Source organism: Strongylocentrotus purpuratus, unplaced genomic scaffold (genome assembly GCF_000002235.5).
Source record: "Strongylocentrotus purpuratus isolate Spur 01 unplaced genomic scaffold, Spur_5.0 spur5_scaffold_18, whole genome shotgun sequence".
Classification (NCBI taxonomy): Eukaryota; Metazoa; Echinodermata; class Echinoidea; order Camarodonta; family Strongylocentrotidae; genus Strongylocentrotus; species Strongylocentrotus purpuratus.
This window is the reverse complement of record NW_022145603.1, coordinates 14303582-14375670: the sequence shown is the minus strand read 5'-3', so window position 1 is coordinate 14375670 and position 72089 is coordinate 14303582. Positions and strand designations below refer to the sequence as shown.

The 72089-nt window shown below is 37.5% G+C and overlaps 1 protein-coding gene and 1 long non-coding RNA gene across 2 annotated transcripts; both read right to left on the bottom strand.

Moving 5' to 3' along the window:
• Positions 1 to 55417: 55417 nt before the first annotated feature.
• On the bottom strand, positions 55418 to 58744 carry LOC105446264 (atrophin-1-like). Its single transcript, XM_030988794.1, has 3 exons — positions 58726 to 58744; positions 56003 to 57187; positions 55418 to 55455 (listed from the first exon to the last, which is right to left on the bottom strand). The coding sequence occupies exons 1-3, from the start codon at positions 58742 to 58744 to the stop codon at positions 55418 to 55420; spliced, it is 1242 nt and encodes a 413-aa protein (XP_030844654.1).
• An 8775-nt stretch (positions 58745 to 67519) lies between these two features.
• On the bottom strand, positions 67520 to 68014 carry LOC115925323. Its single transcript, XR_004064622.1, has 2 exons — positions 67840 to 68014; positions 67520 to 67649 (listed from the first exon to the last, which is right to left on the bottom strand). It is a non-coding gene; the product is annotated as an uncharacterized LOC115925323 (long non-coding RNA).
• Between the last annotated feature and the right edge of the window lie 4075 nt (positions 68015 to 72089).

Genomic DNA, 72089 nt, shown 5'->3' with positions numbered 1-72089 from the left:
AATTATAATGGGCATTTCTATAGCGCCGTCTATCTAGAAATTCTATTCCGAGGCGAGCTAATAATCATTACCCCGGCTTTAGCCTAGCTGCCATTACAGCGCTCCAGCATTTCAAGGAATTAATTCCTACCAGGTACCCATTTACCTCACCTGGGTCGAGTGTGGCAGTCTCTGTAAGGAGAGTCCCAACTATAGGTCAATCACATTCGTTCGCCGCTGATCAGATGATTTTGTGTGTCACTAAATATTTCTAACACATGTAACAAAATAAATGTGTGGAACACATAAGGCAATTACAAAATAAGGCAATAAGGTATGAAATTTTTCACTTATAGCGGAGAAAGGCGACATTGCATGACAGTTATATCTAAAAGCGAGCCTGAACGTACCAGAATTGTTATAAATAAAAGTAAAAGGAAAACAGCACTAGGTGTTGATTGTTATAATATCGTACTTTAAAACATGATATCAGTTTGGTTATCGATTCTACTTCGCTTGTTTAGTGATAATAATAATGATTACAGTGCTTATATAGCGCCTAACACTTACTTTGTCAGAAGTCTCTAAGCGCTCTACAATAATGCAGCATAATTACCCTGGCTTAAGCAGTGCAGCTGTTACGCGCGCTGCGTTTCAAGGAATAAATTCCTTCCAGGTACCCATTTACTTCACCTGCGTGGAGTGTGGCAAATGTAGATCAATGTCTTGCCAAAGGACATTCGTGCAGCGGCGGGACTCGAACCGCGGACCTTGTGATCGACAGTCCGGCGACGTATCCACTCGACCACAACACCTCTAGTGATTTGTATGCTAGAGCCGAAAATGACCTACCAACGGTAATTCGGGTAAAGTTTTAAGTTGATTTCAATAAAGTAAACCAATAAGAGTCTAAAGTCCAAACAAAAACAGATGGGAAAATGATTGATCATGTTGTTCAGGAGAAAAAACAGAGGAGTGAAATAGATACAACAAATTTGATTGAAGGGCTTATATATTACATATCATCTCGGCCATGCATCGATGGTAATATGATACATTGTAAACAGGGAGGCCGTGGTTTAGTGTTTAAGACATAGGACTATGGATCACAAGGTACAGGGTTCAATTCTCCCACAACGGCACTATGGTCTTTTTGGAATTCGTACGAAAACATTGCGTCTAATCACTAACGTAGGGTATAATTTCCATCACAGGTATTCTTACGAAAACATTGCGTCTAATCACTGACGTATGGGATAATTTCCATCACAGGTATTCTTATGAAAACATTGCGTCTAATCACTGACGTATGGGATAATTTCCATCACAGGTATTCTTACGAAAACATTGCGTCTAATCACTGACGTATGGGATAATTTCCATCACAGGTATTCTTACGAAAACATTGCGTCTAATTACTGACGTATGGGATAATTTCCATCACAGGTATTCTTACGAAAACATTGCGTCTAATCACTGACGTAGGGTATTATTTCCATCACAGGTATTCTTACGAAAACATTGCGTCTAATCACTGGCGTAGGGTATTATTTCCATCACAGGTATTCTTACGAAAACATTGCGTCTAATCACTGGCGTAGGGTATTATTTCCATCACAGGTATTCTTACGAAAACATTGCGTCTGATCACTGACGTATGGGATAATTTCCATCACAGGTATTCTTACGAAAACATTGCGTTTGATCACTGACGTATGGGATAATTTCCATCACAGGTATTCTTACGAAAACATTGCGTCTAATCACTGACGTATGGGATAATTTCCATCACAGGTATTCTTACGAAAACATTGCGTCTAATCACTGACGTATGGGATAATTTCCATCACAGGTATTCTTACGAAAACATTGCGTCTGATCACTGAAGTATGGGATAATTTCCATCACAGGTATTCTTACGAAAACATTGCGTCTAATCACTGACGTATGGGATAATTTCCACCACAGGCTCGATTAGCGCAGATAATGACGCATCGCATTAACGCCTCATGTCCAACGGTCATAATACCATAGAGCTCAAAATGATCTTGACACTGTTCCATTTTTTTTCTTTCTCTCTTTTCCTCAATACGAGGCAATTCTTTACTTTATATCATTTTAACAACATTGCATATAAAATTTGATTACAATATATATATATAAAACAATCAACAAACTGATATAATAAAATAGGGGAAACATGAAGAAAGTGGAAGGGAAAGATCAAGCATTGAATAAAAATGCGTTAAAGGTTCAACTAAGAAAGATTCATCTTGATATTACTTATTAATTTTTCTTGGTTTCTGTATTGCCAATTGACATAAAACATAAAATCGCTTTTGAAAGTCATCCAAATTGAAAGACTGAAAGACTATTGAAGGATTTACTTCTTAGATGATTAAGCATATACACCTTATAAATTGCATATTGTGCGTAAACAATTAGTACATTCATGAGCAGAGACTCCGCGTCTTTAAAGGGAAAGTCCACCCCCAAAATAAGTTTGTTTCGATAGAGGCAGAATAATAAGAAAATCAGGTGAGTGAAAGTTTGAGCAAATTCTGAATGAAAATAAGAAAGTTATGAATTATTGAAGTTGTGATCAATCAAATACAAATTGGCAACTCTGTGACTTATTATACGAGCTCTCCTTCATTTGCTTTGTGCATAATATTCCATAAAATCATGTTTTCTTCGTTATTGATGACGGAATATATATTTGTTCCTTGCAGGGGGAGTATAGAAACATATTTGCAATTATTATATTTAGGGTGCATGTATGGTTGAAATTTTTCTTGAGGGAAAATGAAAATTTTAGATTTTTTTAGTACTGAGCAAATGGAAGTTGAGCTCGCATGATACGTCATAGAGTTGCCAATTTGTGCTTGATTGATCACAACTTCAAAAATCCTAACTTCCTTATTTTTAATCGGAATTTGCTCAAACTTTCACTGACTTGTTTCTCTCATTTTTCTACTCCTATTAAAACTAACTTAATTTCAGGGTGGACTTCCCCTTTAATGTTGAAACCAATTATTATGATTTTTTTCTCCTATCTCAATATCTTTTTGGAACAGGTTCGTTACCAGATGATGAATTTTTTGCCAAAAGACTGCGACTTGGCGACATCTTAGCAAAATGTGTATAAATGATTCTGATTCAATATGTACAAAGCATATCGGATGTAATTTTCCAGTTGTAAAGATTATCTTTGAAGGGTAAAACTTTAAGAAGCAATTTGAAATTAAATTGTCTTACTCTGTTGTCTTTGATCTTTTTTAATTTAAAATCTAAAACATGCCTCCACTCAAAATTGTGAAACTGTAACATACATACATCTACAATAGCTACACACGACCCATAACAACAACAGAAACATAAATCGGTGTCGGGTCAGTCATCTAACCTGTTGCGGAAAGTGGGCGTGGTCTGAACATGCTGGCACGGGTCTCAGTCTTCAACGTCACGCGTCACCCATGCAGTGGGAAGTTTCTAGACCAAAATGTCAAGTTCAAAAACCTACCTCTATCACGTGATCAGGCACTTCCACGAAAAGAGAAGACAACGAACGAGCAATACCTCCTTCCTGGCACCGCGCCGAGGAAGACGTATGGTAAAGACGGGTGCCACGCAGTCGATAATGGGCCCTAGTTCAAGTTCGTATTACTCCCTCGGGATGTTAACCCAAGAAGTGATCACATTCTTCAAGTTTATCAAGTCAATGTCCCTTGGTCTTTATCATCATGTAACATAATATTTGTCGGTACTTGGAAAATAAAATTGCAGAAATATGGACAAAATAACGACTTGCTTATATATTCATTTTATGTGTATTGCAATAGTATCACGAATGTTGATTACAAAAAAACATTGACTGAGTCAAATCGAATTTATACAAATCTTAAGTAATTATCATGATTATCGGCGTATAACATTTGATTCTTTTTAATAACAATATCAATAATGATTCTGTTTGTATACATCACTGTACCATTAACTGACCAAGGGTTTTACAGTATTATTTGTACCTGGTCACTGACTTCATATACTATTCTGCACATTACAGTGCACATTCTCCACTCCCTGGGGAGTATTCCGGCCGGGCCCATTTTACAAGCGCGCACATGCCAACCCTGGGTGGAGAGTGGCAAAGGACATAAGTGCCACGGCGGGACTCGAACCGTGAACCATGTGATCCACAGTCCGGCGACGTATCCACTAGACAACATCACTTTTAAATTATTGCAGCTTGCACGGGACCAATCAAGACAGTGACATGCAAACAAGGTGTATTTCACTGCAATTGGATTGCCGACAAAGGATTGGCTTTATTGTAGCCTATGCCCTTCGCTAAAATATTGAGTGCCGCCCACCCCCCCCCCCCCCTCCCCCCAACATACACGCACACCACACACGCAAACACACCTCCCCAATCGATCTCGCAACTAGATTACTACTCGTTCTACGAAACGGATTATGCCTTATGGTCCCCTCGACTCCGATTCGGTTCATGATATTTTACATAAAAATATAATTTTTATGGCAATTTTTAATCATTTCCGCGTACTACTGATTATCATCTATACCGTTTTCGGTAAACCATTTTTCGTACGAAGCATGCGAGTTATCTCATTCTAAATCGTTTTAAAAGTACATGGAGATTATAAGTTAAAGCTAATCTTGAGCTCTGGTATGGGCATCGTATGTCGAGAGGACATGGCTGTAATTTATCCTGCAGTAGATTGATTGTTTGAATCAGTAAAATAAAAACAACCTCACAAAAACTTGCTGGAAATCATCTTCAATAAAAACCACAACTCTCATTTTGAGACATGTGTTAAGTACATGGTGGCGGGCCTACTTACCTTGATTTTTCATTATTTGTCCATGCACATTACTCAGCCCCTATACATTTTCTACCAAAATCATTTTGCACAAGTAATCTTGGATATTCGGTGTAAGATTTTTTTGATTCTCTGACAATGTATTTTCTATCATTACCAGAACTCAGACTTATCTTTAAAGCCCGTCTGTACTAGTTTGGCCAGGAGGGATTATACCACCCAGCGTGGTCACTGACAGGTGGCTATCTCATCAAATCAGCTCTCAATTAATATAAGAAAAAGGGGACCAACGGACACCGATTAGGCATTGTTCTCTATATAGAAGGAGTAAGTAGCTACAAGTAGTACAGTGGGGGCTTTAAACTTTACGTCTATCAATGGAAACGAAAGAGAAAATATCTGCGCGCTCCCGGCTGCCTTTGGGATTTCCAGCTATAAAAGGATATAAAACGATTATTTGAAGAAAAAAAAACTTTAAAAAAAGTGGTGGATATAAAGTAACATTCATGTTTCCTTACGTAGGACTCGAAGAGGAACAAAGAAGATTTATAATAATTTCAATTTTTTTTTTTCTTCCCCCCTCAAGAAAAAATGTAGTTTTTCCAAGTAAATCAACGAAATCAATTCCTTGGACGATTTCCACCATTATACTTTCATTGACTGCCCGGGATTTCTGTGCAATAAGACACCACTTATTTATCTCTGCTGAAAGTAAGTTTTGGTTTCCCTCTTTTTGACAATTCGGTGCCTGGAGGTGGCCCAGATAATCGTTTTTATCAATTCATTCATCCCTTTTGAATTGTCAGCGTTCGAATCGGTATAAATTGTATTAATATAAATGTATTTCGAGCTACAGCCCTTCCATAAAATTCATGTTACCGTGGTTACGTCTCGTCCCAAGACCACTTACCTCAAGAGGCGTGGTTGCTACATGTAGTTTTGCTGGGGTACGAATATAGTCTGAAAGCGCAGATTCGAACTTGACCTTTTATCTCGATTCTAAAGCTTCGAGCAGAGCCTAGATCTGTCAGTATCTGGCTGTTGTCAGGAGCAGCTTAAAGTACAGAGCCTAGTGTAGTCTCCTTTTGCAGACACGGTTGCGCACATCAACTGACACGGATTTGTGTTTGTAAACTAGGGTACAACTGGGATGTTGTGAAGGGGATAAGTAGGGTAATGATGGTGGTATGGATGGGGGGGGGGGGGGACTCACTGATAATAAGCGAGTTGATCTGCAACTCGCCGATTGTCATCCTACCAGAACTCTAATTTTTGTTTTCCCCTTTAAATTCTCACCAAGTATCTGCTAGTGGTCCTTATGTTAGCACACTCTTATTTTCCAAGTTCATCGTTTAATTAGTCCTTGAAGTAATGTACTAGGGTCAACGGGGATGACCTCAGTACAGGAGGATTTTGACATTATTATAGACTTGTCGTGGTCTAGTGGGTACCTCACCGGACCGTGGATCACATGGTTCTCGGTTCGAGTCCCGCCGCGGCACAAAATGTCTTTAGGCAAGTCATCTACGTTTGCCACTCTCCACTCAGGTGAAGTACAAGGGCAACTCTGCGTCAGCGTAAGATGAATTGTCATGTCTGACCACCTCGGTGTCACTAACTTGACAATAACAATTATGTTGAAGTGTTGTGTTCTGATCGGTTCTTAGAATTGGTAGCGCACTATCAAAATCAAACGTCATCATTGTTATTGAAAATAATTCACAACCTCAAATTTTATGGGTGTAAGTGTCATGAAAATTAAAAAAAAACAAAAATGGTTAAGTGTATATGGCTCGGTTTGACTTGGCGTGGTGCCAATATGTGATATTGGCCTCATCTTTATCAGACACATCGAAAGATTATGATAATTCATAAATATTGATATTCCAATTAACTACATTATTTACAAAGGGCATGTGTGACAAATATTGACCAAGATCTTTCATAAAGAGCTAAGTCAATATCAGTGTCATTGCTGGTACACTGTACTACGAAACATTAAACTGTGAATCTTTGTTTGCAAACATGTTTTTGTTTGCTTTTGAGGTTAAACGTTTTGAGCAAGAAAGAACTGGTTTTCTCACTCCATTTTTAAATGATAGTTAACCCATGATTGACCTAACTATAATTATAGTAAGGCGTCTTAGTGTTTTTGGCACGGCGGTAAGCTGATCTCGACTTTCGGCGGGGACGAAAAGAAATCTCCCAAAACTGTACAATGCACGTTTGCTTTAGATATAGCTTCAAAAATGTTTAAGTCTTTACAGTAATGTCTTCAAACAGTCTATACACAGCCAGTACACCAGTCCTGTGTCGAGAGAGACAGTTTTAGATCTTTTTGATAAATGCCTTTGAGTGGGATATATTATATATGCCGTCGTGTGGGGCCTGGGCTATGAAACATCTTGATCGAAAGTGAAGTGAATAAGCCCCTATAAAACTACTGCTCTAAGTGGCGTAGCCAATGGGTGGAAAGGGGCACGTACACTTGATCTCTTATCCCTTTTGCCTACCCATTCCCCCCACCCCCCATCCCCCAAAAAGAGAAAAATCCAGTAAATAACAAATCAAATGAAATCGAACATCTCTTTTCCTCTACAATATTGTGGTTCTTCTTTAATTTTCCTTTTCATAGCTTTTCAAATATCAGAGACAGAACAAGCTTATGCCCCCTTCCCAATCCCAAACCCACCCAAGGCCCCCCCCCTCCCCCAAAAAAGTACATAATACTGACCCCAATACTTCTCAGCATATTCAGATCTTTCTTGATCTTCAATCTGGTACCCGAATCAGCATTTTTTTTTAATCCGACCGTCCTTGTACATTGGAGAAGTCTATCTTCATTCTCTTCCGATAAAACTTTCAAAAGATTTATTGAGAAGCAATGTATACTCAAATAGAGGAGTATTATATCTACTACGAAGAACCGATGAATAGGGCTTCATTATATCAATTCCTTTTCACTTTAACGCCCACCTTTGTCATAAAGTGCAAATAATATGGGTCACAGACTATACCTGGTGCACCCGTATTGACTCTTTTCAATTCAATGACAATCGGTGACAATGGAATTTCGTAATCTTTTGGAACTGGCAGCGATAAATTATGAATTGTTAGATTATTTTGGTATGTAGTTCAGTGAATCGCACTTTTCATCTCCAGGTGCATGAACGCGTTTGGAGGCGCGCCCATTCATTATGTTATCAGAAAGCTACGGGCGGCTGAAAAAGTGACGTTAAAAAAGAACTATAATTTCAAACAGCCATTCATATTCAATAGTTCGATTTCTAGAGCCTTGTACCACTTTCGAAGAAAGTCTCTCAAAGCAATTTAATGAAGTTATAATTTATCATTATTCACTTATCATTGTCATCATTTCGTGCAGCTGTTTGGCACGATTGGTAAGCATGTTCTAAGAAAGTATCCCTCGTTACCGTTTCCCTTCCATTGGTGAAGTTTATTTTTTCTCACCTTCTTCCCGATTCGATTTTTTCCCCATTTTGATGACTATACCTGTCCCTCTTTTTATTTTTAAAGGGCCTCAAATTCTAAACAAAATCCTGGATTTTGCTCATGTTGCAATCATAATTATAAACCTTTAGGTCAGTCATGAATCCCAATGACTTTAACAAGCCGGGTGCGTGTTTGATTATCAAGATATTTATGATTGGAATTCGATATTTCAAAAAACCATTTCCCCAACGGTACTAATAACACTACAGTCTATCGGGGGAAATGAGTATGGTAAACCGGTCACTCAAAGATTTTGGCCATTACAAGAAGTGGGTTATTGGTGTTGACAAATGCTCATGTATCCTTTTCAGCTCACGTTCTGTATGTTATTACCAAAGAAGAAAAATGAAGTCAGTCAGTCAGTCACTCAATAGTTGTCTGACAGTGAAGTCTAGAAAATAAAGCTTGTTTCCTGGCATAATTTCAATATGAGGACACTGCTAATGGTTAAATTTCACAGATAGGAGTAGGACATTACGTGACATACTCATAATTCCTGCAAAGTTCTACAGAATTTTAAGTTGGCTGCAAGTTAGACTGTGTACCTTTAATAGGCTATTTCTACATCAAACGTGCATTGTACAGTTTGGGGAGATTTTTGTTTTGTTCGTCCTTGCCGAAACTCGAGATCAGCTTTCAGCCGCTCCAATAACACACCTTACTACCGTAAGGTCAATCGTGGGTAAAATATCATTTAAAATGGATTGAGAAAACCAGTTCTTTCTTGCTCAAAACTTTCAACCACAAAAGCAAACAAAAACATGTTACTAAACGATGATTGACAATGTCATGTTTCGTAGTACATGCACCAGCATTGACCTTGATATTGATGTGGCTGTAATGAGCAATCTATGTAAATATTTGTATTGCAAGCTCTATTATAAACAAGGTAATTAATATGAATATCAATATTTATGAATCATCATTATCTCCCTATATATTCAATGAAGATAAAGCGAATTATCTCATATCGGTACCACGTCAATGGTCAATGTAAACTGTTCCATGTTTTTGTTCTCTTTTATTACACGCGAACTTCTCAAATGTGTTGTTAAGAATTGTTTTCAATAACAATGATCATGATGATGATGAGTACTCTACCACTTTGATTTCATAGAGAGAGAGAGAGAGAGAGAGAGGGGGAGAGAGAGAGAGAGAGAGAGAGAGAGAGAGAGAGAGAGAGAGAGAGAGAATAGGGTCACATAAACTGACCTCTCACAATAGACGATATTGACATTGAACGCGCGAGCAAAACCGCATTCTTGCATTCCACGCACGCTCTGATTACCAATGACCGAATCGGGGATTTCCCTTTTCCTCTCCCCGCGTAACCATTCTGGGTAACGGCAATTGCGTTTTGAGAAAATCCTTCAATTTTTGACCGGCCTTTTTGTGTGTAAAGTTTTTTTTCCCTTCTGACAACACTATTGCGGGAGTGTGTGTTTCCATGTGTGTACTTTATCATGCTTGATGTAAGCACGATATTGATTTTGATTCGAACTTCAAGGTTCGAGTGCAAGCTAGAACGGAAATAGCAAAAAGGGTGTAAAAGAGAGAAAGACAGAGAAGTAGACCGATTCGTGTATAGGTGCATGCAAGCTAAACTAAAACGTAGCTCCCCAAATGTTGGGGTCAAGATATCGAATGAACTGCAAACCGGTTGTGGCATCAAAATAACCAATGATAACAGACATCTGGTAAATCATAATACTCTTAAAGAAATTTGAATATATACTCAGGAAAGAAAAACATATAGTAGATATTTTTTTCTGTCAGCTACTATCGTTTTTGCCTGAAACTTTCCACAATGTTTTCGAGGGATATGATTCATTTTATGAATGAAATGTTTAACAGTACTTTTGATTCGCTGGAGCAATTCAAAGACAAGGTTCTGCGGTAAAACGTATTGGCGTTAATGACTTTTAGTTAACAATTAAAAGCCATGCTAAAGATGAAAATGAATTGTGAGCTATCTAGCCAGGTGTATTCCTATACATTTTATGAACGAATATATAATTAGAAACAATGTCATTAGATGAAGAGGATTTTTTTTTTTAATAAAACCCGCATATTCTAAATACAACTGGTTAATTCATAATTATTCATGGCTGTAAAAAATGCGGGCAAATTTGACGTCACGTTGTATGTGCGGGTCCCCTATACCTTAAATCTTCGATGTTTTTCGTCGTTTCTGATTTTAATCAAGATATGAACATTTTGTAATTTTTTTTTTACTCCAAAACCTTATAAAATACAGATTTATTCTTGTAAACTAAATAACCAAGCAGAATAACTATTACTGAATTGCTGTTTTGTCTACAGACTCTACAACACGTTCGTCTACTACCCTTTGGTCTATTCCCATATGGTCTACACACACCCGTTTACTATCCACATGGTCTAATAATTATTTCGCCTACTTATCATTTGGTCTAATGACCATTTAGGCTAATAGTCATTTGGTATAATTTTCATCTGGTCTATTATTCATTTAGTCTAATAACCAGTTTGTCTAATGCCCATTTTTTCTGCTATCCACACGCCTCTAATAATCAATTGGATATTATTATTATTTATGATTGAATGATTATTAGACCAGGGGGGTGTTTCACAAAGATCCTAAGTTGAACTTATCTCTAAGTTGGACTTAAAAGTTATGGACAGCCATTGGAGCCTTAAAATGAAATATATTCAAAAGCAAACATTGGAGTATTTTAGACTTTTCATCAATTCCACATCAAGAACATGAAATCTCCCATGATAATAGAAAATATGAATGATTTGAATCAACATTTTGTGCCTTCTAAAAAAAAATTACAAAATATTTTCAAGGATGCTAATGGCTTCCCATAAATTTTAAGTCCCACTTAGAGATAAGTTCAACTTAGGATCTTTGTGAAACACCCCCCTGATAGTTGAAAAAATGGGCATTAGACAAACTGGGAATTAGACCGGCCGACTGGAAATCAGTCTAGAGAGCAATAGACCAACTGGGTCTAGTAGACGAACTGGTTGTAGACCAAATGGCAATAAGCCGTTATTAATTATTGCCTATCCACTGCGTAACGTCATCTTTGTATACGCTCTGCTTCCTGCAGTGTCCTATATCGCATCCTTCACATTCATGCATGCATGCATGCCTCCGGAAATGTACTTCCTTTAATAACGATCCATAATATATCCATACAGAAAATCTAACGTGCATTTCACACTCGGTTTTCCCAGCCCCAACTATTTGCCTAACCCGGGTTAAACGGACCCACGCTGTTCTCACTCGAAATCGTTAACCCGAACTACATGTATATACCTCTGATCGGATACGCGTTAAAAAAGTGTGATTGGAAAATGTGAAGTAAAATGTGAAGTAAAGACAAAAATGTAGTCGCGGCTATTTTTTCCCTTTTCATAATGGATAAATGATACACTGTAACTTTCTGTTGGTAATTTGTTTTACATTAAAGTCTAAAAAAATGTTGCTCGCTCGCTTTGCGAACTCGCACTTGGTATAAATCATAATCACCTAACGCATTTTCTACCACGTGTGATATGAAACGTATTTACAATTACATTAAACGAGGATCAAAAAAGGACAAAACTGTTTTTCATGATTATTTGTGTATTCAGTGACGAGAGGGTAGATATTTTGAAAATGGCATCTTGCCCGTCGACGTGTCATTGTGTATCTGTAATCCTAATTTCAGACATACTTCTGACCCGCCTGGCAACCCCTGATTAAAGCCCCACTGCACTAATTATAGCTACTTGCTCCCTCTATATAGCAAACAATGCCTAATCGGTGACCGTTGGTCCCCATGGTCCCCTTTTTCTTATGTTAATTGAGAGCTGGTTTGATGAGATAACCACCTGTCACTGACCTTGCAGGGAGGTCTAATCCCTCCTGGCCAAACTAGTGCAGACAGGATTTACGAGATTTTAGACACCGTAAAGACAGAAAGAAGAGTACGGTCACACTGTATTGACTGCAGCCGTCTGCAGATAGTGCACTTCCAAAAGTTAATATGTCTCGCGAAATAATAATATTATCTAGTCCCATGGACCCCATCGAATGCTGTTGAATCACGTTGTCTGGTTGCATAAACGAAGCATTTACACTCAAAAAGGAAAAATAAAAATAAAAATAATTAGTTCATGCAGATCAGCTTTTAATAGTTTCAAACAAAAGTAATTGAAGAAATTCAAGATATTTTCCCATATTGGGAACCTATTCCGATCAGATCTTTACTCATTGTAGCTGATATCGCCATACCTATTGATGTTTGTTTTATTTTATGTCCTTCCACTGTTGAAAAGTGATTAACATGTGATTTTGTGACTTTATGCAGACCAATTGTTTGATCAATACAAAGTTTTAAAGTATTTTTAAAAAACACTTCGTATGTGGATGTGCCTTGGTTCAATGATAACGTTATCGAGGGAAATTATATTATAATCCTTTTCAGGAAATGTTTGGAAAAGGGATTAGTATATCCAAAATAAGATTATTGCATAAAGTATGTTAACCCTGAAGTGAATGTTTGCCTTCCGCCCTATCATTCTGTCTGGTTCAGTAGTTTAAAGGCCCACTGCACTACTTGTAGCTACTTGCGCCCTATATATAACAAACAACGCCTAATCGGTGACTATTAGTCCCCATGATCCTCTTTTTCTTATGTTATTTGAGAGCTGAGTTGATGAGATAACCACCTGTCCAGTGACCTTGCAGACTGGTCTTATTCCTCCTTTACACTAGTTCAGATGAGCTTTGAAGGTATTATGTCCCATTAGTAGGCAAAACAAATGGAAATTGGTTAAAGTCCACCGGCATTTGAATGATAATACTAATTTAGAACTACCCTCAAAGCAAAAGGGCTTGAAGCTGTCTTTTTGTGAGAATATAACGACCGTTGGTTGTCGAATCGACTTTAGGGATTGCAATCCTTTTGGTAAATAGTCTGATTTTCAGACCCTTGAGCCGAATGGTGTACGTCGTGTTCCGCGCAAAGATTCAATCGGTTTAATTTTGGCCATATCCAGAAGTGGGTTATTGATGTAGACAAATGCTCATGTACCCTTTACAGCTCATTTTGTTTATGCGATTGCCAAAGAAAAAAATGAAGTCAGTCAGTCACTCAATAGAGTCTGACAGTGAAGTCTAGGACACTGCTAACATTTACATTTCACAGATAGGACATTACGTGACATATTCATAATTCCTGCAAAGTTCTACAGAATTTGATGTTTGCTGCAAATGGGACATACCTTTAAGCAAATATCTCAAGAAATATTTGCAAGAACTTTTGGAACAAAACAGTCTCTCTTTCTCCCTCTCTCTCTCTCTCTCCCTCCCTCCCCCCCCCCCCTCTCTCTCTCTCTCTCTCTCTCTCTCTCTCTCTCTCTCTCTCTCTCTCTCTCTCTCTCTCTCTCTCTCTCTCTCCGTGCTATGTCATCATTCCCTCCCATTTGCCCATTTGCCGGTACAATGAGGGAAATCCCAACTCCCTGGTACATGTATAAATGGTATACTATTACATAACATTGCATAACGCTCTACGGTAAACAACAGGTTGCTGTGAAAGATAACGTTGTTTATTCATAGGCCTTGACACACATTGCTGGTGTGGCAATTTTTAGGATTAAAGGTAGAGACTAGTATTGGAAACGCCCCAATTTCAAAAAATGAAATGGAAGCTCTCATTACCAATCATGTGAAAGAATATGTTTTGACTAATACATGATGATAACAAATTTGCCGGGAAACCGCCTACTAATTCATATATTTGGTAAATTTGTTTCTCTCATGGTCTGTGAGAGATATAGGGTAGTCCCATATACATCTTTCTGTGTATAGTGCTTGTAACTTTACGAAGAATGGGCCAAATTTCTTATCATTTTGATGATTCCAGAACCTTGCAGATGCTAATGCTAGATGATCAACCTTTTCTGATCGATTCCACAACGTTTCTTTCACAATGCAATCGCATGACCATAACTGGTCTTTACCTTTAAACTGCCCAAATTATGTAATTGCATAATTCGGGGATTCCCCCAACCGGACCATGTGCGATCATTCGACCGCCGCGCTGGCCTATGCAAATAGATCGAAATAAAGGTTCTTGCCTTGTGGACCTTTTCGTCAGTATGGTATCGCAAAACAAAAAGGTATATATACAAATATATATGATATCGTCAGGTTTTATATGATTTTTGTGATCGTCCCTTACGCCAAAAGTAAACAAACAGACAAACAGACAAACACAAACAGACAAAACATCGCAAGGAGATGACGGGTACTATACAAAGTCGGAGAATGCCTAACAAAAACAAACACACTAACGTTTTCGTCTTGTACTCAGCAGAGTATTAATCGCAAGAATGAATAGAAAGCCCAAATCAGACAATAATATAAGTGGAAGCTAAAGGGACAATGCGAGCGCGAAAAAAAAAATCATAAAACCTAAGATAAACAAAACAACTTAAATGAGAGGGAAAAAGGCAAAATGACAAGAAATCTACCAATGTCTTTTTGCGGTGTTGTCTCCCATGCATGTACCAACACTTGCGTGTGCACGTAATTAACATGCATAAGCCTATATGCCTATATGGTATCCATAAGTATGTAATTGCGTAACATTCTTTCGTAACAAAATAAACTTCATTTTTCCACAGAATTTATCCCCCTCCAAACTTTCAACAGACACAGACGTAATACCATCAAAGACAAAAGGGCGTTAACACTATACTTTCAGACAGAGTTAGAAGAAAATGGGGCGTTAACATAAAACTTTAACACAGAGTTAGCGTCCTTCTGGCTTTCGATCAACAGTTGATTTTTCCGTCGGTCATTGCCTGACCTTTCAAAGCAAGTAAATATACTAAGGAAAGAAACACGAGTATAAGAAGAAGAAGGAAGATTCGGAGACAGGTAAGGAAATTCAATCTATTATGTATAAAAGTATCTACATTTTGGTAATTTTCCTGAATTTCACAATTATTAGGCCCTTTCACCTACATCTATAAGCGTATTAACCTTTGCATCAATATTACTCAGACAATAGGACAACAAAAAACATGAATGAGTGTGGGAATATCTTAGGCAATCTTGGTGGAACTTGACAAGGGAATAACCCTCCATGGAAATTCGGCCTGAATATCGAAACAGAAAAAGTACGAGAAATGCAATGAAAGTGAAAGTTTGAGATAAAAGAGACAAAGAAGAGGGTTATGTAGTTCGAAAGTGGATATAGTTTCAAAATAATCTTGGGAACTTGGTTTGTCGACAAATATTTCGCAGCTGATTTCGAGCTCATATTTTTGCATTCCTATACGATGCCAGGGTCATTTTGCGATTCGGTTAAAAAAGATATTATGCCCATTTTGGTCATTTATTTTTTGTGTTTTGTTGTTGTTGGGGGGGGGGGGGGGGTATAAACTGAGTCGTATCACTCTTGCTCTTCTCAGGTTGCGTACCTACATGATGGAGGGGCACTAAGGGCGCACAACCCCCCCCCCCCCACCCCCCCCCCCATGGCCACTGTAGAAAGTAAAAGCAAAATGAGAGAAATACTAATTATAATAATAATCCGGTCTTATTTATACAGGGTAGCCACATCAATATTAATACTGATCTTCCTGCGGGCCCTCCAATTGTAAATGGCCGGGTACCCATTTACACCTGGGTGGAGAGTGGCAAACGCGGATTAATGTCTTGCCAAAGGACACTAGTGCCGGGCTGGTATTCGAACCCTCCACCCTTGCATTGGGTGTCAAGTGAATGCACCCTGCACTGTACCACGACCACACCTCCAAAGGGAGAGGTTAATGAGAAAAAACATAAGAGACTGGCCTTCTATATACCCTCATTCGATAGCCTTGCTCTTATTTTCCAGAGGTGCCGTGGTCGAGTGGTTTAATCATGCATAGGTCAGGGGTTCGAAGCTCGTCAGAGAGCTTATGTCCTTAAGAAATGCATATCTATCTACATTTTCTTCTCTTCATCCAGGAGATAAACGGGTGTAGGATGTGAGCTTTTTTGTGTGATTAATATAAAGCGCTGTATAAAGCGGGACTGCACTTCTTGCGCCCTCTATGTAGGAAACAATGCCTAACCAGTGCCCGTTGGCCTTTTTCTTATGTTCATTGAGAGTTGATTTGATGAGACAACCACCTGTTAGTGACCATGCAGGGAGGTCTAATCCCCCTGGCCAAACAAGTGCAGACAAGCTTAAACCAACCTAAGTGCCTTCACTTTTTACAGATTGGATTAGCATGACGTTCATGTCAATTGGCGACTGGCTGGAATGCTCCGCCAGGAGTGGAGAATGTGGACCGCGTGTAGTATCGTGGCTGTATTTCCAATGACCGGGGTAACGGCTCGCTAATAAAGGCCTCGGTTCAATAGCTTGTAACTGATAGGGTGTTGTATTGATTTTTAGAAAAGCGAAAGAAAAGAAACTTCTGAAATGTTTGTTTTTACCATGCATGAACCTTGTTACTTCCCGAGTGCATTGTCTATTAAATTAATCAAATATCACGTAAACAGTAGAATGCAACGCATACTACACGGTCACCTCCCTAGCCTATTCAAATATTCCCATATCGTTCAGGCATTCTCGAGTTTTGTTCAAACAATCCACGTTTCGTACAAACAATGGCTGTTTGTTCAACCCGGTGAAACGCACAGAGATATAAAAGGAAGGGAGAACCCCGCTCGCCGACCGCATTGCCTCCCCCGACGGATTCTTCCGCGGAATCTTCCGGGGAGGTAATACCTGGAAGTAGACCCTCGTCGGCCGGCCAGGGTTCACCGGCCCGCGTCGCGCTGGCTCACGAAACGCATGTATCGCCTCGTCCAATACAACTATCGTCGCCCCTCCCATTCGTGAACACAATCAACTAACCCGATCGGATTATTACAAACTATATGGACACGTCAACTAAAGATAATTTCGAGAACCCCCCCCCCCCCCTCCTCTGCAAACAAGTTCTAAGTAGCTACTTCTAGGAAAGTACAACATTGACGTTAGATATATTGATTTATTATTTCTTCGAAGCTTTTCTTATATTGTATAGATTTGGGGGAGCATTATTATTCTACCCGTTCTACCACGTGATGACCACGAAATGGGCAAGTCGCACTTTATTATGACGTTTTCACACTCCTTCTTAGGAAAAGTTGTTCCATAACATATTTACATCTTAGCATAACTATAGTTATATGCGATATCGAGATCAGGGCCTCCTCTTATAAAAAAAGTCGCGATGAATCGCAACTTATTGCGATTGATATCAATCGCAACTATTTTCATAAGAGATATGAGACTGCAAGCTTGCGATTGATAAGAGGACTTAAAGCCCCACTGTACTACTTGTAGCTACTTGCTCCCTCTATATAAAAAAACTTCTCCAATCGGTGCCTGTTGGTCCCCCATGATCCTCTATTTCTTATGTTATTTGAGAGCTGAGTTAATGAGAAAGCCATCTGTCAGTGACCTCGAAGTGTGGTCTAATCCCTCCCAGCCAAACTAGTGCAGATAAGCTTTAAGTTGATTCGGATCGATCGCAACTCTTTATAAGACGGGACCCAGATCTCATTTTCTTAAAACCAATATTTAGTTAGTCATGCTCTTTCTTTTAGGAGTAATAACAAATTATGTTGAATTACAGTTAATGTATTATGCAAGGGACCGACAGCTTTAAGTCCTCCTCAAGGGACTTGGTAATGAGGATTAATGCCTTACCGAAGCGCTGGAGCGCATTGATTTGATTTCGAACCCGGGACCTTCCGGTTACGAGGCCGCTGCTCTACCACTGAGCCATCGCGCCTCCTCAGCCTATACACGCCCTATCACTTGCATCATGATTGCTTCTGCAGATGTCACCGACCAAAAGCAAGTAAGAAAAAATCAACCCCCCCCCCCCCCCGACATACAAACACCCCAGATGGCAATGGCCCTAAAGAAAAACACGAGCAGCTACGTAACTTAGTCATTTTGTATTTTATGACGTCACAGCGTCTATTTTTTGAATTTCTCCATTTGAATTTTATTTTCCGAAAGAAAATCAAAAATAATGTCCAAATAAAAAACAATTGAATATTTTCAATATTGGCTGAGATATGACCACCCGAATAAATAGACTTCAATGGGAAGTCAGTGTTATTTAGCTCTGGTTCACAACTTTACGATTTTTGATGCTCTTTCAGAAAATGAAGTACAAATTTGGAAACTCTAAAAATAGATTGTTGATGACGTCACACTTGGCCACTCTTGCCACATATACTTTTAGATTAACATTTACTTTCTTGCAAAAATATCTTTTTAACAGAAAAGAAAAATGCATGAAGTGTCCTCCCCGCGTTCTAGACAATGCTCATAATGATTTGAACTTTATACATTTACACCATCCTACCCTTCTCCGTAATGAAAAAAAACAACATTTCAATTTATTATAAAAATATTTAAAAAAAACATTCACGTGCAGATAGCACTACATAGATTGGGAGGTATCATAAAATACATTTAGGTATGTAACATATTCAGCTTTTCAATTTTTATTCATGAATACATTTGAAATATACATGAAATTGATGCTGTTTTATGAAATCGATTCGCCATTATGTGCGATGCAAGATGCAACGCTGCGTTTCTACGAACGTCAAGTTATCTTGCATCGCATGAAGATGGTGATTTTAGAATTAAGATCCAAATCCCCGTGTAAACACGGTCCTGTATCGACAGCAAAGAATAAACACGTGTCTGTATTTTACTATTTTACCTCAAAAAAGTTCTATTTCAAACAATCTAAAAAAACGTTTCGAATACAGTAGCATCACTTCCTCTCATTTTATGCCTTTTTGAAGACCTTTAAAAAAACTGTAATTCTTCCGACGATCTCTACAAATCGAAATCAAAAGTAGTTGTAAAGAACTTTGAACGCCATTGTTAAGAACCTTGAAAAAGGTATTTTTAGATCTCCATGTACGTCACTAAACGGCTATTTTAAACGCAACTACATATTTGCGTGTAAAATGCAAACAATAATGATAATAATAGCATGTATACCGAAGCGTGAACAAGAGCGGAAGGAAAATATATAAATCATAACATAATGATCTTGTGAGAAAATATTGGCATGTTTTTCTTTGCTCTCTCTCTCTCTCTCTCTCTCTCTCTCTCTCTCTCTCTCTCTTTCTCTCTCTGCCTACCTACATGACAAACCAACTCATACTATACCAGTCTTGTATTATCACTTTAATAATCCATCTATTTCAATCTCCCATTCTCTCTCTCTCTCTCTCTCTCTCTCTCTTCTCTCCTCTCTCTTCTCTCCTCCTCTTAATAATATCTGAATGTCTCTTCTGTCTGTATCTCTCTCTCTCTGTCTCTTTCTTTCTTTCTCTCACTCTCTCTCTCACTCTCTCTCTCTCTCTCTGTCTTTCTCTCTCTACCTACTGACATGACAAACATTCTCATATTCTAAAATCACTTTAATAATCTATCTAGTTCAATCTACCACTCTCTCTCTCTCTCTCTCTCTCTCTCTCTCTTCCTCCTTAACTTTCCTCCCTTCCATTCCTGCGTGTTTATTTTTCTCCTTCCACCCCATCTCACTTTCTTCATTCGTATATCACTCCAATTCTCGTTTTTTATTATTCAATTATTTTTCACGTATCTTGTAAGCTCTAACCCCCCCCCCACCCACCCCGTACACTCTCTGTAGCCCTTTCTTCCAACTATACCTATCTTCCTATCTTTCTATCTGTCTATCTATTTCTCCATCATTCCAAATAACTCTCTCGCCTTCCTCTTCATATTTTGTTCTCTCCATCCAACTGTGAAAGTGTGAATGAAGTCGATAGCAGGAAAAAAGCCGGAAGTGACATCACTTCTCCTCAACTTTGGCCTATATTCTACTGTTTCAAAGCCATTAATTAACGCTATTAATCTATCTAGATTTTAGGCTTTTTGAATATTATTAGTGATAATGAAAATGGGAGCATGCCCTTTTGTTAAGCAGTTTCCCCATAAAAACTACTACAACATAGTTTTGTTTATTATTTATTGCGCTTTTCGGTTTCATATTCTTTTAACTGCTCATAATAAATACGTACTCCGTCGACATCTCCTTTGTGGTCATTCGTTTCTTTCTTCCTACCCTTCTTCTTTTTACCCACCCCCCCCCCCTATCCTCCCTTCATCTACCCCCTCCTCCTACTCCTCCCCCTCCTCTCTTTCTCTCTCTCTTTTCTCGTTTACCACTGCTGCAGCTACTTCTTTAAAACAATTCAACGATTACACCTACATAATCATAAATTATCGAATGATATCAAAAATATATTAAAAAACATGAAAGATAGTAGATAATTGAAGAAAAAAAAACGTATATAATAGCATCGATCATAATTACAAGACTAGCATCAATAATATCTTTAGCTCCTTACAGAGGTCTGCCCATTCGGCTGGATCGTAAATATAGGTGATGTAAAATAATAATAAAAAACGAATTTTAAAGCCTATCTGCACTAGTTTGGTCAGGAGGGATTAGACCTCCCTGCATGGTCACTGATAGTTGGTTATCTCATCAAAGCGGCTCTCAATAATTTTTAACATAAGAAAAAGTAGACCATGTAGGACCAATGGTCACCGATTAGGCATTGTTTGCTATATAGAGGGCGCGAGTAGCTATAAGTATTGCAGTGGGGCTTTCAAGTGGGAAAGAACAACTTACATAGCGAACGAGGAAGGAAGAGCTTATAAAGACATCAGGAAATCTCGATCTTCAGATGTTTTAATGGTTGAAAAGAAACGAAAATGCCTCCCGTTTTCAGAGAAATTGTAAGAAATATTTTGATTGGCTTTGGGGCCATCAGACACGACTCGTTCTAGGTCATCTAGGTTTTGTTTTTTTGAGAAATTCGAGGGGCACTTGCATTCTGATGAGAATACCATGTAACTATGGTCCAAGTTCATGAGCTGTGTTGAGTGACCGGGTTTTATAGCCATTGTAAAATCTGGTCTTCTTTCTCATTTGTTGTCTCTCTCTCTCTCTCCCCCCCCCCCCCACACACACACACACTCTCAGCGCCTCCTTTTATCTCTCTCTCTCTCTCCCCACACTTTCACCGCCCCTTCTCTCTCTTTATTTCTTTCTCTGTCAATATATCTATCTCTTACTTTCTCTCTTGTATACCCCCTCTCTGTCTCCCCACACTTTCACCACCCCTTCTCTCTCTCTCTCTCTCTCTCTCTCTCTCTCTCTCTCTCTCTCTCTTTCTTTTTTTTCTCCCCCTTTCAATCTATATATCTCTCACTTTCTCTCTTTTATACCCTCTCACTTTCTTTCTCTCACAACCTCGCCCCTAGGGAAACAGCAACAGTACAAAGTGCTGGCAGGGGGGGGGGGGGGGGGCTGGAGGACATTTATTCACGAGAGAACAAAAAGCCAATCTGCCGTCGGTGCTGTCTTCGTAAAAGTTGTCTTTTGCCATTTGGTCTACGACCAGTTCGTCTTCTACCCAATTGGTCTATTCTCATATGGTCTACAGCCAGCTCGTCTTCTACCCAATTGGTCTATTCTCATATGGTCTACACCTAACCCTGTCTACTTTCTGTCTGGTCTAATAATAATTTAAAGGTAAAGACCAGTTATGGTCATGCGATTGCATCGTGAAAGAAACGTTGTGGAATCGATCAGAAAAGGTTGATCATCTAGCATCTAGCATCTGCAAGGTTCTGGAATCATCAAAATGATAAGAAATTTGGCCCATTCTTCGTAAAGTTACAAGCACTATACACAGAAAGATGTATATGGGACTACCCTATATCTCTCACAGACCATGAGAGAAACAAATTTACCAAATTAGTAGGCGGTTTCCCGGCAAATTTGTTATCATCATGTATTAGTCAAAACATATTCTTTCACATGATTGGTAATGAGAGCTTCCATTTCATTTTTTGAAATTGGGGCGTTTCCAATACTGGTCTTTACCTTTAATCATTAATAATATTGATCATCAAATGATCATAAGACCTTATGGATAGTAGACGAAACAGGCATTATACAAGCTGTGAATTAGACTAACTGGTTATTAGAGTAAATGAACAGTAGACCAAACAGGTAGTAGACGAACTGGTTGTAGACCAAACGACAGTTCACCGTAAAAGTAAAAGATCAACTCGAAATATAAACTCCTAATTCTCCGAATTCTGAGAAAAGTTTCACTTTCCAAGAATACAAATTACACCACAAGTCATGACTATTAGCCTAAACGGTCATAAGACCAAATGATAAGTAGATGAAATGATTATTAAACCATGGGGATAGTATACGGGCTGGATATAGACCATATGGGAATAGAGCAAATTGGGTAGTAGACGAACTGGCTGTAGACCAAACGACAATTCACCGCAAAAGTAAGAGATCAACCCGAAAGATATACACTCCAAATTCTTCGAAATTGGTGAAATTAAGTTTCACTTTGGTATCCAGATATACAAAATATGATCCTCTCACGGGGGTGCTCATCAATTTCCTAGCCCGGTGCTCAGGCAGAGTAACCCCCCCCCCTCCCCCGCCTCTCTCCTACCCCCTCCCCTCACCATCCCTGTATCTTCCCTTCTCTTTCACAAGTGATCCGGACAGTTTATATTGACACCGGACCATAATGTCGCCGGAGCATGGTCGTGTCGTCCAACCCCAGACCCTTACTGACCCAGAAAAAATCTTGCATCACGTAAATATTTGTGGCTGTCAGTAAAAAAAAAAAAAGTTTTTGAATAATATATTGACTAGAATTAACTTAATCACTCAGAACATGTTAACATTTGCACAGATTATATTAGCCCTTTCTCCTTTCTCTGCAGATTTCTTAATGAGTTATTCTGGATAGTGTGCTATCAGTTACATCTTAATTCAATGTCAACATTCCTATTGTTATCATATTGTGTACACGTTCAAAAAACTAGAAAATTGTGTATACTATGTTGTATCGCTGAAAATGTAACTGGATTTGTATTTTGCAGAAGAAAATCAATTCAATTCAATTCATATCGTGAATCACTGTCAATAACTTTTAATCAATACAAGCACAACGTCATAATTGTTGGAAACGTACTTTTTACAATAGACAATTGGATGTGGTTTATAAATATGCACTTTACTGGAACTGTTTGGGTCTGAACTTGACAAGACTATAGAGGGACCGCAATAACGATCGTACCAGGCACAGTTTCCCCGGAAAATGATCTTTTAACCTCAGATTCATCCTCCGATTTTTGTTTCTATCAACGTCAGAGACATGACTGGATCAACAGAACAAAAACAGAAACCCCAAAAGGTAGGTTAGGCACCGAGAGAATCATGATCATACTTTGTCAGAAGGTTCATAGTACCATGACAGTGTGGTTCGAATAATAAGTCTTTTTGTGACAGTTTTTTCCTTTCAGTTCTGACAAAATCGCTATGAATTAAAGTGCTGGGGGCTCTATCAACATAGGATATGCCTACTTGCTCATGCATATTCAGTTTATTCCATCTCTCTTTTTTTTTCGGAAACGGGTGGGTGAAGGTGGAGTCAATCTACTTTTTGATCATTTTGAATTTCAAATATTGAATCAGTTTGTACCGGAATAAACATTAAGATTGTCTTCAAGTTGAAAACCCCATGACATTATTTACTTGTGTTATTTGCGTGTTTTTTTTTTTTTGTTGTTGATGCGTGTGATTATTTTGGGGTAAAAGTAGGTCGTATTAATATGACAGTACTTCGGAAAATATTGAAGGACATAATCACAATTGGTTATTCAGTGTATGTACCATACAAGAAAGACACTCGAATCATCATCATCATCATCACCACCACCACCATCATCATCCTCATCTGCATTGCCAATATAATCATCCTTATAATTTGTATTTTCAACTACTATCCATTCTGCTTAATAAATGTGTGAGTCTATTTCATGAATTTTGTCTGGGGCTGTCTTATTTTCAAGCAATTTGCTTACAATGACAGTCCTTCTTCCGCAAATAATTGTATAATGTTTGATGAAATTTTGTATCATGATAGTTAATCATTTCGTTTTGGAAAATAACATTTGTTATATAAATATATATATCTGCTTAAATTATGATTCATTGTCAAAAAATACTTATTTTATTTCATATAACTATCGTTATCGAAAAACTGTGTACTTATATGAATGCAGAAGAAAATCAAATCGAATCAAATCGAATTCGAAAACATGACTCTCTTACAATGCCTCAGTCACACAAGCGTAATCGATACCAGACCGAACCAACGATCACATTAGCACAAACGACCTAATATCGATCGGTTTGGAGAAGGTGTGGATTCGGTTACGCGGTGTGACCAGGTCCATGGTGTGGCTGTGAGGCATCGTTGTGCAACCGCTAATAATTATTAATCATGCGAACGTAACGCTCTTCACGGCGGTTGCGTCTGATTGCGGTGAGTAAAGTTACTGAATAAATATTCGAAGAAGACGAAGAGAATGATATAGCTTATCAACCACAATTATGTCGATACATGTGTAAGGAGATATTTTGTTTGGATTTGTTATGAAATATTATGCTTAAACACCTTCATTCTGGTCGAAATGAAAGTACGTTGACACCATTCGTCGCTTGTCTTCTGAATACTTCTTTTTCTTCTTCTTCTTCTTCTTCTTCTTCTTCTTCTTTTTCTTCTTTTTCTTTTCTTTTTTTTTTTTTTTTCTTTTTTTTCTTTTTCTTTTTCTTTTTTTTCTTTTTCTTTTTCTTTTTCTTTTTCTTTTTCTTCTTCTTCTTCTTCTTATTTTTCTTCTTCTCCTTCTTCTTCTCCTTCATTTCTTCTTTGCTAAAATAAAACCCTTTTTGAGTGAATAACTTTTCTTTTAAATGTGATAAAAGAAGAATAGGACGAGTAAAATGATCCCTGGCTCAAGAATTCTCCATCTTCTGTTTCTTCTCCTCTCTCTGTATAAATATTTCTGTCTCTGTGTCTCTCTCACTGTTTCTCTCTCTCTGTGTGTCTCTCTCACTGTTTCTCTCTCTCTCTCTTCCCTCTCTTTTGTTGTTTTTCTTCACTTTTTCTTCTTCCTCTTCCCTCCTCCTTATTCTTCTTCTTCTTCTTCTTCTTCTTCTTCTTCTTCTTCTTCTTCTTCTTCTCCTTCTTCTTCTTCTTCTTCTTCTTCTCCTTCATTTCTTCTTTGCTAAAATGAAATCCTTTTTAGTGAATAACTTTTCTTGTAGATGTTTGAGCTATATTATACATTTCCATATCATAATAACATTTTTATCACCGAAATTAATTTTAAAGCAATGGCAGTTTTTACACTCAACTAGTAAAGTTACTTTTTTCTTACAATGAACAATTGAGAACACTATTATTCCGTCCAAGAACCACAAACAGGTTGGTTTGCGAGCTTAATCTCCACATTATTACAGCCACATCTCTAGTTTTTATTATATCACATTTGATTAGTGACACGAAAAGAAATTCTTTCACAATAATTTGACCTTTTTATTGAATAACCTAGATCATAATATCAAGCTGAATTGTTGACTCTTCGCTCGAATGAGCAGATTGTTATCTTTCGGTTACAACGAGGCACATTCCGATCTCATTACGAGATTAATTCCACAATTTAGTTCTCCGCAATTATGAAAGTTATATTTAACCACAATATGTTTATTCCCTGCATTGTTTCATAATTTTCGAGGTGTCCTTAACACCGTGTGCGGGTTCAAGCGAAGTAATACAAATAGTTTTGGTTAGTTTTTCTGCAACTCTCGAAATAAAACCAATGTTTGTTTTTCTCATCATCATAATTATAGTTCAAATAGTTTCGAGGTTGTGAACAGCGGAAACTGTGAAGGTCTAAATTTATTTCGTAATTATTGCCCCTCCCCCCCCCCCCCCCCGATTTTTGCACTCTTGCAAACAATGCCTCCTGTTCATCCAAGCGAAAATGATACAAAAAAAACACCCTTTCATAGGATTTATAATCATCTACTGATCATAGATGATTTTTTTAATAATTAGCAATTTTCTAGGTGTAAACTTTTTTTTTAACTCACACTGTATGTCATAAAAAAGTTTCATTTTTGATACTTTGTTTTTTTTGTAATTTTGTTTGTTTGTTTGCTTGCTTTTGTGTGTGTGTGTGTGTGTGTGTTGGGTTTTTTAAAACTGAAAATAATTTAAGAACCCAGATGATGTTTATGTAAAGCCCTACTACTGACAATCTGCACATAATCACCTCTACCCATCAAGACAAGTTTCTAGTGGCGTAGTGCCGTCATAGGGTGGGTCTTAAAACACTTAACCATCTCAAAAAGGATTGGGGGCGGTAAAAAGAGAAATAGGTATAACATAGTAACATGAGAAGAATACAAATCAGTAGATTAAAATGATGAAGACACTGCACCCCTGTCAAGCTATTTGTTAATAAAAGACGAGCCCCCCTTCCTCTTCCCCATCCACTCTCGCAACCCCATCCCAGACCCTTCGTGACTGGGCGTACGCTACGCCAGTGTCAGTTAGCCCTTTCGCGATCGAACCCCCTTTTCAAGCTGCCTTGCAAACGCGCACGAATTATTCGGAAAGTTTCCATTTCCATTCACGACTTTGGTCACTGACCTTCGTGACGTCATCATGACATCATGACATCTTTCAAACGCAGCATGAGTCATTGAGCAATGCAGCGGACAACGTCCTTTTCTTTCTCTATCTCTTTTTTTTCCTCCATGATCCAGCGAAAAATTTGTCATAATGTGCATCAGAAATTTCCACAATCTTTTCAGAGTTACATGCAAGTTTGTGTCATGATATCGTGGCTTACGGGTGTATTGACAGGATGAATGGAGAAGACAATGTAATTCAATAAATAAAATAATGTGGTGACGAGAACCAAACGGAGGGAGAGGGGGAGAGAAAGTGTGTGAGAGTAGGAGAAGAGGGCAAAAGAGAGATGTGTGTGTAGAGAGAAAGAGAGACATAGAGAGAGAGAGAGAGAGAGAGAGAGAGAGAGAGAGCGCGCGAGAGAGAGAGTGTGTGTGTAGAGACATGAGACGGAGAGAGAGAGAGAAAGAAGGAGTTTTCACATGTCACACAGAAATAGTCTTACCTTCAATTATATTCGAACTGTCAAATATGTTCAACTGTCAAAACTATTACATAACAGTGTTACTGTTGCAATTTGTATGATATTGTTTAAAGATGTAATACCCTCCATGTTGTTATATTGTTGTTTTCTGTATACATATAACACATGACATAAATCAATTGAATTCAGTTCAAATGTACAGCCCTTAAGTCAAACGTAGTTAAAGCCCCACTGCACTACTTACAGCTACTTGCGCCCTCTATAAAGGAAACAATGCCTAATCGGTGACCATTGGTCACCCGTGGTCCCATTTTTCTTATTTTTATTGAGAGCTGATTTGATGAGATAACCACCTGCCAGTGACCTTGCAGGGAGGTCTAATCCCTTCTGGCCAGATTAGTGCAGATGGGCGTTAATTCAAACAGAGTTTATAAGTAGCCACTTCAGGTGTATCTAATTGCCCCGATTAAGTTTGTAGTCGTAATTGATATATTGATGGAACTATAACAATAACGAGGGGCGTTCACCGATAAACGACAATAAATTGATTCATGAAGTTGAATATTCCAGAGATTAATTACTTCTATACCCACTCCACCTTAAATCCATGAGCTCTTTTAATTATTTTCTATTCATAACATCGAAAGTGAATAATATTTCAAATGAGAAAATAATACAGGTTACACCCAGACTGGAGTCTGGTTCGGTCTAATATAATTAATTCCCAACTGTTCTGAGTACCGGCCTCTTAAATAGAGTATCTTTGTACTTTGCGATGTGCTTTTGTTCGATGTGCAGGGTTTGGTTTCCGAAACTGTCCTTCTAATATTCAATAAATAAAAAGTGTGGTGGTGCAAGTAAAAAGTAAAAATGAAAAGTACAAGCTCAATTACAGTACTTTTTCCATGAGATTGATCAAAGAATCCAACTGCTAAAAGTGATTCCTTTGCAGATAATGTAGATTAATTATCTAAATATTATCTTTCACTTTTTCTCAAAACGCATAGAGAGACCCATATGATTATTATGCGTTATATAAACAATTTGCATTGCTATTATCATTCAAAATGTCGCAATCTTGTCCTCATTTTAAAAAAAGTGCCATTTCAAATTGAGAAAAAACTGGAGCCGAAAACCGGTAGTGCGACCAAGACCGGTGATTAAAGGCACACTGCCATACTTGAAGCTACTTGCTCCCTCTATATAGAAAACTTCCCCAATCGGTGCCTGTTGGTCCCCCATGATCCTCTTTTTCTTATGTTAAATGAGAGCTGACTTAATGAGATAGCCACCTGTCACAGTGACCTCGCTGGCTCGCTGTGTGGTCTAATCCCTTCTTGCCCAGTAGTGGTGACGGTCTTTAAGGCCGGTGGTTCTGTCCTACATTATGTAACTATATCCTTTGTACTATTTCCGCGGTACTATTCCGCCCTCTATATTCCATTTCCTCTCTGAACTATTCCCTTTGGTTAAGATTACATTTCGACCTCTCCCGAATTCCGTCTGTCTTTTGTCGAGTCTTTTCTTGGACTTTATCATCGGTAGAGGTTTCGTGGTCAGGTGGTCAGATCACAGGTTCGAGCCCCGTCACGGCACTATTATAACAAGACATATAAGGTTATAGACAATGATCACGATGATGATGAATGCGGGGATGACTGCTGTCTTGGTTTTGTGGATAGATTTTCTTTTCCCCTGAATTGTTATTTTATGTTTGATATTTGTTTAGTGCACAATTTGATCGATTTTGCGTCGTAGCCCAAAATACAATGATTTATCTTAAGAGTTTTAATTGCATCAAAAACTTCCCTTTTTGCATCAGAGAAATAACTTGTCGTGCCATGTTCATCAGATATCGGAAAACTATTCCCAGTAATAGTAATGCGATGTACCTAGACTTTATGAGTCTATTTATATTATTTTCACTTCAAATTTATTTTTCTTATTGATATTATTTTTTTTATTTTTAAAAATATTATTATTATTATCAATATTACTACTAGTACTAGTACTAGTACATAGTAGTAGCAGAAGTAGTAGTAGTAGTATAAGTACTAGTAGTTTTTGTGTAATGTTGTTATCATTATTATCATCATTATTGTCATGAACACATTTTCAGTTTCATTCAAAGCACAGTTTCATTGACAAAATCTTTGTAATAAATCCACACACTGTCTAAACACAAATAACCTTATATTTCCTTTACATGTAGTTTATTTGTAGGGCGTGGTTTTGAGGTTATCCAATATGTCAAAGATGACAGGAAATTCAAAGGGAATCGAAACTTGTCTTGAGTTGAGAGGTAAATAACAACCACTAGACAGAAATGACTTCACTATACAACCTGATTTATTTTTAGATGTTTCTATAATTATAGTAGCATATAAATACAAGCTCTAAGCAAAGTGCTTACTCATTTATGATCTATCTATACCAGAGAGTAGAGAATCATTCATCCTAGTTGCTTGAATTACACACGTAAATGTAATCAATTAGTATTATACTATACGGTAATGAAATACTGTTATTTATAAAATACAGTATAGATCTGGGGCCGTCATCAAATTCAAGCTGGAGCTTAATATGGCGGTCTCCTGCATTTTTCAATTTTGAAATGATTTGTAATCTATGTTTTGTTTAATGTATGATTATCTAATTGATTAATATAATGATATGATTATATACAGTCAAGCCTGCTTTAGTGACCACTTGTCTACAAAGACCATATTTTTCGTTTCCCTTGAAAATGGTTTCTCATTCAAACATTTACTATAGGCACCTGTACTTAAAGACCACCTACCTATACAAACCACTTTTCTTGTCTCCATTGGGTGGTCCTTACAGACAGGTTTCACTGTATTTACATTTAGACCTTATTAATAACATATATGTACCTAGTTTGAGTATTACTTTTTATTTTGCTGAAAATTGCAGAAATATAATCAAACAAATTATGAACGCGATATCAAAGGCTTTCGAACAATTGTCAATTGAAACGTGCGAAACAATGATCACAACGGCACCCAACAAAGTTGGAGGCAGATATTTGTTTTTAATGACAAAATTGATATTTCTATACAGGGGATATAACAAATACATACTCACATTATGTGGTCAATTTATTGTATGATGTCACGCTGCCAACACTTAATACATTTTCTAAAGTGGCACCATTTCTTTATCAATTTCTTTTAATTGAGATTCGTTTGACATTTTTTTCCATTTCCTAATAACATCTCTACAATGTACAGCTAATTACATTTTGTCAGATGATGGTAGTTGAATTCGGAATTTAGCAGAAAATATTTTTCGTCTTGCAACTATCACAATGCATTTAAGAGCACCGTTAATATGACCGTTACTACATCCAAAAGGTAAACAAAACAAAAGAGTATACACCAAATCAATAGCGAGGGACTACGCTTTTACTTTGTTTTGAAACCAGTGTAAGTAACTGCCATTATACATGTATGTACCATCATTATATCCCCCATGAAATTAATGACGTGACGTCACTGTTTCAATGACGTACGTCAGTGGTCAAGAAATTGACGTAGGCGCGAGTCATAACAAAACTGGACGGTCACTGGCTGGACATTGGGACTGGCCTGGTTCACGGATGACCAGTCATCCATTGTGTCTATTGTTGTTTCGCCAGGCCAGCGAAGGTGGTCATTAAAGTGATTATTTATGCCAATGACGTACAGTGGTCAATACGTTGTAGTAAAATGGTAATACAAAATAGATATGCAAAGTACTGGTAGCGAAAGGAAGAGAGTGGGAGGAGGGGGGTGGGATGATCTCCTAATTAGTAAACATGTATAGAACTGTTGTTCTTAATTTATTAACCTGTTAGTTCGCTGGGTCGGGCTCTCAAGACATGGACCTATACATGCATGAAGTTGTGTGCCAGTATTTTGTTGTACATGAATATTCATGAGATGACGCAGTTTTTACAACAATATTAATGGTACTCTCATCGTTTGTATAGATCCAAAATGGATGATCTTGACTCGATTCTCTTTACGCAAATGATGTTTATGTTATTAACTGTAGTTTACAGTGTTCTTTAATGTTTTTCTCCCATCAATTAAGTCATGCTCATCATTTTAAATACTACATGTATACATTTCGGATATCCAGGACCCGTACCATAATATTGTGAATCATACTTGTTCGTCGCGCAGACAATCGGTGTATTCATTGATGCAAGGTGAATTCACTCATGAATATTCATGCCATGCCGATTTCCCCCCATAAATGGTATTCGTTCTAGATTTAGCTCAGGGGTCATGACTGTCACAGAAGTTTCGAAACAAATGAACTGAAATGACGACGACCTGTTAGCATGGTAATAAAACTAGCTTACTCACGCATAATGACATTAATGTATAGTAGTAGTGTTTACATTATCACGCAGTGATCGACACATGAAAATAATCTTGTGCATACATAGACCACATTTTTAATCATTCAACAACAACAAAAATGAACTCGTTTGTTTTCTGCTTTGATTCGGTCTCTCTCTCTCGCTCCCATTCTTTCATCTTCTTCTTTTTCTTGTCCTTATTGTCCTTCTTCTCGCGCTCTCATCCTCTCTCTCTCTCTCTCTTTCATTTTTCTTCTTTTTCGTTTCATAATCCTCCTTCTTCTTCTTCTTCTTCTTCTTCTTCTTCTTCTTCTTCTTTATCCTCTTCTCTGTCTTCTTCTTATAAGAATTGTTTGTACGACACATGCCATGAATGTTAAAGGCTAAATTGATCATCATCAATACTTTTGTTTGTGTGTGTACACTATTCTACTAAAATGTTATATAACCGAAAACAATATACAAGTAGAACCGTTGTGGAAAAGTATTGCAAATTTTGATCGAAAACAATGATTTTGAACCGCTCAATGTGTTGCGATTTTGAGATTTCAAGGCTTATTTTCATTTGTGTTTAATACATGGCATCGAACGCAATATGGTTATGCACGAAAAATCAACACAATATGTGCAAAAATCATGGAATGATAGTGAAGAGAGGGTGCTTTCATGTTTCTTTTGTAATTATCAGAGCGTAGAAGAGGAGTCATCGACGCAAATTGTAAGCCCTTCGTTCTGGTGGAACAACGTACCCTGGATTTATTCATCAAATGTCTAAATATCTAAAGTATATACATTTTTTTAAATTTATGAATCAATGACAAATCATAGTAAGCATACAGGTATCTACTTTGATTTGAAAGTTCTCCTTTAATTAAAATGATTTTTTTTTGTCTGCAGAATTAGAACATAAAATTTGTGCCCTATTCAGGTGTGAGAATGTTCACACTAAACAATGAGATTTAGAAAATAAATCATATCTACTTCAACGATGTCAACCGTGATAATGGTGTTGGAGGGAGAAATCTGTCGCTAGAGTGCTTAAATTCTGAATTCAAAAGAATTGGAGCACACAAACTTGAATGCCTGGGACTGCAGTAATGACCTTGAAGTTAATCACTGGGTAATTACATGGACAATGAAGAAAATAATGGACGTGTAATATCGCACAATGGGGTAGGCCTGATTGATCATAATTTTTTGAAAAAGATACAATTTCTTCCCAAAATGATGTTATGGTGTAATTTTGATATATTGCAGCAAAATAGGAATATCATTGTACCTGTAGATTTTAATACCATACCGCGTGTGAAATATTTTGGCAGAATCAAGATATTTCGCATGAATTTCTTTAGAAGAAACAGAGCAAGACGATTATGTAGCCTTGCAAAGATGGCCCAACTAGAGTCACGTGTCTGTTGACGTAAGTCAGGTGCCTGTCTTAGAAAATGATTTATTTTGTATGGGTGAAAATGGAAGCAGTGTTTTGAAATGTTTATTTATATGAAATTCTCTTTTCGGAAGAAAATTGGATTTGGGGGTAAAATTTTACATTTCTTCATTATGCCAAGATTGGGCAGCATTCTTTGGTAAAATGATAGAAATCACACACAAAATAATGTATAGTAAAAGGGTTGAGTATATTGAAATTTGATAATGCGTTACCGTGTTTGGTAACGATGTACTTTTCCGTCTGCATAATTATGAAATAGTATAGATATATTGACTGCTATGAGAGGCATCGCTGTTTCTATAGGCTCAAGGGGACGTTACATCCTGGTATAACTCCGAGGCGCGCCGTGGCGAGATCCATGGGTGGGGGTGGGGGATGTGTGAATGGTGTGGGTGAAACATGCAGTAAGTATAGAGGGTGTATGTGCCATTTTCGAGATAATCGAATTTAATGGACAAATCTTTCTTAAACGCCTGGTTACAAATTAATACATTCACCTGTAACAAACAATTGCATAGGTCAGAATAAGTGTCGTAAGGTATGACATTGTCATGCCCCAATGTTTGTCCTACCTATCAACAATTAATGTACGCAAATCGCAAATATTCAATAATTGTAATATGTGAATGAAATAAATTGTAACATGGCACTTTGCAAACATTTAGGCATTAAATTTGATCACATTCAAAAAATGGTTTATACAAAAACACGCGTTGTGATGTCCAAGAACCTACACTTTGGGAGACTGTACCCTATGTATGGTAGCCTAAATGTTAGCTTAACATCGCAAACATTATACCTCGAATCAAATTATTCATATAGCGAGCGTAACACAACTACATAATGCAGCAGGATTGGTGCGGGGAGATAAAACGTTCCACAATGTTTGATTAAAAGCTAAACGGTATTAACTTATCTGGAAACATTACTACTAGCATCAATCATACTTCATTCATGGAAGTTTCAAGTTTATCTCGCGACGACAAGCAACAAGAAGGAGACGATGGTTTCATTTTTTTAAGGACGTTTAAAGGTACTATGTCCCATTTGCAGCCAACATCAAACTCTGTAGAACTTTGTAGGAATTATGAATATGTCACGAATGTCCTGTTTGTGAAATTTAAACGTTAGCAGTGTCGTAGTATTCAAATTATGCACGGAAACCCGTTTACTTTCCAGACTTCACTGTCAGACACTATTGAGTGACTGACTGACCTCTTTGTTATTAATATACATTATTGGGCATAAAACAAGTAGTAAACCGTTCGTTCCAAGGGTCTAAAAATCAGACTATTAACTGAAAGGATTGCAATCACTAAAGTCAATTCGACAAAAATTAGACGTTATTTTCCAACAAAAAGACATTTTGAAGACCAGCTTTTTTTTTAGGGAAGTTCTAAATTAATATTATTTTCAAATGCCGGTGGAATTTAACCTTTTCATTTTTTGGGGGCCTGCAGATGGAACATAGTACCTTTAACAATCTAACTATCGTACTCAGAAATCTCAACATAAAATAAGACCCGGGGAATTCCATGGCATGGGTCACTTGAAAAGACTGTCTTGCTGGGTGGTGATAAAAGATAAGTGGGTTGCGAAATTGATCCCTGGGCCAAGAATTCCCCATCTTCTGTTTTATCTTCTTCTTCTTCTTCTTCTTCTTCTTCTTCTCCTTCTTCTTCTTCTTCTTCTTCTTCTTCTTCTTCTTCTTCGTCGTCGTCTTCTTCTTCTTCGACTCTCCCCCCTCTCTCTCTCTCTCTATTTCTGTCTGTTTCTCTGTCTCACTCACTGTTATTTCTCTCTCTATTCCTCTTCTTCCCTTTTGTCTTCTCCTTCTTCTCCTTGTTTTTCTTTTGCTTATTCCTCTTCTACTTCATCTTCTTCGTGTTTGTATAGTTTTACCATTTGCAATATTGTATTCTATGCATTTAAAAAAAAAGTAAATTGTGAACGAGTCAGCCAAAGGCTGCTAATCCCGATTTGTATGAAACCATGAATGAATAAATAAATTCAGTAGTTGAATCACCTTAATACTGCCATCTTGATAATTATATGTTTTGCTTTGATTTGATGTTCCATTTATTTTCCATGAATAGCATAAACAGCAGTACATAGACCCCTGATATTCCCCAGGGTCATACCTCTGCCTCACCTTTCTGTCTCTTCCCCCCCTCTCTCTCTCTCTCTCTCTCTCTCTCTTTCCCCTCTCTCTCTCTCTCTCTATCTTTCTTCCTCTCTCTCCCCTCTCTCTCTCTTTCTTTCTCTCTCTCCTTACATCAAACATGTATGACTATGATTTATGTATAGATTCGTAAGGCATTTTGTCTTTTGTGATTTTACTTTGTAAACTCCATGATTATCAGACCTTGGGCTGTCATATGGATTTATCTTTCTCTCTCTCTCTCTCTCTCTCTCTCTCTCTCTCTCTCTCTCACTATCTCTCTCACTATCTCTCTCTTTCTGTCTCTCTGTTTCTCTCCTTCATAACAAATTATTATCGTATGACTATGATATATGTATAAAGTCGTACAACCTTTTTTGTGCATGATCTTACTTTGTAAACTCCATGCAAATCAGCCCAAGGGCTGTCATGTGGATTTCTCCCTCTCTCTCTCTGTCTCTCTCTGTCTCTCTCTCTGTGTCTCTCTCTCTCTCTCTCTGTCTCTTTCTCTCTCTCTCTCTCCTTACATTATTGTATGCCTATGATATTATGTTTAGATTCGTACGACCTTTTTTCTGTACGATTTCACTTTGTAAACTCCGTGCAACACAGCCTTTGGGCTGCCATGTGGATTTTGTTCATAAATATCATTTCGATTAAATCCAATCACAAATATATGATTTAATAACATAATATGGTCACATGAAGTCATACATTAGAATAAAGGAGTCGTCATGAGCAAGCTTAAGCTGACGTTCTCATTTAAAGTGACATAGAATTACGGATATTCACCTCATTCCGCCTGGAGCATCGTCAGATAAAATGATAAATGAATATCATGAAAGCCTGCGACATGAATGAACTTCCAATCATCATGATGATCATCTGAATTAAATGTTGAAATACCAAGTTTAAAGTTTGAAGCTTATTTGTTCCACATTTTCATGAACTTAGTCAGATACATAGAAACGTTTAAGATTGCATTGTGAAAGAAATGGTTGTGGAATCAATCAGAATTAGTTGATCGTGTAGCATATAAGTATTGGTGTGTACTGCAAGGTTCTGGAGTCATCAACATGATAAAAAATTTGGCCCAGTCTTGGTAAAGTTACAAGCAATGTATACACAGAAAGATGTATATGGGACTACACAAACATGTGGCCGGACTGTCGATCACAAGGTCCGCGGTTCGAGTCCCGCCGCTGCACTAATGTCCTTTGGCAAGACATTGATCTACATTTGCCACACTCCACCCAGGTGAAGTAAATGGGTACCTGGTAGGAATTTATTCCTTGAAACGCAGCGCGCGTAACAGCTGCACTGCTAAAGCCAGGGTAATTATGCTGCATTATTGTAGAGCGCTTAGAGACTTCTGACAAAGTAAGTGTTAGGCGCTATATAAGCACTGTAATTATTATTATAAAAATGAAGCCCACATTTTTAAGCTGTTACAATGCATATTTAGAATATGAAGGCATTTGAAGAGCCATGCTTTTCAGGGAACGTTTTATCTCTGATGTTCTCCCACAATTGCTACAATAAAAACGCTCACAAATTATTTGTCACCTTTCCCCAGAACTCAATCTTCACTTTAAGTGCAGAGTAACTAAACATTATGGGTAGATAACTTAAACAGTGAGGCGCGATGACTCAGTGGTATAGAGCAGTAGTCTCGTTACCAGGAGGTCCCGGGTTCAAAACCAAGTCGATGCGCTAGTGCCCTTTGGTTAAGGCATTAATCATCATTACAAGTCCCTCGACGAGGACTTAAAACCGTCAGTCCCATGGTTGCTTACTTACAAGCAAACACATGCTTTCTTAGCATTCAGGTAAAACAATCGAACCAATTATAATAATGATGTATAATAACGGTACATACATGTATAGCAAAGTATTTGAAGAGATGTGAAGATACCCCTGGCAATATAAAACCAGTGTATACTAAATATAAAGCAAAGCTTGTACAAGATCAGCCTACTGTATAACCTTTCCAGGAGCCCCAGTCCAGAGCTCTTTTTCAGGTAGCTGCTATCTATAACAACAGGCACAACTCTACGTAGTCGAGTTGTCCAAGCACTTGACTTGAAATAAAATGTCGTGGGTTCGATCCCCGACACGACACTAATGTCCTTTGGCAAGGCATTAATCTACATTTGCCACTTTATACCCAGGAGAGATAAATGGGGACCTGGTAGGATGACGAAAGACTTTGTGTTAGTAATTTCTGTATTCCCTCTCCGTGATAATATGGTAGGATTACTCCAAAGGGAGTGAAGGTGGTGCACATTGTGCGTGAATGAATCCTATGACCGGGGTAACAATATTTGTAAAGCGTTTGGAGACGGTATTTCTTATCAAGCGTTATATACATTCAGACTATCATAACTACAATATTATTATATCTACTATGTCCATAGCAAATCAAATGGGAGGATTTCAGTTCTTACAGCAGTCAATGTTTATTGTTATCTGTAATGAAGCAGGGCCCTGGGCCCCGTCTTATGAACAAGTACCGCGATTGATTCAAATCGAAAGCAATTTGACATCATTCGCAACTCTGTCCTATAAAAGAGACAATAGTTTGTAAACTTGTGAGTGATCACCCCGGTCGGATGACTTTAAATCAATCCAGGGGGGCGTTTCACAAAGCCTTTTTTCCAATGACAAATGACAAAAATCAGTGACAAATCTGCTGATAACCAATCAGAAGCAAGGATTTCAGTAGCTTATACCAAATACTGTCATTTGTCACTGATGACAAGTTTTGTGAAACGCCCCCCCCCCCCCCCCCCAGGTCAATTGCAAGTCTTTACAGGACGGTCCCCAGATATAGAGACGGAAATAACTTCTGAATTGAATCAACCGTATTTGAACTTTAGAACTGAATGCTAAAGACTATAAATCTTATCAAGGCCGTATCTGCTGAAACAGTTTGGAAGAATAATTTATGTGTAATAGTCGAATGGTGAGCAAAGAAAGACATTCAAGAAAAATTAAATTGAACAAAAAGCAATCTCATCTGCTCATATTTCATTTCACTTCATGTATGATGTTATTTTATCAAGGTCAAATTCGCTTTAAAGTTCAAAGTTCTTTTTTTTTCGACAAGAAAAGCTAGCATGAACGTCTGTTCTACAGTTGGTCTGTGGACAGATGAGTTTGAAATTGAACTGAATGCAATTTTCAGCAGGTTTACGTTAATGGTCATGTGATTGTGTGTTTGTTTGTTTATGTTTTGTCCAAGCAATCAAACTATACTGAAGTGTCTCTCCAAACGCAACTCCACTACTAGGTACACGTAGATACACGGGCACGGAGGCACACGCCCCCTCCCCCAATCAAACAGCTTTACAAAAAAATGGATACTTAGAAAGATAGTAAAGAAAGAGAAGGGAAAAGGGATGGAAAACGGGACACTAAAAGAAGAAAGGACCTCTCTCAAGCCCATTCCATTATCTTGGGCCGTAATATTTTCCATTTGATTCACCGAATGGAACCGGAGTCCCCCGGGCCTCGCCCAAAACTGCAAGTGCCCCCCACCCCCCCCCCCCCCCCTCCTCAATCATGTAAATAGCTGGATACAGCCAATACCATACCCATAAATAAAAGTCACTTTATAAATAAAGTTGCGTTCCGGTGACGTATTTGCATTGTAAAAGAAACTGTCTGGACATTTATTATCTAATTATGTAGCATAAAAGAATGGCTGTACACTGAGGATTTGAGATCATTGAAATGACGAGCGATTGATGTTAATTGAACTACAACAACATGTGAAATTAAGGTTTGGTCGTATTTTGAATATCAGGGCAATTGAAGAGCCATCCTTTTCAGATGTGTAGTGTAGGGGAGCCTTGCAATGTTTGGTTCATCTGGAACCTTGCCAGTTTCTAACGACAAGTTTAATATATATGCCAGTGGATGTGAAATATATGGAACACTACCTTTAATTAATTGCAGTGGAATGTTAAAGTTTAGTAACTCCTTGGTTATCGTGACCACAAGCCTTTTTGGTATCAAGTAGCAAAACTTGACTTTTAACTTCAACTGCAGTTATTGGTTTCCAAAATAGAGATTGATCTAAATTGCAGTGGAATGTTATCGTGACCACAAGCCTGTTTCTTGTATCAAGTAGCAAAACTTGACTTTTAACTTCAACTGCAGTGATTGGTTTCCAAAATAGAGATTGATCTAAATTCTTTCCTGCTTTCGTTTCACACAGTACCATAAAATAAATGAAAAGAAGCTCAAAAATGATAGTCCACATTTCGCAGAAGTGGATGCTCTCTGTTAACGTCACGGTCTATATATTCGGCACACAACTCCATTGAAAAAGTGACAAAAACCGTGCGTGGAATCCAACCCAAGTGCTAATAACGAGGTTAATGGAATATATACTGTCTGTGAATACGGATCGACGGGCAAACAAAATAGTTCGAGGAATATGGTTATACGATAGCCATTTTACAAGAACACTATGAATAGGTCCATGTCGGTACCATGCATTTGCAGGATTGGGGATAACCCCAAATATTATGTTCCAATAAAAAATAAATACAGGTGGGAGTGAAAAATATATCTAAATATAAAAAAAAGGATGGAAGCTGAAGTTGTTTTCAAAGGAGAAATCGAGGTAAGCATTTAAAGTGAAAAGATGGTTTCAAAGTGTGTTCTTTTTAATCGTAGCATTAATTTAATGCGGGACTGCACTACTTCTAACTATACTTGCGCCCTCTTTATATCAAACAATCCCTGAGCGGTACCCGTTGGTCCCCGATGGTCCCCTTTTTCTGATGTTAATTGAGAGCTGATTTGATGAGATAACCACCTGCCAGTGACCACGCATGGAGGTCTAATTCCTCCTGGCCAAACTAGTGCAGATAGGCTTTACGAGTGTAAATACTGTTTTGAAAGCGTATTTTCTTATTATTTGAGACTATTATATATCAAGAAAAGAAAATCATGTTTCAATAAGGATGTTTAGGTTTAAATAAAAGTTGGAGTGCAGATATATATATCTAAATATTTTTAAAAAAAGATGTTAGCTGAAGGCGTTTTTTATGTGATTTATGGGTTAAGCATTTAAAGTAAATAGATGGTTTCAAAAAGTGCTCTTTTCAATCGAAACATTAAGTGTGCAAATACAGCTTTGCAAGGGGTATATTCTTGTCGCTATAGAGACAGTAATACATGTATCTCAAGAAGATTTTTTTATCTTTCGATAAGAATGTTTAGGTTTAAATACAAATTGGAGTGCAGATATTTAACTAAATATAAAACAAGAATGTTAGCTAAAGGTGTTTTCATTTTTCAAAATGTGTTCTTTTTAATCGAAGCATTAAACGTGCAAATACGGCTTGCAAGGGTATTTCTTATAACTAGAGACTGTTATATCTCAAGAAGAAAAACATTATTTTTCAATAAGAATATTAAGTTTTGAATACAAAGTGAAGTGTAGATATATATATATATATACCTAAATATCAAAAGAGGATGTTAGCTAAAGGTGTTTTTAAAAATGAAATCAGGTTAAGGATTTAAAGGGATTGGGTAACTTTGTCTCAGATTCTGAAACGAAATGCTGGATTTATCTCATGTTGCAATAATAATTAGCATCCGTTAGTTCAGTCAGGAACCCCATGCCTTTTACCAGCAAATCGCCTGTCTGATTATCGAGTTATTTATGCTTTTCCTAACGGTTTTTATAACACTACAGTCTATTGGGGGAAAAGAGTATGGTAAAACTGGTCACTCAAATTGTTTACTTTTTGAGGCACTTCATGATCATTTTGAAGCGCAATTTGTTTAGGGCTTCAATATTTCACCATAGCAGTCACAGATACTGATAACACGTAAGGCCATGCATCTCAGATTTAACATTGTCAAACGATGCCTTTATAAAGTAAATAGATGGTTTCAAAATGTGTTCTTTTCAATCGAAGCATTGAGTGGGCAAATACGGCTTTGAAAGGGTATTTTATTATTACTAAAGACTGTTTTATCTCAAGAAAGAAAAAAATGTTTCAATAAGAATGTTTAGGTTAAAATCTAAGTTGGAGTGCAAATGTATGTCTAAATATATTTTTAAAGGATGTTAACTGAAGGTGTTTCCACTTTTCGAAATGTGTACTTTTCAATCGAAGTATCAAGTGTACAAATAGGGTTTTGAAAGGGTATTTCTTATAATTAGAGACTGTTATATCTCAAGAAAAAAAAATCATGTTTCATTAAGAATGTTTAGGCAGGGCCCTCCCATCTCCCTGGTTGTTAGGTTTAAATACAGGTTGGAGTACAGATATATATCTAAATTTAAAAAAAGGATGTTAGCTGATGGTGTTTTCACTTTTCAAAATGTGTTCTTTTCAATCGAAACATTAAGAGTGCAAATAGGGTTTTGAAAGGGAATTTTCTTATCACTGGAGACTGTTATATCTCAAAAAGAAAGAAATTATGTGTCTTTAGAACTTTAAGTTTAAATACACTGCAGGTTGGAGTGCAGATATATAGCTATTAGTAAATGTTAAAAGAAGGATGTTAGCTGATGGTGTCTTCACTTTTCAAAATGTGTTCTTTTCAATCGAAACATAAGAGTGCAAATACGGTTTTGAAAGGGTATTCTGGAGAAGAAAAAAACAAACGTCAGAAGCCTAAGAAGGCGCCATGGCTAAGTGGTAGAGCAGAGGTCTCGTAACCGGGAGGTCCCGGGTTCAAAACCAAGTCGATGCGCTTTGGTAAGGCATTAGTCCTCATTACCTAGTCCCTCGGAGAAGACTTAAAGCCGTCGGTCCCCTGGTTTCTTACTTACACGCATATACATGATTTCTCCAGTCAGGTAAAATAAACAAACAAACAAACACAAAATAATCATCGTCATGGGGAGACGAATCTTATAAGATATAGCAACACTAACTCAGTTAGGAAGCTACACGGGGACACAGGTGAATCCCCCCCCCCCCACACAAAAAAAAGCGGAAAGGGGAAAATGAGATAATGTGATTATATGTAGGTATGACCCCTCCCCTCCCCCTCCCCTCCCCCTCCCCTCCCCACCTACTCAATGACCGTGTTCAGTTCTATCTACACGACATACCAGTGGCACCCTACCTATCTGACATGGGACCTCGAATCCTAGACCTGCTGGTGTAAAGTTCATGAACATCTCTAACCAACAGGCCACCCAACCAAAATGATTCTGTTGTTTTACTCGTCTTCGTTATTGTCTTTATTTGTGTTGTTGATGTTGCTGCTGCTATTACTACTGTTCTTGTTAATGTTGCTACTATAGTTGTTATTGTTTTCGCTGCTGTTGGTGTTGTTGTTGTCGTTAATGCTGCTGCAGCTTTTGTTGTTCTTGTTGCTGATTCTGTTGTTGCTTTATCGCTATCACCATAATGCCTTGGTGTTTATTGTTGCTGTTAATTTCTTTCTATGTATTTAACTTTTCTTACTTTTTAAACTAGTTTGTTGGTCCCTGGTAAAAAAAAATGTGTACAGCCATTAGCCACTTGAAAGGTGAAGGGTACAGTTGTTTATTTGCTGGAATATTCTACAAATTTTGGCCAGAAGGAAATTGTTCAGGAAAAAACATGGATACTCCATGACCTTGCGACAAAATTCACAGCATTACCAGGTCGGTGAGATTGTTGTGTACGTGTGCTAAGAAACGTTTAGTAGGTCATGCACCCGACATTGATATTCTGTTACAGTATTATTTTGTTGTTTATAATATGGCAGGTCATATTATGTGTGTCTTCGAATCTATTTTATTCAGTCTCATCATTAGAAAGGTAGGAACGGTTAAAACTGCAAGGGGGTAGAGAGAGGGGATGGGAGAGAGGGAGAGAGAGAGGGGGGAGGAGAGAGGGGAGGAGAGAGAGGAAGGGGAGAGGAAGGAGAGAGGAAGGAGAGGATATAAAGATGGGCGATGCAGATGGTAGAGGGCGCAGAGGAGAGAGATCATGGGGACTCAGGGAGAGAAGAGATAGGAGACTTGGAGAGAGAATAGAGTAGAGACGGGAGAGGGAGAGAAGAGGGGGTGGGCAATTAAATGGAGGGGTGAGCGAGTGGAGAGAGAAAGGGGGAGAGGGTAGAGGGGGAGAGAGATAGAGAGAGAAAGAAAAAGAGAGAGAGAGATGGAGGGAGAGAGAGAGGGGATGAGGAGGAAAGAGAGGGAAGGGAGAACAGAGGGAAGATGGGAAGATAGTTGGAATGAGAGAGGGCAGCTAGAGAGCGAAAGAAGATGAGACAGGGGAAAGAAAGAGGAGAGTAGGAGGGGGAGAAGAGAGGGGATACACAAAAACACAGGAAACCGTTTTGGAAATATTTTTCGAAGGGGGCAAACGTCCGGGTACTAGTAATACTCCTAGGGTCTGTTTTCGTCCAGGTGAATCAGACCAGGTATAGTCCGGGGTTATAGTTTTCCGGATGTATACTTGTCCGGCGGAAGACGTCCTAGAATCGTAATTTCGATGTAAAACGGCCTTGGTTTAAGTGGATAATTATCAATTACTGACCTTACATCAGATCGAAACAGAAATACAAATAAAATATATCTGTACAGAGTTAGATTTCTATCGATTTCGATGAAAATTCCAAGGTCTCTTCCTTTGTCTTTTTTCTCTCCTTTTCATTACAGAAAGGAAGTTGTAATATGATATTGGAGACAGCATTATTTCGTTCTTTTTTGTTATTTCCTGGCGGTTTGTTATAGAAACAGAAGTTACCTTCACCTTTAAAATAATAATTATTTTTATTGTTAATATGTTATTAAAAATTAGAGTTAGTAGTACTAGTAGAAGTAGTAGTAGAAGTAGTAGTAGTAGTAGTAGTAGTAGCAGCAGCAGTATTAGTAGTAGTAGTAGTAGTAGTAGTAGTAGTAGTAGTAGTAGTAGTAGTAGTAATAGTTGTAGTAGTAGCAGCAGCAGCAGCAGCAGTAGTAGAAGTAGTAATAGTAGTAGTATTAGTAGTAGTAGTAGTAGTAGTAGTAGTTGTAGTAGTAGTAGTAGTAGTAGTTGTAGTAGTAGCAGAAGTAGTAATTGTTGTAGTAATGTCTTGTTATCCTCATCATTGTATTTATAATAGACACTGGAAAAGAACATGTAAGGCATATTTACTGTATCTCTTTCACCTTTCTGCAAAAGATCTAAATGACAAGACGAAACGAATACGGTCAAACCTGCTTTAGCGGTCACCTGTGTAAAAAGACTACCCGTCTATAAAAGATCATTATGTTTTTTACCCCTTGTTTAATGATTCCCATTGAAAAATGTATTACAGGAACCTGTCTATTAACACCATTTTCTTGTCTCCCTCCAGCGGTCTTTATATACAGGTTTCACTGTTTATTAAAGATCAGAAATTAAAAAGCGTCTACCATCTTTTAAAACAAACTAATTTTCATTTAAGGAATTGCAAATTAGTTCATCGAAATCCTGCTAAAGTGCAAATATGAGGATATCTATGAATCAAAGTCAGATCTCTATATGAAACAAATCGCATTTTGCCGACACAGCTCGGTAAGAATTTAAGAAGAGTTTAATATATACAATTCTTTAAGTAACAACTAGAAATTGTGTTTCCATGTCATAAATATCAAATATATCTTCTTATAAACGAGCAAGCAACTTTCCAATTATACTCATTTTGCGGCTCCACGAACGAGAGGAAAAAAAGAATTCCATATACAGTAGCTGCCAGAAAAACGTGAATAACATTCAAGGTTTAATATTTGAATGTTGTGTAAATTTGTTTTTCGGGGTTATTAAACAAAGGCGTTCTGCACATCTTTACAATTCATATTGGTTTTTCTCGGTGCATTTGTGGTATAGTAACCAGAAGGGGTCCTTGATCATAACATAGACCTACTACAGAATAGTGTGCATAGTATTTTAGGGCGCAAACATAAAGAAGCTTTTGTTCTGCGGGAACAGTTTGATCTCTAGAATATTGTAGAATGTTGAAGCCGTTACGAGCTGCAAACATACATATTGGCAAACGTCCAAAGACCCAAATGTTATTTTGGATGGGGTATGGCTCATACGACCAAAAACAAATAATACTTGGTTCGTCATCACTGTGTCATAAAATTCAAAACTATGTCTTTAAAACTTTGGAAAGCAAGAAGAAAAAAGTCTTGAAGAGGGACGGGATTCTTTTTTTGATATTATTTAAAGATGGGATTTACCTCTCGATTAGGGCAATGGATAGAGACAGATTTAGAGAGAGAGAGAGAGAGAGAGAGAGAGAGAGAGAGAGAGAGAGAGAGAAGGGAGAGAAAGGAAGAAAGAAAGAGGAAGAGAAAGGAAGGGGGAAAGCAAGGGAGAACCTTGGGAGTGGGGGAGAGAAACAGTTAGACATCTGGGGGTCGTTTCTCGAGACATCCCATGCATTGAAACGTGTGTTATAGCATAGGTCTATGGTTATAGTTAACACGCGTTTCTGTGGGATGTCCACGAACTTAGACTTATGACGGTTTCGAGAAACCGGCCCGAGTAGGAGGAGCAAAATAGAGAGAAAGAAGGTTTAGTTGTGGTTGTTAAAAGAGAGATGGAACAAAAATGGAGAAGCAGATTGAAGAAAGAAATACGGAAACGATGATAAGTGTTGTACCAAATATTCTGGCTAACGTGGATGTAAGGACAAGGACGACCAGATGGTTATTATACATGCTCTCAAGTTCAGATTTCATTTCCTTCCTTGTAAACATTCAGCTTAGGCCACACCCCTGTGTGTTGCCTAGGAAACGACCGTTTTTAATGTATATCACTAATGTTAAACCAGTGACCTACAATTGTTGAACTTTCTGGTTGAACATGCCTCCGGTACAAGTTTTCACAACGAATGTCTCACTGAAACCGGTTTACGCTGCACCACTCCCTCCCTCCCTCCCTTTCTCTCCCTCCCTCTCTCTCTCTCTCTCTCTCTCTCTCCCACTTCCCTGTATGTATGGGGTAACCTTAATAGGCATAATGACAGCCACTCATAATGACTGTTATTGAAGGACTGCTATTCATAAAACGGAAAGGGGTCACTAACTATTTATAAAGGCATAATGACCGTTGTTCGTAAGGACCGCTATTCATAATGTGAGGTGAGGGTCGCTATTCATAATTCGCATTGAGGGTCAGTACTCGTAAGGACCGCCACTCATCATACAAAATCGGGGTCGCTATTCATAAACATGAAGAAGGGGCGCTATTCATAATACTAGAAGAGGGTCGCTATTCATGTATTCATTCATTTAATTAAGAATAGCGACCCTCTTCTCGTATTTATGAAAAGGGCCCTATGACTAACGACCCCGATTTTGTGTTATGAATAGCGACCCTCTTCTCATATTATGAAAAGCGACCCTTTTCCCAAATCCTGAACAGCGGTCCTTACGAATAGTATACAAATATACACTGCCTTGAGAGGTTCTGGTTAAAACTATGCGCAAGAGGTGACTCCAATAGTACTATTTGCTGAGGGGCGCAGCCCCGAAGCAAATGGTACTTTGAAGTCACCGAGGCCCATAGTTAAACCCAGTACCTTGAATAGAAGGCATGGTATATTTGTTTTATATCCTGCATCAAAAATTTATTTTAAAAAAAAAAAATTGGGAAAAAAAAATTTAGAACAAAAAATGTCAATTTTTATCTAAAAAGATTTTAATTTTTTTTTTCTTTAAATTAAGATTTGAAGAAAAAAAAAATTGATTCACAACTCCCAAATAGTAAACCAAAATAGTACTCTCATATAGTACTTTCTAAAAAAATAGGTCAAATATTTTTGGTCACGTGACGAGCTCTCAACCAATCAAAAGCCAACAAATTTTTGATGCAGGATATAATAGTCCTTATGAATAGCCAGCGGGTCTTGTATGTATGTATTTACATAGCGAATTTTCCATACACCTGTTCAAATGTGCTTAACAATAATTATGTTGTTAACAGAAGAGGTGAGGTTTTAAATTGGTTTTAAAGTTATTTAGAGATTTATGCATGGTTGCGGAGAAATATGGGAATGTTATTCCACAGTTTGAGAGCAGCAGTTGTGAAGGCTCTGTCACCCAGTGTAGGACTAGCATATTGTTATTGGGAGACGGATGGTTTGCCAAAGCAAGTATTATATATCTTTTTAAACACAGCTCAAAACATTAAACTATATTCAAACCATTTTGGTCACTAATTGAGATGAACTTCCAAACAATGTTGACAAAATAAATAGGTAGCAAAGAAAAACGGGTGTAATGACTCTGCAAATTTTTCCATCGAAGGGAAAATTTGGGGAAATATCTTTCTTGTAGATATCTTATAGATTTCCCTATTCTCACAACTCTTTTCTAATTGTGTACATTACATCAACATCGAATTCATTGGCCCTACTTACGAAAAGACGAACAAGGATAAATAAACTACTGATAAGCATGTCAATGAACATCGAGGTCCTTGGTTTGACAAAATAGGAACAAGTTGGGTACAAACAATATTTGGCGATGGTGACTCAATGACTATATTCCAAAGTGCATTTGGGTTTGACTGTGGTATCAAAAATAAGCCATTAAAATACTTTTTCATTCAAACATGTGGACTGGGCGCGGGACTGAGCGGTGTCACTGAAAAACTAGGTTGTAAACCGGCACACGCCTATGTTGTTAATGAATACCAGTACTTGGAATGTGACGTCAATGTGACGTCGGTGGGCCACTTTTTTTTTTTTTTTTTACCCAATTCCAATTTTAGGGAGTAAAGTATGAAACAACCCACCACTACGCTTTTGAAGGATGGAGGGCTGGTAGCGGTGTGTTTGATAACAATACACCGGTGTGTAGTCTTGATCGCTGACACTATTGTATTGTATTGGTTTTGATTATTGAGATGACAATCAGTGAACATGCCGCATAGAGTTGAAGTTGTTCAATTTACAGAGTAAACAAGTGTTGGTGATCCCCTGCGTTTTTCAATTTTTAAATGATTTTTCAACTGCATTTTAAAGGTATAATTAATTAACTGAATTATATTATGATGTAATTATATATGTATTTTAATAATACACATGTACCTGTGTTTTGGGTCGAATATTTGAAAGAAGCACAGTTTCTTAAGTGTATATTCAACATATGCCACATTGTTTTCAATAGGGGGACGGGCCAGTTAGACATCCCCCCCCCCCCCCCCTCTCCAAATTCTAATCTTACAAAATGTAATCAATGAACGATCAGCATAGACAAATAGTGGTCTAAACAAGTCTGATCTTGAGACTAAGCACGTTTTCCCTGACCCAACTTGACTTCAACATTATTTATCCGCACTGTTTGCAAAGTCTGAACTCGAGATTGTTTGTTTGATTGTTTGTTTGTACCTGCTACCTGGACAAAAGTCGTTAGACACGATGTTTATTAATTATGATATTTGTACTAAGTGATTTGAATATTAAATGTTGATACTGTTATCTCTCTTCCTTCCGTCCCTTATTGCTACTTGAAAATTACGATTGCTTTAAACTTTGGTCCATAAGAAACTACTCATGCTTCCGTTTTTTAATATTCTCTTTCCAGATCATTCCAAGTCTCCATCTATTGATTTTTGTCTTCTTTTATGCACCTTGCCAACCCCCCCCCTTCCTCTCTCTTTCTCTCTCTCACCCTCTCTCTCCCTAATGATTCTCTCACTTTCTCCTCTCTCCCTCTTCTTCTTCTTCTTCCTCCTCTTCTTCTTTTTCTTCTTCTTCTGCTTTTCTTCTTCTTCTGCTTTTCTTCTTCTTCTTCTTCTTTTCTTCTTCTTCTTCTTCTTCTTCTTCGTCTTCTTTTTCTTCTTCTTCTTCTTCTTCTTCTTCTTCTTCTTCTTCTTCTTCTTCTTCTTCTTCTTCTTCTTCTTCTTCTGCTTTTCTTCTTCACCTCTTTCTTCTTCTCCTTCTTCTTCTTCTATCGCTCTTTCGATATCACTCGTTTTACATCTACATAACATATTATTTTTCGCCTTCTGTTTCAAAGACACAAACTCCCCCCCCCCCCCCCCCCGATCTCTCTCTCTCTCTCTCTCTCTCTCTCTCTCTCTCTTTCTCTTTCTTTCTCTTTCTCATCAATATGTTTCATTTATTCCTCCACCTCCCCCCTTTCTCTGTTTCCATCAGTCTCTTGCATCGTGCATCAGACGCGTACGCAGGGGGGGGGGGGTGTTTTGGGGGTTAACCCCCCCCCCCCCCTTGGCATTATTTATGTGTGTATTTTTAAGAAACCCCCCCTAAAACCCCCCTTTGTTTTGTTTAAACCACCCCCCCCCCCTTGAAAAAATCCTGCGTACGCCCCTGTCGTACATTATATGCGTCAAAAATCTCGTATGATCGTACGATCGTTTACTAGTAGGTCTATTATCATGACGCAATGTTGATGAACACGGTATTTGTCATTAATGCTGTCATGGCAACGTAAACTAATTCACCAAAGGAGTCAGAAAAGACACAATTTATTCGTCTTTCTCGGGATCAAATCAACCAAGAAATTATTCAGGGATGACGAAAGTTCAATCAGCTGTCCTGCGCTTACCAATAAGTTATTGCATCGCGGTCAACTTTTCCAGCAATAACTGTTTACTCGGAGCAATTATTGGGTTCATTTTCTTATCTTAATTGTATTGGCTTGGAATCAACGATAGGGAAATAATGACATATCACATTCTTGATTCTTTCTTTTATGTTCGTTGACGATGAGATTTTCCCCTCTTATTGTGGTGATTATCTTAAGCGTGGCAACAACAACATCGAACTCTTTTAATGGCATTTTTGGCATGCATGTTCCCGAAAAGAAAATGAATAAAACAGTAAGGTGCATTTACATACATTCTACGAAATGTTGAATAAACACGAATAGACCCTGAGAGTTACGGGGGGGGAGTAAAAAATATGTTTAGTATCAAATGAATTAAATATTTCAATGTCAATTTCTGGAGAAGTATCCTATTCATGCTGCGTACATGGTGCGGGTAAATCTAAAATTAGATACATTTTCGCAGATTAGTAGCCGGAGTATACTTTCAAAGAAATTGCGTAACATTGTCATCCCACAATTATGCTTTTACTTCCCACAGAAATTTGTTTATGATTTTCCAAAGAAAAAGGCTGAGATCAGAGAATCAGAGGGGTATTGAATCTATTTTAAAGTATATGAGCTAAAAACCATTCTGCCCCCTCAAAAGCCGCATACGTTAATAACTTCAATAACATTTTGGATTCATGTTTCGGGTCAGTAAGGTTTGTTTTGCGGATTAATAATTACACCAAGAAGGAACAATACAATCATTACCACCATTGACGTAGATTGAGGAATTTTATTTGATGACTTTCCTAGAACTTCGATCATCACTGAGATCATCCGATTATTAGTGTGTGGATCTGATAACGCTCCGACGGTGTGTTGCAATAATGTCAACCAATTTGTTGTGAAATATGACGAGAGAATTTGGAATTTGGACGTTGAAGAAGAAAAAAATTATCTTGCGGTTTGTTTACTCACGATTGGTGTACAATTGACGTAGTCGTGTTCCCCCAAAATCCATCTCTTTTTACAATGATGGCTTATCCTCCTACCCCCCCCCCCCCCCCCCAAAAAAAAAAACTTCTCTCTCTCTCTCTCTCTCTCTCTTTTACTGCACAGAAAGCCAGAAGAAATTGTCGCTATTATCAAGACCCTGTGCGTAGCAAACGTCGGTTCACTACTCACATAATTATTAGTACATGAGCCATTATCATTGCGCTGCAACTTTTGAAAACCATAGTAACCACGCAAGCTGTAACCCGGCTCCTGTCCAAACTCTATCGTTAGATGGCGCCAAAGCAATTCACTGGTTAGAGAATAGAGAAGGAAATGAAACAATTCTTTGATGTTGCAAATTCTCACTGATCATGCTAAATATCCAGGTTGCAAAGTAAGAGTCGGCACGAAGGAGGAAAAGGCCCGACGGGCTAAGTAGGAATCTTAGTGATATCAGATCAGTCGCACGACTACTGTGGGAGGACTACACGATTTTGTAGAGGTGTGTGCGGGTGTTCGTGAGGGGCACTATACTGAAAAATGTAAAATCAAGGAGGCATTGTGTGTCTGTGTAGGCCTACTTCAAGTAAATCAATTTGTTTTAAGAAGTGACATTGACAGGCAAAGCGAAGCCGAGAGAGGCGGCAGAAAGAGGAAAGGAGGGAGAGAGTGTTACGGGGCAAAGGGGAGAAAGGGAGGAGAAGGGTGATAATGAGAGAGAGAGAGAGAGAGAGAGAGAGAGAGAGAGAGAGAGAGGGGGATTAAGAAAGAAATTTCGGAAAGCAGAAAGTGACAGAGGAGAAAATAGCGAACTAAAATTGTATCAAAAAGAGAAACAGAAAGAAGGTGAGTAGTAGCAGTAGTAGTAGTAGTAGTAGTAGTAGTAGCAGTAGTAGTAGTAGTAGTAGTAGTAGTAGTAGTAGTAGAAGTAGTAGAAGTAGTAGAAGTAGTAGTTGTAGTTGTAGTAGTTGTAGTAGTAGTAGTAGTAGTAGAAGTAGTAGAAGTAGTAGTAGTAGCAGTAGTAGTAGTAGTAGTAGTAGTAGTAGTAGTAGAAGTAGTAGAAGTAGTAGTAGTAGTAGTTGTAGTTGTAGAAGGAGTAGGCGAAAGTTAATACATTTACTTCACTAGCTAAGAAGTAGGAGTAGCAGCAGCAACAAAAGCGAAAGCAGCAACACGAGCACACAAACAAATTAGTAGTAATAATAATTGAAACATCAATATCACAAATGTACCATAAACAATCATAATGCAAATCCAACCAAGTGTTGTGACTTAAAATAGATCAAGCCTAGATAACAAAACAAAATAGCGAATATTTGATTGCATCATAAATTACTTCTACGATTAGAGCAACAAGGGCGTTAACGCATTTCATTAAAATAATTGATGTTTTTCTGATGCGTGCTTCTAAACACGATCGCTTTGTTTATCATTGTAAGGCAACTCATCTTATTGAAAGATGAATAAAGAAAATGAAATATCATGATTTTCAAGAGGAATGATGCAATCTTCCCAATTCGGGCATGACTCATGGAATATTTTAAGAAGAACTTATTCATCGTGAGATTGCGACATCGCTCCTTCATATTGAAGAGCCTTGCGAAGAAACTATGCTTATAGTCAACGCGAGAGGGCGTCCGTACACATTGTACTTTGATCGGTCCATGTGTCAACGGTAATTATCAGTCAGAAGCCGGGTTTGAGGGGAAACCCCTTCCAACGTGACTTTATCACGTGATCGGCATTTTCCCAGTAACGGTGTGCATTACCCGGTAATCGCATAAAAAGAAATAAAATATTAGCTCGAGACCAACCAAAGTCAATATTTCAAACCATAACCATTGACAAATTGCAAGAGAGAGCTGCATGGGAATTGAAAAACGTGCTACAGCCTTTATCTGTTATATGTTTTGTAAAGAAAGCATTTTGAGAAATCAGAGACGAATGACCGATTTGGGGGTTATCCCTGCACTATGTTGTTCATGTTTTTTGAGAATAATGCCAAGTATTTAATTAGCTATGATAGTTACCTGGATTCAAGAATGTTTTGACGTCAAAAAATAAACTCATGTTGATATTGTATTGGGATAAAATATCTGTAATAATAATAATAATAATAATAATATTCCGCTTTTGGTTTAGCGCTTAATACATCGACGATGCCTCTAAGCGCTTTACGGATATGTTATTATTTATTTTCATTTGTAGTTCAAGAAAATGTATCTATCTATAAATCCATTTTTGTTTATAACTCAAGCTTGTTTAATCCCCCTTGCACGCGATCTCATGTAGTAGTACTTTCCTTTACCTTTCTATCCCATTTTGATCATTTTTTTTTCGATATAATGTTTTCTATTCAATACTGAATACTTACTATTCTATCCTTTCATATTGTAATCAACACCCCCTTTCTGTATTTTTTCTTTTTTCCCCTCCCCCCCCCCCCTCTCTCTCTCTCTCTCTCTAGATATCTATCTTTACCTCCTCTCTCTCTCTACTCTTTCTTCCAGAATTAAGTTCGTTTCTCTGCTCATCCCATCTCATTTAATTTGCACATCATGCTTATTATATATATTTATTAACATTTGGGTTACCCCTCTCTAGAAGGGTTTTAAATCGTGTTTAAATCAATCTCCTTTCCTTTTAAATTCTAATCATCAATTTGTCTTTCACAACCCCTAAATCTCCACCAGTACCACCTCCTCCTCCCCCCCCCCCCCCCCCCCGCCCACCCTGTCCTTTCCTTGTCTCTTCTTTTCTTTGCATTGTCTATGGGGGGTCTTATCCACATTATCTTTCCAGCCTTAATATCTTACCCCCACATCCCAACCCTTTCTCTCTCTCTCTCTCTCTCTCTCTCTCTCTCTCTCTCTCTCTCTCTCTCCGTATCCCTCTTCCTCTCATTATCTCTTTCCTGCTTATTCAGCCCTCCTTTTCATGCGTACCTAATATTCGTGTCCACCTCCTCATCTTCCTTGTATAACCTTCTTTTGTTGTGTGTTTCCCTCCCCCTACCCTCCCCCTCTCTGTCTTAAATGCCTGTCTCTCTCTCCCCCTCCCCCTCTCTGTCTTTATATGCCCCTCTCTCTCTCTCTCTCTCTCTCTAATCACTTCCGTTTCTCCCACTACTTTGTTTCTCCTCAATGGCTCTGGCCACCGCCCCCATCCCCTCAATGTCATTTTCTCTTTCGCCTACAGAGCCTCTTACAACGTTTCCTCATACCAATATAAATACTATTTTCCCAATAGGACCAATAAAATAATACCCCCGCACAAATAGTATAAGCCGTTTCCCTTTCTTCAATTTCCCCCCTTTTTTCGATACAGACAGAACATATCGATCATGAAATGTAGCTGGTATATCGGCTGCCATTATTAGTTAACGATTTGAAGAAGGAAGATAAATCTTACGTAATAAAAAAAAATCGAATAAAACCGTTTTCCTTTTTCTAAGCAGGTGAAGAAAGAAAAAGAATACGTGCGCGGTACCAAACGTTCTGCATATCTCTCTTTTGGACGCGATGCATAAAACTTACCACTTGTGGTAACTTTGCCATTAATATCAAAGGCATTGTTTAAAAATGTTTCCGGTATTACCTATCTGAGATGCATGGCCCTACGTGCGCTCAGTGTCCAATATGGTGTAATAATGAAGCCCTACAACCGGGCGCGTACGCAGGGGGGGGGGGGGGGTGGTTTTGGGGTTAACCCCCCCCCCTCGAGTTTTTTTTTTATGTGTATGTTTTATGTATGTTTTTTTGGAAACCCCCCCCCCCCCCCTTGAAAATCCTGCGTACGCCACTGCCTACAACCATTGCGATAATGAAGTGCTTCAAAAAAGTAAAAACTCGTAAGTGACCGGTTTTACCATACTTTTTTCCCCTAATAGACTATAGCGTTATAAAAAACGTTGGGAAAACGGTTTTTGAAATTTCGAATTTCAATCATAAATATCTTGATAATCAAACATGCATGCGATTGGCTTGTACACGTCATGGGATTAATTTCTTACATAAAGGTATATAATTATGATTGCAGGATAAGCTAAATCCAGGATTTTGTTTAGAATCAGAGGCAAGGTTACATCATACCTTAAACTGCCAAGGCATTATCACTCAACGGTAAACAAAATCAAGGTTTTTACGAAAACTAACATCAATGGAAAATTACCTTCCTTGCTAAGTTTTATGCAACGGGGCCCTGTAAAAGAAAACAAACCTCACATTTTGGACGAAATATCTAGACAACGGAAAATAGGCGTATTTACCAGTCGTTTAAAACAACAAAACTAACTGTTAGAAAGGGAGCGAGAATACTAAGATTGGAAACTTCTCGCATTCGTCATAGTATGAATGATAAGCCGAAATCGGACAATGGTAGCCGGTTGGAACGCGCGTTGTTCCTATTTCACGCTGGAAATAAACAATAAGGAGTTCTTTCGGCTATGAACCCGGAGCCCCTTCCCCAAAACCCGAAGAGGATCCCCTTCAATCGCCTATCACCACACCGGTGACAAGGCAAGAGTCTGATTATGAAGTGAAAAAGAGGGGAATCATTCTTCCGTTCAGCTTAATCCCTCCGCCTTCATCAGCAACATAAAGACGCTGAAGGGTGGCCTAAATAATCTTGGAGACACTGAAAAGCGCCATCTAACATTGAATGACAACAACAATGATAGCCCGCTATTCTTTGGGCGTTGTGTTCCTGTGTTTTCTGAATCTAAACAAGAAGCTCTTTGCTGCTTACTATACTTCAATTATTCTTAGATGAAAACGAGGTGAAGATGCTATGTGATAATTACACGAGAACATTAACAACATCAACGTCAAAAACATGGTGAAGGAGAGCATTTTATGTTACCTCAACACTGTACAACAAAACCAGGCTCACCACCACCATCATCACCACTATGACCTTCAACATCGATACTATGAATGGCAATTACACCATCAACAACCACATTAATACCCCGAGTTACAACACCAACAACACCGGTACCATAGAAGCAACGGTAACCACACGGAAAAACACTGCCACCATCACAACAACAACAGCATGGCTATAGGACTTACCCCTCTGTACGTAAGAGAGTGGTTCCAATCCCTCTGATCCCGCCGAGTCCATAGCTTGGGTGCTTTCAGTGAGTTGGGCTGTGGCTCCACCATGGTTTGAGAATTGATCACCACTCTCTTTTTTCATTACGACTTCGGTGGTGTATGACGGCGCTGAGTAACGTCGCGGCCCCACGGCTGCCGGCTTCACGCTACCGCTCCCTTCACTTAACTGCTGCGAGAGAGGAGCTTTACGAATGGGCGTTTGGGAACGTCGCTGGTGTTCCTGCTGGTGATGGTGTTGCTGTTGCACATACCGTTGATGTTGATGGTGCAGTTGGTGGATAGGGGTGCCCGAGGTCGGGTACGGTTGGTTCGACTGGCGCTGCAGAAGCTGTCGTATGGTGGCGTCGGATTGGACCGCACGGCCATATTGCGACGGCGTCTGCACGCCGAACATCCCGGATAGAGCGGGCATTCCCGTAGGACTCTGAGAGACGCTGCTACAGCGTCTGACAGGTTGGTGCATGAAGAAACCACGGATATGTGGACTCTGTGCTTGCGTTGGATCAGATGTTACCATTGCGGACGCCTGGGATACTGGACTATTGCTTCCTTGAGATGTCGTTGCTGTCTGACTACCACTTTCGTCGACACATAGCTCTGCAGATTGACCTGAGGGATGAACTGATCGATCCTGGCGTTGCGGGTTAAGTTGCTGCAATTGGTGGAGGGGTTGCTGAAAGACGCTTTGTTGCGGTTGCGCGGCTCCGAGTGAAGTAGCACCCGCTTCTTGACTTCGACCGAAGGGATCCTTTCCAAACCCGAGGCGATGTAACCGCTTTGTCACGTAGAGCAGCTGTTGATGGTACATCAACGTGCGTTGTTGTCGAGCGGCGCCCTCTACGGCGGACGAAGCTCCAGAATTAGGGAAGAACCGTTCTGGAGGTACACGCCGCCGTGTGTCCTGCTGCATTGACCGCTGCGGCGCACCATCTTGTAGACTGCCTCCAGATGATAGAGTGGCAGTGGAGGGTGCAGAGGACCCCGTCGAAACGGTCCTAGATTGCTGCGAGACATGAGGTGTAGGAGACAAGTTGTGACCCGGAAACGGGAAAGGAGGGCCAAACCTTGATGTAGGTGACAGATGGCTTGGATAACTTGGTGGCGTTGAAAAGGGACGCCTTAGGTTGCCTTGTTTTGTTTCTGTAAAATTGAGAATAAATCGCAAAAAAATATAAAAGATTAGTGATTCAACAAATAATAGTCATGGCTGCGTTATTTGACCTTGCGAATAATTTCCAGAAAGACTTACTATTATGGGGAAAAAAGTGAATAAAGACTGTTTACTACAAAGATATTTGATTGTATTTCGACGGAAGGCTGTAATATTTGTTGTGAATCCCAATGACTAAAACAGTTGTTATCTGGTGATGCCTCGTACCTGGTTAAGACACACACACAGGAGCAAAGAACAATGCTCGTTATTTAACATAACATTTGGTTTATGTCCATTTTTTCATCCATATTCATAAACACTCATCATGAAGATTTGACGAAAACTATGAATTATAACGTGACAAATATAAGAATTGCAGTATTGAAGAGAGATTTCCAATTGCTAAAGCTGAAGGAATATTATTTATTCGACTTTTTCTTTTCCTTTTCCCCCTCTTTTTGGTGAAAAGCGTGCAGATAGATATATCTTTAAATGCTTTTTATTTTTTAAAGCATCATGTATTAGAAAGTTTCAAGGTAAAGTTATCATATTGTGTTGCAAAAGAAAATAGCTTTGCATCTTTTGTATTGCTCATTTTCCGAAACGCATAACAACGCGTGGTCGAAAAGATCAATATCACTTACGATACTGATAACCCTTTTTAAATAAAAATACGTAAATACGCAAATAATTCCCATTGTTATTCTAGGGGTAGCATTTTCATCATAGTCCCTCAATGCAGAATAGCTTCTTAAAGAGAAGGTTGAGTTCTGGGAAGAGGTGAAAAATAATTTGTGAGCGTTATCATTCTTATTATGCAAGTGTGGAAGAACATTAGAAAAGACATGTTCCCTGAAAAGCATGGTTCTTCAAATGCCTTCATATTCTAAATGTGTCATGTAGCATCGTAAAAATCCAGGATAGGATTTTTACGCCACGTGTTCGTGTAGTCCCATATACATCTTTCTGTGTACAGTGTTTGTAACTTTACAAAGACTTGGCCAAACTTCTCATCATTTTGATGATTCCAGAACCTTGCAATACACACAAATTGTTATATGCTAGATGATCAACCTTTTCTGGTCAATTCCACACCGTTTCTTTCACAATGCAATCGCATGACCAGAACTCAACTTCATCTTTAAAGTAAAGTTTTTTCTTTTTCTTTTCGCTCATTCCTTTCTTGCAACAGACACTGATTGAGGAGGTATACGGGATTTTTTGGCGTGCGATTAATAATAAACCTCCTGATATTCATTAATTGCAAATAATTATTTATTTCTTAATACGCCGTCCATAAAACTACTTTAAGTCTATTAATGAGCTCTCCACGTAAAGCAGGTGATCTCGAACATACTTATAGACCTGGGATTACACGGAAATTATATTGATATTTCTCACGAATGCAACATTAATTTTGTCTATGTCAGGTAACTCGATTGTTGCTAATTCATTCCATTATTCTATAAACATGAAGGGTATTCCTCCGGAGCTCTTAAAAAAGAACAAATTAATTGTTCTCCACCTTGTGCGATCATATCCATATTAATTTATTAATTTTGGATGTGATATATTTCGAAAACGATACTGAAAGATATATCGGATCAGGTGATAAGGAGAGTGCAACCAAAACAAACTTTCTTTCAAAATGGCGATGAAACTAGACCACTACTTTGACCAAATACCGAAAATAATTACTGTGTCATGATTGTCATCCTTTGTTTTTGTTTTCGATGCCTTCTTATAGCTTCTAAGTGACACTGAAGTATAGCTATTGTTGGAGCCGTCGGAAGTGAAAGTAACTGGCATGTGATTTAGATATGGATATGAAACCCTTTACACATCGGCCAAATATCGTGGCGATTTTACTACCATAACCACTACAACTATTAATAATAATACTAATACTATTACTACTACTACTACTATTAGTACTACTACTACTACTACTACTACTAATACTACTACAACTGCTGGTGCTGCTTCAGTATTACTACTACTAAATGCCACTACATACTACGATACCACCACACTATTACTCCTATAATACTACCACTTCTACTAATACCATTACTACTTCTACTACTACTTCTACTACTGCTACTACTACTACTACTACTACTACTTATACTACTACTACTACTACCACCACTACTATTTCTACTACTACTACTACTACTACTACTTCTACTACTAATACTACTACTACTACTACTACTACAACCACCACCACTACTACTACTAACATGACTACTATACTACTACTACTACTACTACTACTACTACTACTACTGCTGCTGCTGCTGCTACTATACTTCTACTGCTACGATCACTACTACTTCTAGTACTACTACTACTACTACTACTACTTTTATACTAGTCTACTACGATACTGCTACTGCTTGCCTTAAAGGGATCCGGTAACTTTGTCTCAGATTCTGAAACAAAATCCTGGATTTAGCTCATCCTACAATTATAATTATAAACCTTTGGTCAATCAGGAACCCCATGACTTTTACACACCAATCGCCTGCCTGATTATCAAGTTATTTATGATTAGAAATCGAAACCAAATTTTGCGTTTTCCTAACGGTTTTCATGACACTACAGTCTATTGGGAAAAAAGGAGTATGGTAAAACCGGTCATTCAAACATTTTTACTTTTTTGAGGCATTTCTTGATCATTTTGAAGAGTAATTTTTGTTTAGGGCTTCAATATTACACCATATGACAGACATTGATAACACGTATGGCCGTGCATCTCAGATTTAACATTGTGAAACGATGCCTTTAACTACTACTACTACTTTTACTACTATTACATATGTAATAGTACCTGTGCAGATAAGATTACGTATACAATATATTATTTATACATGATTTTATGTCTGTGCATACGCGTAGGAGAAACATTTTCTTTGTATAAGACTCGAAGGAGGTCTTTCCGTGAGAATGATCTTCAACCCGGCCCACGCCCATGAAATTGAAAATTGCTGGTGAACATCATCATCATCTCCTCCTTTTAAATTCGGTTATAAAAATAAGGTATATGTAATCATGCTAAGATGTAGATTACATTGTACATTGTCTCTGATATGTTTCCGGTGCGTTCTAAAATACTACAAAATTAGGTTCTATATACATGCATACCGTTTGCATTTAGATATTAAGAAACGTGTGCTTGCTCTAATTCATGTTTAGGATGTTAACGAAATCTTGATATCAATTTCCTGCATTTTTTTCTTAATAATTCATTTACTTCATAATATAATTTTGTATCCGAAAATCTCATGTCAGAGCAGCAAGGTGCCTAAGTATATTATTGTCAAAGATTCCCTGGTGAATTTTGATGTCGAAATAACGTTATAAAGAAATAAAGTACTTTAGAAGATTACAACGGGATGGTTTCGGGTAGCGAAATGACCATCTCTCATTCCTAAATCTTATGCGGTGTCTTTTGATGTCGAAATAACATTTTTACCTTAGTGAAGTGTATTTTTTTTTCTCACTCGCTTTGGTTTCTCGCAAATAGGAAAAAGCGATAGAGAAAGGGAATAGAAATGCGAAAAGACAAACAGACAAATATTATCTAATTTTAGTGTACGGTCGTATTTTTGTCCTAATTCATTACTATTTTTCAAGCTAGCTGCAGCTCATAGTTTACTTCCGCGAGGCAGACTTGACACAATTATTAAGACGTGTCACGAGCCGATATGAAACCAAGATATCGAAATTACAGCTCCAGGACCAACCGACTCTCGAAAGACATTTGTCATTCTAGCCAAAGCAGAAGGTCAACGTGTTTCGATTAGTGTCAACACGACCAGTCAGAGACTAAAAATAGATTCGAAACTAGCAACCAGACCTTGACTTCCTAACGAAATGAAACAAGTACTTGTGTTTCGAACTTATATAAAAAAAAAATTAACAGATGGAGAGTGATCTTTAAAGGTATTAGGTCACTTTGCCTCTGATTCTAAACAAAATCCTAGATTTAGCTCATGCTGCAATCATTATTATAAACTTTAGGTCAAAAATGAATTCCATGACTTTTACAGACCGATCGCCTGTCTGATTATCAAGAAATTCATGATTGGAATTCCAAATATCAGAAACCGTTTTCACAACGGTTTTTTTAAAACACTACAGCCTAATGGGGAAATGAGTATGGTAAAACCGGTCACTCAAAGATTTTTACTTTTTGAAGCGCTTTTTAGGGCTTCAAATTAGGACCTACACCATATCACAGACACTAATAACACGTAGGGCCATGCATCTCAGATCTGTAAAACTGGAAACATTGTTAAACAATGCCTTTAAAGAAAATACGGATTGGAAAATCTAAGGGGCAAGATAAATTTCTTCTTCGCTTAATTTTAGGTATTCTTTAGCCTCATTCTGATATGACGAGATAAAACCCGCAGCCTTTTTGTTTTAATCTCATCTTTTGTTCATTTCATGTTGATAATTCCCTTAAAAAATTTAAAAGGCACATAAAATATAATTATGATGACGTATAATGGAATACGCTTCATATTTCTGCATCTAAACACAGAGCTCAGTGAATACACACAAATGCTTTCTTGCGCGCAGTTGCCTATCATTTTGTATCCGTTCAAAAAAATAAACCGCGGCGGTAATTTTTTTTTTACAGCGGTTGACCGCGTCGTATCTGAACAAGCTTTTACACGGCTTATGTGGATAGTGCATAGAGCACCGAAAAAATTGCTCTAGATGACCTGCTTTCTTCTAGAAATCATGTGTTTCGTGTAGATATGTTTACGATTTATCTTTTTTGGCGTCAATATAATTATTTTCAACGTTACCGCACAGGTTTACTCAAATTATCAATATCCCTCGGATGAAATTATCCCCGGATTTAAAATACGCAGTTATGGTTCTTAATAGACTCCAATTAAGGGAAAGTAGATAGGTAAATACAACGGATTAAAAAATGTGTATATATGGATAGTCTATGTTGTACGTTGTCCGCATTCCTAATCAATGAGGTTGGCTAACCATACTCCTTGGATTTACGTGATGAAGAAATTTATACTTGGCACACTCCATAAATGCGTTGACATAACTTATGTTTTTTAGAATACCGGTTGATGTCGAGTCGGCTTGTTGTTCATTTTAATCTCACGAATAGCCAGTTTGAACCACATTTGTTGTGGAAAACAAAAAGCAAATTTTTCAGTCTCGCCTTCCCCTCCCACGTGTGTATCTAGCTATTGTGAAACGAAAATGGTAAAAATGGGGATTTCGAATAATCTCTATTTAGCGTTCACTTTCAGTTTTCAGCTTTAACGTGTTTCACAAGTACATTGTAATGCACAGATATTACGCAATACAAATGAATACTCGTAAAAATAAAAATGTGAGTTTAAAACTAGCTATTCATTTCTAGATTACTATACAGTGAACCAACTTATTACAAACAAGGAATCGTAACAATTATGATAGTACTTTTCGCGACACATGTTCACATTCAAATAGTAATAATCTACGAAATTATGTACTATTTCGGGCAATGGTGCAATGTATAAAGACATCCATTTTGTTTCAGTTAACATGGTAAACATGTTATTTTAGTCGGACAGGATCAACTGTTTACAGTTTTATTTTTCTAAGTATTTTTAACGCATGTGGAATTTCCCATAAGGGTTGTGGGAAAAAATCTCAGTTGTGAGGCTATTTTGAATTCTATGGATTCTATGGAAGCTAATATTGTTACAATAATAAAAATGTGTTTTGATAGAAACTGTAGTAGGTCCTATTGTTATAAGTTATTCTCAGTATTTTGTATAAATTTGTGATCTTCTTCGGATGCCAACTGTGTTTGTTTGTTTTTGACTCTGATTATATCCTTTGACATGTTTGTTTTTAAAGTACCACAACAAGAATAGTTCTGAAAAATATTGGGTATTGTAAACCATAAGCATGATTATTCTGGCAATTTACCCGGCTCAAGCTGCGTTTAGACAGCCAAAAATAACGGGATGCAAAAGAAGAAAACAAATGTTTTAAGTCAGTATACAATGAGATTAGGAACTAAATCCATTCAGTATTTTCTGGGCAAAATTCCGCCTTTAAAACTCACGAATAAAATGTCAAAATTGTACATCTATAACATCAGAGCACTAATCAAATAATACATCAAGCATGACGAAGACACATACCGCTTCGGGGAAGTTGTCCCTCTATAAAAAGGAACACATGACTGTACAAAGTGATTTGTCATTAACTTTGAAAACTTCAAACACGTGTTAATTGCCGCCATTTGACTCTTAAGTGTCTTCTTAGCTTAAATTACAATGTCCCCGTCGTATATATAGACATGTATAAAAACACGTGCCATATTAACCGTCAAAAGTCCCGCTTATTCCTTCTGAGAGTTGAATAAAAGTTGACTGAAACTTCATCAAAAACCACAACCTACAAACGACCCTAGATCAACGAGCGGCCTTAGAAGCTGAAGCAATAGATAGACTACAACCGAATGCGACTGAGGACGGATTTCGAAAGAGAGAGGGAGAGCGAGTTGTTTCAGTTTTGAAAGGATCTTAACATAGCAGAAATCTGGTTTGAATGGGTTTTCCAAAACATTACATGACTTTCGAACTAGTCAATTAGCAATAATATTGTTCTGCCAAAACCTCTACGATTTCCTACGTCAATAAAATAGCAAGTTGTTTCAGTTTTATAAGGGTCTTAACATAGCACAAATCTTGTTTGAATGTGTTTCCAAAACATTACATAATAATAATAATAATAATAATATTCAGCTTTTATATAGCGCAAATCACAATAAGTCTCTAAGTGCTTCCAAACTTGGATATTATTACCCCGGCTTTAGCTGTGCTGCCATTATAGCGCTCTAGCATAATGGCTTTCGAACTATGTAATTAGCAATAATATTGTTCTGCCAAAACCTCTACGATTTCCTACGTCAATAAAATAGCAAGTTGTTTCAGTTTTATAAGGGTCTTAACATAGCAGAAATCTGGTTTGAATGGGTTTTCCAAAACAATAAATGACTTTCGAACTAGTCAATTAGCAATAATATTGTTCTGCTAAAACCTCTACGTTTTCCTACGTTAATAAAATAATTTCACTATGAAAGCTGTACAAAATTATTATATGTTTTCACTACAAGTTGTAGGTTTATATCAACCATGAAATTATTATCATCGGTTCATACTTTTTTTGTGTAAGTTTACCCCATTCGTTCATCTACTTGAATTGCGCGTACATGTGCTTAACCTCTGTGGATTTTGTCTATTCAAAATGTATCTTTCTTTTTTTTAGCCGCAATATCAAAGTGTGCTCAATGAAACTGAAAAACATTTTACCAAACCAAACTTATATCTAGGATTTTTCAAAAGGAGTTAAGTCAAGCGATTATCTGCCATAATCCAAGCAAAAATATGAAAACAGAAGAGAAAAAAAAAATGTCTACAATTGTTTTCTCAATCGCTCTAATACTTGCTCTCTCTTTCTCTCTCTCTCTCTTTCTCTCTCTCTCACACACACACACACACACATCCACGCACAATCAAGCAATTCACAAGACTATATATGACGGGACATCACTCTCCATCTCTTTTCAATTCAAATTGTTTTATCCAAATTTCCCTCATTTTTCACTTCTCTATTTCTCTCCAATATTATATTATACTCTTATTCCTCTTCTCTTTATTGACCATCTCTCCCTCTCTCTCTCTCTCTCTCTCTCTGTCTCCCTCGTTCATACACACTCACATCAACATGTACGCACACGCACACCCGTGGTGGTAAATTTTCTTCCCTTTTCTCTTTTCGCAAATTTCCTTCCGTCTCTCTATTTAGCCTGATGTTACCTGGCTGTATAAATATATCTATTTCTCTTCCTCTCTTTTCAAACGTCAATGTCAGATATTAAAAAAAATGTAACAATTTCATCCGTTTATTTATGTATTCATATTCCGCCATCTCGTCCATGCGTCTGTTTAAAGCGTCGTCCAGAATTACATTCACACAACTATTGCTCTATGATCATGACTGTATTGTTGACGTATGCAAATAGCGACCTTTGAACTTTAACCTTTTGTATTTACTTCTACTTCCTGTGTCTAGCAGACATAAATGTTGATCATGTAGTCAAGTAAACGATACTCATGGAAGCGCGGTTATGTGTGTTTGAGTCCGTGATTTCAGTAACGTAACTGGCCAGTGAACTCAGCGGATTTTCATCCAAAAGAGTGGTAGGAAGAACAAATTGTGCACGGCCATGAGGTTTCATTTTGACCAATTAAATTTACTACATTCTAGAACCAGTTTCATAATACACACTAAATAATGCCGATGACAATTAACGTCTAGGGAATTATTGAAAATTTTTAAAAATGCTTTGTCGTTAGCTTTCAAAACTCGCTTCTCTAATTATGTTTAAAATACGATACAATTCTGTTGAAGAAAAAGAAAGTTTGGACAATTACATTTAAACCCATTTAATCGATGATATCATTTCATTATTGTGTGACACTAATTAATATGCATTGTATCACAACCTCGAACTATATTTTATAAATGTAAATTATTGTATTATATGCTGTAATAAGTGTCGTAATATGACCTACTATGAGACCGGAATGGTACCATGGTATAAGTTACTAAATAATGTACGTGACAATTTCTTTTAAAATGAAGACTTTGAAAACACACTTGTGCACACCATATCAATGACAGGATTGATCCGAAATTATTATATTTTTTTTTCAACCGAGAAATTTATACTCAACGCGCCCACCACTTTATTATGTCCTGTGGTAGAACATAAATCTTCATTTGCTACCCTCCATCCAGGTTTAGTAAAACGGTAGGTAGTCATTGACTGCTTAGAACGGTTAGGATTAAGTAAGGGTAATAGAAGTACTCCGTAGGGGCCGTGAGCATTCCCTGTGATGGATGTAGCTGTTAATCAATAACATTTTATTTTACCACAGTAGGTTTTTTTTTTTATTCCTTCTTTTGTTGAGGGTTGGTTTATCTTTATTTTTGTATTTATTGTGGTATTAAAAAATACGTTGTACATGGCAGCGGCTGAATTGAGTGCAATTTACATAAGTAATAACACAAGGATACTGCACAAAATACAATAGTATTAAAAGGTCATTAAAAATAGTACATTCATAACAAAACAGTAGGTACACATTAGATCAAAGAATAATGGTGGTGGGATAACGGAAGTGGGTAATGGATGTGAAAAAATAAAGGTTTTATGATATCTAATTCATAGTAAAAATGTATTGTTGAATAAATTATGATCAGTGCTAAAAGTATTGAGGGGTGGAAATGTCGTGTCGCATGTCCACGAGGCATAAGCAGTTATCATGATCATTAATCCGGTTCTCTGCTGAAAGAATTTGATTAGCTATCAATGTCAATAGACCGTGGTTTCAAAATTGCGAAACGGTCAGCTTATTGCACAATATAAGGGGGATCATTCCTATTTATATTTAGAACCTTTGTGGTCTTATTTGTCAAGTGATATTTGAACAATAGTCCCATGCAAATGTCTCAAAATAATAGATGTCATTTCTGAAGTGCCCAGCACAACGTTGTGTAAACGTGAAACATAATATTATGCCCCTAGTTTGACGAATGTTCAACCGCTGATTTTGACAATGTGCTACTATACGTTTTATTATAATGCTGACCACTAATACCAATTACCATATACAGTCGTTACCGCTGATTTCATGTTTATGGTTCTTTTTTTACTCTTCTTCTTCTTTCTTCTTCTTTCTTCTTCTGCTTCTTCTTCTTCTGTTTTCTTCTTCTTCTTCTTCTTCTTCTGTTTTCTTCTTCTTCTTCCTCTTCTTTTTCTCCTCCTTCTTCTTCTTTATCGTCTTCTTCTATTTCCGTTTCTCCCTCTACTTTTTCTGTTTCTACTTCTTGTCCGTTTTCCTCCCCCTCTCTTATTCGTGTCCTTCTACTTCTTCTCCTACTTCTTCATCTTCTTCTTTTTCTCCTCCTTCTCCTTCTTCATCGTCTTCTCCTATTTCTTCTTCTCCCTCTACTTGTTTCTGCTTCTTGTCCGTTTTCCTCCCCCTCTCTTATTCGTGTCCTTCTACTTCTTCTCCTACTTCTTCGTCTTCTTCCTTTTCTCCTCCTTCTTCTTCTTCATCGTCTTCTCCTATTTCTATTTCTTCCTCTACTTGTTTCTGCTTCTTGTCCGTCTTCCTCCCCCTCTCTTATTTTTGCACTTCTTCTTCTTCTTCTCCTACTTCTTCATCTACGTCTTCGTCTTCCTCCTAGCAAGTAATCAGACTAAGTTTTTTTTCTTGTATTTCATGAACCGAATGTAAACTGTTACAGGTAAACCTTACATAAATGTTTTAAGTCATTCTTTGATTTATATGTGATGCCTTATCGGTACAGCAGAACGTAATTAGTATTTTAAAGCTTATCTGCCATAGTTTACAGGAGGGATTAGAGCGCCCTGCAAGGTCACTGGACAGGTGGTTATCTCATCAACTCAGCTCTCAGTTAACATAAGAAAAAGAGGATCATGGGGGACCAATGGTCACCGATTAGGCATTGTTTGTTGTAAGAGGGCGCAAGTAGCTACAGGTAGTGCAGTGGGCCTTTAAACAGAGTTATATATGGTACATAATTTGTGATCACGATGGTAACTAAAATGTTCCTCTATTTTACCACAACTTATTTCACAACTACCCGAATGCTTTTATAATCATATGATTATACATTTATTTAAGGTAATTGATTTACGCGTACGGATGTTGACAATAAACTTGCATGACATTTTGTTTTCATCGCAGCAGGACATATGGGATGTAAATAAAGTATGACCATACATACTATTAACGATAAACTGATAAACGTAAATTTAGCTATACAGATGTCCCAATTATTCAATCGAAGAATAAACAACATCAGGCTATTTTTTGTATCGAAGTAGAGGGAGCTTGGCATAAAGTAGAATTCTCTACATTTTTTTTATATATGTTTTTTTTTTTTTTTTTTTTTTTGGGGGGGGTCAAAACTGTAAGAAATAAATGCTATTAATTTTTACAGATATATATTTACAATACAATTCCATCCTAGGTTGAGAAGGGATGTGAACGCGTCAAAACATATAGGCTTCTATTCAAAATACCTTTTTATTTACACTTGTTATGATAAATGATATCATAGAAAGATACCCATTTCTTTCACATTTTCGGGGAGGTTATCTTACAAATTTTGGAAAATGTAACGCTTTTATTGCATTAAAAAATTCCTGATTGTGTTTGTTGTTGTTGGAATACTTGATGCTCTCTATAATACACGAAGTGTAATAATAATTGTTCAAAGACCGAACAAAACAGTTAAAGACCATTTCCAGTCTACCTACGCATTACCATGGTAACCAAATTTTGTGGAAAAATGGATAAAAGTAAATTCAACGCAAAAACCAGAAAAAAAACATGTCTAGAACAAATTTTATTGAAAACAGGATGTCTTTTATTTGACCATTTGACCAAATTTCGTAAAGTGTTTTCTTGAAATGTTTGATTTATTCTGTCCATCTTGTTTTGTGTATTATTTTTGGAACTTCCCCACCTTAATGTGTTTCTAAGAACATTTTCCTGTTACTCTTAACTCTCTAATTGCTAAGGTATCCCTATGTCTTTCTTGAAGTATAAGTACAAATCTGATACAGTAATCTGAAATAGAGCTGGGTCCTATTTCACAATTCTTGTCATCAGTGACAAATAACAGCTTTTGTTATAAGCTAGTGAAATCCTTGCTTCTGATTGGTTATCAGCAGATTTGTCACTGATTTTTGTTATTTGTCATTGAAAAAGGCTTTGTGAAACGGGGCCTTGGAACATTTTGAACCGAGAATCCTTTCAGTATACGACTTATATTTCATTGATAAACATATCTTTAGGAGTTATTCTGACTTCTACACACAAGAAAACTAAATTTACGATGTTAAAACAGTGTAATATGTCATTAATCAACAATAGATCTAGAATTAAGGGATCTATACTGCAATAAATCGAAGACATCCTTGGCCGGGCGGTTTTACCTAATTTTAATTAGGTTAAATTATTCCTAACAACGGAAAGCAAGATATTATGAGAAATGAGCAGATAGTATTGCTTTTCGGTTGGTGTCATCTGTTTTCTAAGAATGTGTCCATATTATTTTATTCACAAATTTTTCTCTCGAGAGAAACCTTTTTCACTCGTTTTGTTTTCCTTCTTCTTCTTCTCCTTCTTCTTCTTCTTCTTCTTCTTCATCTTCTTCTTCATCTTCTTCTTCTTACTCTTCTCTTTCTTTTACTTTTTCTTACTCTTATGTTTTGTGTTCCTCTTTTTTGTCTATTTATATTCCTTTTTCTTCTTCTTCTCCTTTTACATCTTCTTCTCCTTTTTCTCCTCCTTTTTTTTCTTCTTCCTCTTCTTCTCCTTCTTCTACCATCAATTTTGGAGGGATTTAAAGATTTTTAACCGGATGACTCCCACCGATATTAAATAGTATACCCAAGGAAACTGGAAGCCAACAACATGTATTGCAACACTCCACGATGAATTTGCATCATCAACAATTAATTGGAGCAAATTAATCTGGAACTTTCTGTCGGGCTCATGGATAAATAAAGAAACACGGCCGCGCCCCTGTTTACCAACTGAACATGTTCAACGCGGATTTGAAAACGTATCATGTATAAAATGGGCGGCATACAAGATCATGCTAAAACTATCAGACGCCATTGCGCTTGCATGGCGAAAATACGTTGTCAAAGTATACACTATAATGTCCAACAAGCATCCGGTTTTAAAACGAATATACCTTAATCAATAAAATAACATAAATAAATGAGTTGTCAGTATCTTTAAATAGATCGGTTGTTGCAATATGTCAACACTTAAGCCTAAAACGGACATACATGTATACATTAATCGACAAAGATGACAATCCAAAAGCATATTTGCAGAGCACCTGTAGTAGTCCCAGCCGTTGCATTTCTTGTCGTGCGACACAGCTAGGATTCGCTCCGAGTCCAAATTTGCATACGGGTACTCATGTGGAAAGTTGAAAGGTCACGATCATAGCAAATGATAAACAATGGAGCCAGAAGGGTGCCGACTCATTTTCTTTATACACAAATAATAACGCCCTTCTCTCTCCAAACAGCCAAGTGTTAAATCAAATGATTAAACTCACCGCATTCTTCCGGGTATTTTTTCAATACCATCTGCCTTAAACAGGAAATTTGTAGCATAATTGTTTTCCTCTCTATGTTTAGACAAGATTAAGAAAATAAGATAAAGGAACCTTGCTTTGTTTTTCTTCAAAGCATATGTATATCTCCATAATTATGTAGACGGCGTATTGGTAGTTTTCCTGCAGTACACATCCTCATGCAAATGTAAATTTTCATGCATGCATTTTTCTTTCTTTCGGATAGATAAACATGACAGTACTGATCTTCACACCTTTTTCAAGTGTTTTTATAAAATATTACGGAGATAGTTGAAAGAGAACTAAAACTATAGATATGACATTCTGTATGTCTATCCCTCCTTTTTCTTTTTTTTTTTATTGACGGGAAATGGGATATTGATCAACTTTTCATTAAATATCAGCCATAAGCCAGGTGACAGAAAATTCGAATTCATTGATTTATTACTTGTCTTTTAGTATAATCTTAATCCATGTTCGTTCTTCTTTTGTATGTTTGTTTGCTTTGTTATTATGATGAAAAAAAGTAATGATGAAAATAGAAGGTTAATGCTAAAAATCCAACCTTATCTTCTTCATCATTTTTGCCTCATCATACCATATCATATATATTTACATGTATTTATACAAGAAATAAAAAATTGCACTAATACAAATAATAAAATGCCCTAATGACCTAGCGCATTTATTACTTGACAAAGCCCCGATGGCAAAAATGTGCGGTAAAACAATTTGTTCGTTTACGGAGCATCATTATTTCTTGTTATTTTGTTTATTTTTTCGAACTCCGAGCAGAAATCTAGACTTTCTTCTACGTATATCGAGTTATAAACATGTGTGCGTATGTGTGTGCGTGCGTGTGTCTTTTTTCTTTTAATAAGTGAATAACGTACACTTGACTTGTAAATTATGTTCATGTACTTTAAGTTTACTTCGTTGCTAAGTTATATATACTGTAAATGATTTCTTGTTTAATTATGTTTACGTATTACCAATTAATATTAATATTGAAAACTTTTTTTTTAAAATTCAATTCAATGTTTTTGTTTGTACTACACATTTGGAGGAATAAAACAAAATTACTATTAAAAAAAAATTAAAAATGTGTGTGTGTGTGTGTGTGTGTGTGTGTGTATGTGTATTTATAACTGCAAAACCGTGCGTCAATTTACATCTCGTGATGCACGAGCTTGTGACAGAGGAAGGTTGATTTAAAATTATTATCGTTTTTGAAGCACATTTTTCCCCCAGGAAAGCTTGAAAAACGAACGACCATCATTATTCCCGATATAGATTCTTGGAAAATGAGTAAATATAGAATATGGGATATTTCAAACACTCCAAAATGAAAGGAGAAGTGAAGGAATATTTCATGATAATTATGATGATAGAATGCAAATGCCATTAATAACTACTTTTAGTGCCAATGAAATGGAGGTGAGTTTGATTATTGTTATGCTTGAAAGGATAAATACCTCTTATCAACCATAACCACGTGTCCCTCGCTCCAGTTATTTCTCTTTTTCTACTTTCCTTACTTTTCCTCGAAATCCCTTGAATCATGTTTTTCCTTTTCCCTTTCCACATTTCTGAAATATCTTTCTTTGATGTGACATGTTTTCTATTGTCAATTTCGTGAGTGAGTTA

Coding starts and splice junctions, on each gene's coding strand:
- LOC105446264 (XM_030988794.1), bottom strand. Junction 55,456..56,002: donor ACTCTCTTACGTACAGAGGG/GTAAGTCCTATA, acceptor CTTCATAATCAG/ACTCTTGCCTTGTCACCGGT.